The 60,948-nt window shown below is 48.2% G+C and overlaps 2 protein-coding genes and 1 long non-coding RNA gene across 9 annotated transcripts in view; 1 reads left to right on the forward strand and 2 right to left on the reverse strand.

The window, feature by feature from the left end:
* ARHGEF2 (Rho/Rac guanine nucleotide exchange factor 2) overlaps positions 1-15,439 on the reverse strand; it is a 53,449-nt gene extending 38,010 nt beyond the window's left edge. For 3 of the 4 annotated variants that reach the window (XM_031653635.1, XM_031653633.1, XM_031653634.1), the window contains exon 1: positions 840-957. In XM_031653635.1, the coding sequence (XP_031509495.1) occupies positions 840-903 (64 nt within the window). In that variant the 5' untranslated portion in view covers positions 904-957. Of the gene's footprint in view, positions 1-839; positions 958-13,248; positions 13,367-15,166 lie in introns of those variants that run through there. The other variant, XM_021924708.2, reaches the window with a different exon arrangement.
* Positions 15,440-36,078: 20,639 nt separating this feature from the next.
* SSR2 (signal sequence receptor subunit 2) lies at positions 36,079-49,194 on the reverse strand. 4 transcript variants are annotated; one of them, XM_031653661.1, is made up of 6 exons: positions 49,086-49,194; positions 48,213-48,367; positions 46,485-46,583; positions 42,545-42,653; positions 39,147-39,224; positions 36,079-36,680 (listed from the first exon to the last, which is right to left on the reverse strand). In XM_031653661.1, exons 2-6 carry the CDS (start codon positions 48,365-48,367, stop codon positions 36,570-36,572), a joined length of 552 nt encoding a protein of 183 aa, XP_031509521.1. In that variant the 5' UTR covers positions 49,086-49,194; the 3' UTR covers positions 36,079-36,569. The 4 variants fall into 4 exon arrangements, with proteins under 4 accessions (XP_031509521.1, XP_031509525.1, XP_031509529.1 ...); XM_031653665.1 differs by having other exon boundaries at positions 49,050-49,170; XM_031653669.1 differs by having other exon boundaries at positions 49,011-49,118.
* A 6,495-nt stretch (positions 49,195-55,689) lies between these two features.
* On the forward strand, positions 55,690-60,643 carry LOC103876577. The gene is made up of 2 exons (XR_635870.2): positions 55,690-55,817; positions 60,286-60,643. It is a non-coding gene; the product is annotated as an uncharacterized LOC103876577 (long non-coding RNA).
* Positions 60,644-60,948: the final 305 nt, after the last annotated feature.

The raw sequence follows: 60,948 nt of genomic DNA on the forward strand, positions 1-60,948 counted from the left end.
ACCCGCTTCACCTGGATCAGGTTCCCAAGCTGCAGGTGCATGTGACGCCATTCCTGAGGGCGGGTAGTGGGCAGCAGGGAGAGGGGGCGGGGTCTAAGCAGGGCAGAGCTGAAGAATTTAGGAGCCATGGGAACACAGCACCAGGGTTATCCAGGGGAACAGAGCACCAGGGTCATGTGGAGACGGTGGCTGGGAGACTGATGTATCAGAGGTTTCACCCAGAGCTCCCAATACTCCATCTGAGGACAAGGTACATTGCAGGTAACTGTCCTCCATCTCTGGTAACAGGGAAGGCTGGAGAACCTCACTATGTCCTATGTCCACTTTCACTGGTAGGAGTTTCAGAATGCCAAAATCCAGAATTCAGATTGCTCATTTGAATAAAGCCATTCTGAGGTCAGGCATGGTGGCTCACGCCTGTAATCCCGGCACTTTGGGAGGCCAAGGCAGGTGAATCACTTGAGCTCAGGAGTTTCAGACCAGCCTGGCCAACATGGTGAAACCCTTTCTCTACTAAAATACAAAAATTAGCCGGGTGTGATGGTGCGCTTCTATAGTCCCAGCTACTCAGGAGGCTGAGGTACTAGAATCACTTGAACCCAGGAGGCAGAGGTTGCAGTGAGGTAACATTGCACCACTGCACTCCAGCCTGGGCGACACAGTGAGACTCGATCTCAAAAAAAAAAAAAAAAAGATAAAAAAGCCATTCTAGGGATTCCAAGGGTATGTGGCTAAACATAATCCAGGACATCTGAACCCTAAACAGCTAGCTATGAGGAGTGGCAACGAGATGTATAGGGGAAGGGGCCACCCCTGCTTTGCTCCCTACTTTTGCTCACCATCTGGATCCGACCAGTCCAAGAGACAGTTGATGCCACTCATGGATACAGACTTGGAAAGCATGCCAGTGGCCGAGTGGTCCAAAGGGCCAGCAGATGGATGACAGGAATCCTGACCCTGGAATCACGTCAAGAGTCCTCACACCAACGGCAGGCTTCGTCTGTCCTCCCTTCATGCTCTTTACTTCCCCCCAGCTTGGCCCCTCTTCAAATCCAGGCCTCCCACCCCTTTCCAAAACCCATATTGGGATATTGCACTTTAAATAGTTGGGAAGTTACTCCTGTTTAGCAGTCATTATTCTGTTGCAGTTCAAGCCCAGGCTTTCTTAGTATATAGAAGTATCTAAGAAGAGAGATTTACCCTGAATGGTTTCCAGAGATGTCAAACTCAACCCATAGAGGCCAGCCAGGTAATGAAAAAAACAGGCAGGCCTGGTGCGGTGGCTCACACCTGTAATGCCAGCCCTTTGGGAGGCTGAGGCAGATGGATCACTTTAGGTCAGCCTGGCCAAAATGGTGAAACCCCATCTCTACTAAAAAAATACAAAAATTAGCCAAGCATGGTGTTGTGCGCCTGTAATCCCAGCTACTCAGGAAGTTGAGGCAGAAGAATCACTGAACCTGGGCTGTGGGGGTTGCAGTGAGCTGAGATCATGCCACTGCACTGGTGCAACAGAGCAACTCAAAAAAAAAAGGCCAGGCACGGTGGTTTATGCCTGTATTCCCAGCACTTTGGGAGGCTGAGGTGGGTGGATCATTTCAGGTCAGGAGTTTGAGACCAGCCTGGCCAACATGGTGAGACCCCGCCTCTACTGAAAAAACAAAAATTAGCCAGCCGTGGTGGCGGGCGCCTGTAGTCCCAGTTGCTCGAGAGCTGAGGCAAGAGAATCACTTGAATCCGGGAGGCAGAGGTTGCAGTAAGCCAAGATTGTGCCACTGCACTCCAGCCTGGGTGACAAAGCAATACTCCATCTCGGAAACAAACAAAAACAGCAAATAAGCCAGAAGTCCCTCCTCAGTGGACCAAAGAATCAGTAGTATACTTACGCATTGAAATACTATTCAACAATAAAAATGAGCAAATCACAGCTCACATAACAATAAGGATGAATCCCACAGACATGTTGAATGAAAGAACCAAGACACAAAGATGTATATACTGGTATGATTATATGCATATGAAGTTTAACACAGGTAAAACTAATTGACATTGTTTAGCGATGCCTACATAGATGGTAAGCCTATAAAGAAAATAGAGCTGGGAGCTGTGGTTTATGCCTGTAACCCCAGCACTTTGGGAGGCCATGGCGGGTGCATCACTTAAGCTCAGGAGTTCCAGACCAGCCTGAGCAACATGGTGAAACTCTGTCTCTACCAAAAATACAAAACTTAGCCAGGCGTGTTGCCTTGCGCCTGTAATCCCAGCTACTCAGGAGGCTGAGGCAGGTGGATCGCTTGAATCCGGAAGGGGGCGGTTGCAGAGATCGTGCCACTGGACTCCAGCCTGGGTGACAGAGTGACACCATCATGTCACCTGGGTCTCAGGAAAAAAAGGCCGGGTGTGGTGGCTCACACCTGGAATCCCAACGCTTTAGGAGGCTGAGGCGGGCGGATCACAAAGTCAGGAGATTGAGACCATCCCGGCTAACACGGTGAAACCCCGTCTCTACTAAAAATACAAAAAAATTAGCCGGGCATGGTGGCGGGTGCATGTAGTCCCAGCTACTCGGGAGGCTGAGGCAGGAGAATGTCGTGAACCTGGGAGGCGGGAGGTTGCAGTGAGCGGGATGGCTATTCTCAGAGCCCAGCCTGGGCAGACAGAGTGAGACCTGGGCTCAAAAAAAAAAAAAAAAAAGAAAAAAGAAGATGGATCTCAAAAGTTAAGAATGCAGTCATCTCTGCCAGAGAGAGGGCTATGAGTAAGAACCTTGAGAGCTTCTCAGCTATGATAATCTCTTTTTTCTTTTTTGAGACAGAGTCCCCGCCTCTGTTGCCCAGGTTGCAGTGCAGTGGCCGATCTCAGCTCACTGCAAGCTCCTGGGCTCCCAGGTTCACACCATTCTGCCTCAGCCTCCCAAGTAGCTGGGACTACAGGCTTCACCACCACGCCCGGCTAATTTTTTGTATTTTTAGTAGAGACGCAGGTTCTCACAGTGTTAGCCAGGATAGTCTCAATCTCCTGACCTTATGCGATCCGGGCCCCATCTCTCGGGCCTCCTCCCGAAGTGCTGGATTACAGTACAGGCGTGAGCCACCGCGCCTGACTTTTTTTTTTTTTTTTTAAGGTAGAGTTTCGCTCTTGTTGCCCAAGCTGGAGTGCAATGGTGTGATGTCAGCTCACCGCAAACTCCGCCACCTGGGTTCAAGCAAGTCTCCTGCCTCAGCCTCCCAAGTAGCTGGGATTACAGGTGTCTGCCACCAAGCCTGGCTAATTTTGTATTTTAGTAGAGACAGGGTTTCTCCATGTTGGTCAGGCTGGTCTCGAACTCAGGTGATCTGTCAGCCTCAGCCTCCCAAAGTGCTGGGATTACAGGCATGAGCCACGCGCCCAGCTTATTTTATTTATTTATTTTTAAATCTGGGGTGGTTATATGGGTGTTTGCTTTCTAATTTATTACACTGTAAATATATGTTTTATGTATTTTCCTGTGTATGTGCATTTCAAAAAAAATCTTAAAGTTTAAAAAAATACAGATTTATAAATTTTAAAACACCATTCTAAATAAATGTATTGTCAAAGAAATCATAATGAAAATTTAAAGATGTTTTGTAACTGACCAATAATGAAAATACAGAACAAAACCTGTGGGAGAAGGCCAAAGTGGTATTTCAAGGGCAAGTTGTAGCCTCAGAATGCTTATATTGAAACATTTTTAATGCTGGAGGATTGAGCTATTCTAACTTAAAAAGTCAGATAAAGAACAGGACAAACTCATAGAAAACAGAGGCGAGCACGGTGGCTCTCTCCTGTAATCCCAGCACTTCGGGAGGCTAAGGTGAGCTGATCACGAGGTGAGGACATACAGACCATCATGGCTAACACAGTGAAACCCCGTCTCTCCTAAAAATACAAAAAATTAGCCAGACATGGTGGCACAAGCCTGTAGTCCCAGCTACTCTACTCGGGAGGTTGAGGCAGGAGAATTGTTTGAACCTGGGAGGCAGAGATTGCAGTGAGCCAAGTTCACACTACTGCACTCCAGAGTGGCGCAATGAACTTGGGCAACAGAGTAAGACTCCAGGTCTCAAAAAAAAGAAAAAAGAAAACAGATGGAAGTGGTCGGGCACAATGGATCACGCCTGTAATCCCAGTGCTCTGGGAAGCTGAGGCAGGTGGATCACCTGAGGTCAGGAGTTCGAGACCAGCCTGGCCAACATAATGAAACCCCATCTCTACTAAAAATACAAAAAATTAGCTGAGCGTGGTGGTGGATGCCTGTAATTCCAGCTACTCTGGAGGCTGAGGCAGGAGAATCTCTTGAACCAGGGAGGCGGAGGTTGCAACGAGCCAAGATCGCGCCATTGCACCCAGCCTGGGCAACAAGAGCAAAACCCCGTCTCAAAAAAAAAAAAAAAAAAAAAAGAAGGAGGCATATAATAAAGATAAATGCCGAAATGAAATAGTAAGGCCAGGCACAGTGGCTCACGCCTGTAATCCTAGCACTTTGGTGGATCACCTGAGGTCAGCAGTTCGAGACCAGCCTGGTCAACACGGTGAAGCCCCATCTCTACTAAAAATACAAAAATTAGCTGGGTGTGGTGGTGGGTGCCTGTAATCCCAGCTACTCAGGAGACTGAGGCAGGAGAATCACTTGAACCCAGGAGGTGGAGGTTGTAGTGAGCCGAGATTGCACCATTGCACTCCAGCTGGGCAACAAAGCAAACTTTGTCTCAAAAAATAAATAAATAAATAAATAATAAATAGTAGACAAAGATAAATTAGAGAGGATCAATAAAGCCAAAAGTTGTTTTCTAGGATCAAGCAAATGAAATAGGCAAACCTCTGATAGGAATGATAAAGAAAACAAGAGAAAGCACAAGTAAAATTAGAATGAAAAAGCAGATCTAACTATAGAAAGAGCAGTGATTGTAAAGATAAGAGAATACTACCTATGGCCAGGCACGGTGGCTCATGCCTGTAATCCCAGCACTTTGGGAGGCTGATGTGGGCGGATCTCTTGAGGTCAAGAGTTCGAGACCAGCCTGGCCAACATGGCAAACCGTCTCTACAAAAAATACAAAAATAGTTGGGCGTGGTGGCGCACACCTGTAATCTCAGCTACTCAGGAGACTGAGGTGCAAGAATCACTTGAACCTGGGAGATGGAGGTTGCAGTGAGGAGAAATCGCATGGCTGGGTATGATGGCTCATGCCTATAATCCCAGCACTTTGGGAGTCCGAGGCAGGCAGATCACCTGAGGTCAGGAGTTCGAGACCAGTCTGGCCAACATGGTGAAATCCTGTCCCTACCAAAAATACAAAAATTAGCTGGGTGTGGTGGTGTGTGCCTGTAATCCCTACTACTCAGGAGGCTGAGGCAGGAGAATCACTTGAACCTGGGGGACAGAGGTTGCAGTGAGCTGAGATCATGCCACTGCTCTCCAGCCTGGGTGACAAGAGCAAAACTCCATCTCAAAAAAAAAAAGAAAAGATATCACACCACTGCACTCCAGCCTGGGTGACAGAGCAAGACTCCATCTCAGAAAAAAAAAAAAAAGTACTCTGCAACTTCATGCCAAAATGCAAATGAAGTAGACAAATTTCTACTCCCCAAAATAAAACTTACCAAAACTGAATCAAGAAGAAATAGAAACTCTGAATGGTCCTATTAAAGAAATGAAATCAGTAGTTAATCTTCCTAAAAAGAAAACAAAAACACCAGGTCAAAACAGTTTTAGAGACAAGGGACAGATCTTGCACGGAACAGATCACTGAAATCTTACATAAACTCTTCAAAGAATAGACAACTGAAATAAAACTCTAGCGGGCGGTGGCTCCGCAGCTTATAATCCCAGCACCCTTTTGGGAGGCGAGGCAGGTGGATCACTGGGAGTCAGGGAGTTGAGACCCACAGCCTCAACATGGTGAAACCCATCTCTACTAAAAATACAAAATTAGCCAGGCGTGGTGCTGCATGCCTGTAATTCCAACTACTCAGGAGGCTGAGGCAGGAGAATTGCCTTGAACCTGGGAGGCGGAGGTTGCAGTGTGAGGCTGAGGTCAGCATGTGTGCACTCTAGCCTGGGCAACAAGAGTGAAACTCGATCTCAGAAAAAAAAAAAACAACTCTTGCTCTTTTTCTTTTTTTTTTTTTTTTTTGAGGCGGGAGTCTGCGCTCTGTCGCCCAGAGCTGGAGATACAGTGGCAATCTCAGCTTCCTGCTCCACCTCCTGGAGTTCCCCTTCGTCTCCATACTCAACTCAATAACTAAGGACGGTGCCGCCACCTCGCCCGGCTAATTTTTTGTATTTTTGGTAGAGCAGGAGTTTCACCGTGTTAACTTCAGCATGGTCTCGTCTCTGACCTGTTGATCAGCCCATCTCGGCCTCCCAAAGTGCTAAAATTACGAGCGAGCCACGGCATCCCGGCCAACTCTATAGTGAAATACAACCTTGATTCCCAAGAGCTACCACACAGACGGTATGACAAAGAAGATGAAATTATAGGCTGATCTCTCTTATGCATATAAATTGCAAAAATCTGACCTGTGAAATATTAGGAAAGTATGGCCTTTGATTTTTATTTATTATTATTACTTTTTTTTTGAGACAGGTCTTCTCTGCTGCCCGAACGGGCCAGTGGCATGATCTCTGCTCACTGCAGCTCTGCCTCCTGGGTTGAGAGCGATTCTCTCTGCTTCCAGCCCTTCGAGTAGCTGGGATTGCAGGAGTGAGCCACCGCACCTGGCCATTTTAAGTAATACAAATTGGCTTGCAGTTCCTCTCCATTAGAGCCTGTCTCTTCACTCTGAATCTAAAGGCTGGCCTGTGACTTACTAGGATTGACTAGAGTGTCATGGGAATTCTGCCATCCTTGTGATTTTTGAGCCTAAGCTTCAAAAAGAAACGCCAAAAGCATCACTCCTCGCCCGCTTTGGGAATGCTGGCACTGAACTAAGCCTAAGATGGCATTCTGGAGAGGCGTGTGTGGATGAGAAGCAAGTACTGCAACTGGTAGGCTGCCAGCTGAAATGGTAAGGAAGGCAGTCCTCGATCATCAGCTCTATTGAGGTCACCAGACAATGGCAGCCACCTAAATGAGTCAAATTGAGACCAGCCAGTACCCACCGAAAAACTGTGAATTTAAAAAAAAAAAAAAAAATGTCATTTTAAGCTGCTAAGTTTAGGGTTGGTTTGTTGCACAGCAATAAACAATTGATACAAATAAAATCAAGTATGTAAAAACATAAAATGTGTCATGACAAAGTTGGATTTATCCTAACAATACAAAGGTGGTTTAATGTGAGATAAATCCTTACATGTAATTTACCTCAATAATATATTAAATGAGAAGGGGCGTGGTGGCTCATGTCTGTAATTGCAGCACTTTGGGAGGCTGAGGTGAGGCTGAGGTGGGGGATCACTTGAGCTCAGGAGTTTGAGACCATCCTAGGCAACATGGTGAAACCCTGTCTCTATGAAAAATACAAAGTGGCACATGCCTGTGGTCCCAGTTACTCAGGAGGCTGAGGTGGGAGGACAGTTTGAACCCAGGTGGCAGAGGTCGCAGTGAGCCAAGATTGCACCACTGCACTCTAGCCTGGGTGACAGTGAGACCCCCATCTCAAAATAATTAATAATAATATTAATATATTTAAAGAGAAAAAATACATAATCATTTTTGTAAATGCAGAAAAGCATAGGATAAAATCCAATGCCCACTAATTCTAAAACCAAAGGCTTGGCAATTAGAAATAGAAGGAATCCTCCTTAACCTGATAAAGAATATCTTTTAAAACCTGCAACCAAAAATCAACCTCAATAGTGAAACACAAGATATACTCCCTCTAAAATCAGAAACAATACTTTTTATGGCATAGTTTTTAAGAAAAATAATAATAAAATCCAGAAATAAGACAAGGATGTCCATTATCACCATTTCTGTTCAGCACAGCACTAGAGTCCTATTTTGATGGATTAATGCTGGAAGAGAGGAGAAACACTAAATAATAAATAAATAAAGATAGAGTTCTAGTCAGCACAGGAGTACAAGAAAAAGCAACGAAAGGAGTGGATATTGGAAAAGAAAAAAACAAAGCTCATTTAAAGGTGATATAGGCTGGGTGAGGTGGTTCACACTTGTAATCCCAGCACTTTAGGAGGTTAAGGTGGGAGGATCACTTGAGCACAGGAATTTGAGATCAGCCTGAGTAACATAGTGAGACCCCCGTCTCTACAAAAAAACAAAATAATTAGCTGGGTGTGGTGGTACACACCTGTAGTCTCAGCTGCTGGGGTGGCTGAGGAGGATCACTTGAGCCTGGGAGGTGTAGGTTGCAGTGAGCCACGATCATACCACTGCACTCCAGCCTGGGTGACAGAGCAAGACTGTCTCAAAAAAAAAAAAAAAAAAATAAAAAAAACTCAAAACTTAAAAAAGCCAAAAGAAAAAAAAACCACACACACAGATAAATGGTTTTAATTTAAAACAAGAGTTTAGCAAGATAAATGACTATAAGATTATTGTATAAGGAATAATTTTTTTTTCCTTTTGAGACAGAGTCTCACTCTGTTGCCCAGGCTGGAGTGCAGTGGCTCAGTCTTGGCTCACTGCAACCTCTACTTCCTGGGTTCAAGAGATTCTCTGCCTCAGCCTCCTAAGCACCTGGGATTACAGGCGCACACCATCACATCTGGCTAATTATGTATTTTTGTAGAGACAGGGTTTCACATTGTTGACCAGACTGGTCTCGAACTCCTGACCTCAGGTGATCCTCCTGCCTCGGCCTCCCAAAGAGCTGGGATTATAGGCATGAGCCACTGCACTTGGCCATGTATGAGGAATAATTTAATTCCATTTCTATAAACCAAAAATAATTATAAAATGTCATTTAAAAATAATGTATTGGCTGGGCGCGGTGGCTCACACCTCTAATCCCAGCACTTTGGGAGGTGGAGGTGGGTGGATCACAAGGTCAGGAGATCAAGACCATCCTGACTAACACGGTGAAACCCCGTCTCTACAAAAAATACAAAAAATTAGCCAGGCGTGGTGGTGAGCACCTGTAGTACCAGCTACTCAGGAGGCTGAGGCAGGAGAATGGCGGGAACCCGGGAGGCGGAGTGAGCCTAGATTGTGCCACTGCACTCCAGATTGGGTGACAGAGCAAGAGTCCATCTCAAACAAAAAAAAAAGAAAAAATAGAAAGTATTTTTAATAGTAACAAAAACTACAAGTTACCTAGAAATAAATCTAATAAAGATTGACAAGGCCTGTGTGAAGCAAAAAAACATTTTTTTGAGACGGAGTTTTGTTCTTGTCTAGGCTGGAGTACAATGGCGTGATTTTGGCTCACAGCAACCTTCGCCTCCTGGGTTCAAGCAATTCTCCTGCCTCAGCCTCTCGAGTAGCTGGGATTACAGGCGCCCACCACCACACCTGGCTAATTTTGTGTTTTTTTTAGTAGAGACAGGGTTTCTCCATGTTGGTTAGGCTAGTCTAGAACTCCTGACCTCAGGTGATCCACCCACCTTGGCCTCCCAAAATGCTGAGATTACAGGCATGAGCCACTGCGCCCAGCCCATGAAGAAAACACTTTATTAAAAAACATTTTTGGCTGGGTGAAGTGGCTCACGCCTGTAATCCCAGCACTTTGGGAGGCTGAGGCAGGTGGATCACAAGGTCAGGAGATGGAGACCATCCTGGCTAACACGGTGAAACCCCATCTCTACTGAAAACACAAAAAATTAGCTGGGCATGGTGGCACACGCCTGTAGTCCCAGCTACTCAGGAGGCTGAGGCAGGAGAATCGCTTGAACCTGGGAGGCGGAGGTTGCAGTGAGTCAAGAAAACACCACTGCACTCCAGCCTGGGCGACAGAGCGAGACTCCGTCTCAAAAAAAAAAAAATTTTTTTTTCCACTAGGTAAGGGTAGAGAAATATTTTTTTAAAGACATTTTTTATAGAAAGCCTAGGTAAATAAATAGCTATATTATTTTTCATGGATAAACTCAATATTGGAAATAGGTCAATTCATCCTACATTAAATTTTGTTTTGTTTTTGTTTTGTTTTGTTTTGAGATGGAGTCTTGTTCTTGTTGCCCAGGCTGGAGTGCAATGGCGCAATCTTGGTTCACTGCAACCTCTGCCTCCTGGGTTCAAACTATTCTGCTTCAGCTCCCAAGTAGCTGGGACTGCAGGTGCCCACTACCATGCCTGGTTAATTTTGTATTTTTAGTAGAGATGGGGTTTCACTATGTTGTTCAGGCTGGTCTCAAATTCCTGACCTCTGGTGATCCACCCACCTCGGCCTCCCAAAGTGCTGGGATTACAGGCGTGAGCCACCGCACCCGGCCCATCCTACATTAATCTTTGAATTCAGTACAATCTCAATCAAAATCCAGCAGGAATTTTTGTTTTTTAGAAATTGATAAGGTGATTCTAAATGTCACACAGAAATGCAAAGGACCTAGAATCGCCTGCCACTGCACTCCAGCCTAGGCAACAGAGCAAACTCTATCTCTAAAACATAAATAAAAAATAAAATTAAAATATTCCTAAAGAGAATAATAACATTAGAAGACTTATACCACTAGATTAAAGACTTACAGGCCGGGCATGGTGGCTCACGCCTGTACTCCTAGCACTTTGGGAGGCCGAGGCAGGTGGATCACCTGAGGCCAGGAGTTCAAGACCAGCCTGGGCCACGTGGTGAAACCCTGTCACTACAAAAATACAAAAAAAATGAGCCAGACCCAGTGGCACGTGCCTATAATCCCAGCTACTTGGGAAGCTGAGGCATGAGAATCACTTGAACCCAGAAGCTGCAGTGAGCCGAGATTGTCCACTGCACTCCAGCCTGGGCAAGAGTGAGACTCTATCTCAAAATAAATAAATAAATAAATAAGTGATACTGGAGCAACTTGATATTCATATGGGGGAAAGAAAAAAAAATCTTGGCTGGGCACAGTGGCTGACACCTGTAATCCCAGCACTTTGGGAGGCCAAGGTGGGCAGATTACTTGATGCCAGGAGTTCGAGACCAGCCTGGGCAACATAGGGAAACCCTATCTCTACAAAAATACAAAAATTTGGCCAGGCGTAGTGGTGTGTGTCTGTAGTCCCAGCTACTCAGTTGGCTGAGGAGTGAGGATTACTTGAGCCTGAGAAGTGGAGGTTGCAGTGAGCCATGATTGCTCTACTGCACTCCAGCCTGGGTGACAAGACTCTGAAAGAAAAATGAAAGGAACATCTAAAGTTTTAAAAGTGTAAGCACGCTACTGGCCAAACAAAATGAATATTGGAGCTAGACTTGGTTCATGGACTGTCAGTCTGTAACCCCTTGTTTAGCTTAATAAGTCTCAAGCTTCTGGTTTGTGGACATTAGTGTAGTACTTATTCACACTGGCTACTGCAGGAAGAAAGTAAAACAAAACCCCCAAACATATAGACAAAGAGAATATTAAGGAGAACGTGTAAGGATTAGGTGAAGAGTGCTGAGGCAGTAGAGAAGGAAGGCATAAGAAGGAAGAAAACACTAGGGAAAAGGGGGAAGGAAGAAAACATAATACCAAGAAGTGGGGAAGAGAAGAGAAAGGTGGAAGAGAGGGAAAGTTACAAAGGAATAAAGGGGAGAAAAGGAAAAAACATTTATTGAGCTCATCTTATGTGCCAGCCTCTGTGCTGAGTACTTTAACACCTTTTGTTCATTTAATAATCACACCTTTAAAAGATAATTATTATTCTGATTTTCAGAAAAATGAAATAAATTGCTCAGTGGGTAAATAAATGAAGGATCTAGCAGTCAGTTCAACTCCAAAATCCTGTCCTTTCTACTATAGCACATTGAAATGGGGCTCAGGGTAGACATGCAAAGATGCTGATAGAGAAAAGCGGTTGATGGGATCACTTGAGGTCAGGAGTTTGAGACCAGCATGGCCAACACGGTGAAACTCTGTGTCTACTAAAAATAGAAAAATTAACCAGGCGTGGTGGCAGGCACCTGTAATGCCAGCTACTCAGGAAGCTAAGGCAGGAGAATTGTTTGTACCTGGGAGGCAGAGGTTGCAGTGAGCCGAGATCGTGCACTGCACTCCAGCCTCGGCAACAAACCAAGACTCCATCTCAAAAAAAAAAAAGCGGGTGATTTTTGCTGCTTCCCTGACAGGCTATATATAGCTCCCTTCAGCCTCTCCCCCAAACCATAGGTGCCCAAACAATGAGGCCAGTGTTGGAACCCCTGGCCAGTTAGACGATGAGCTGGAGGGGAGGCAACATTTAGCCAGCAGGCTTGAGACAATCGGTGTACTTAGGGTCTCCTGGCTAGCAGGCCCAGTGGGGTCTCCAAAGCCCTTCTGTATCCTCAGTGGTCCTTAAACTCTGAAGATCCCCCCAGTTGTGTTTACTTAAGCCAGAAGGCTGAGCAATCTCTATATCCTTTCTCCATCGATCATTCTATGATTATTTTGTTAGAGAATTATCATTGTTCAGAGTACCAGATCTTAGTTGCATTCCACAGATAATAAGTTCGGCTCCAGGCTGGGCATGGTGGCTCACACCTGTAATCCCAGCACTTTGAGAGACCAAGGCGGGTGGATCACTTGAGGCCAGGGGTTTGAGACCAGCCTGGCCAACATGGTGAAAGCCCATCTTTACTAAAAATACAAAAATTAGCAGGGTGTGGTGGCGGGCACCTGTAATCCAAGCTGCTTGGCAGGCTGAGGCAGGAAAATCACTTGATCCCGGGAGGCAGAGGTGCAGTGAGCCAAGATTGTGCCACTGCACTCCAGCCTGGGCAACAGAGTGAGACCCTGTCTCAAAATAAATAAGTAAATAAATAAGTAAATAAATAAATAAGTTCAGCTCCAAATTGGGGAAATGTGGGGTCCAGAGAAAGAAGTGGTTATCATTACTAGGGGAATAGGGCCCTTTTACTGAGAAAGGAACAGATACACCCTCATCAGCACAGAGGCACCAACACAGAAAGGAAAAAACAGAGAGTCTTAGAGAAAGAGACAGAGGCAGGGTACCCAGAGTCAGGGACAGAGCACACAGACCCAGGGAAGCAGACAGAGGCACATAGAGGATAGATTCTGATTCGGTCAGATGGAGTCAGAGCAATGCCTGGACACAGAGAGACCCAGCAGCTGGCAGAACAGAGGAGACATGGAATAGAACGGTGGCTAGACAGGCGAGGGGCAGGAGAGGAGGAGCAAGGCAGGGCCCTTCATGGGGATCTGTCTGTCCATACCAGCCGCGAAGGGTAGCCACCCTGGTGCTGCAGTCCCAGAAAGGTGTCCAGTTCTTCTTGGTTCTGCAAGTAGGGGGCCTCCTCGGGGCCTGGGCATCCCGATGCTCCCAGTCTCCTCCTGAAACACACATTGCCACCACTACTGTCTGTATCCAGTGGCCAGTGACGGGCACCAGGGAGGAACACCGCCTTGCCTCAGCCCAGCCCTATTGCTTGCCCCCAGCCCAGCCCTTCCTGTTGGCATAGGCACAACATAGACCCAAACTGGTCCCACTTTGGGGCTCTGCTTTGCCAGGGCTGCAGAGTTGGCTGTGAGCAAGAGTGGCCCCTGCTGGTCAAAGGGCAGTACTGCCTCCAGAAGAAAGCCAGGGTTCAGGGGAAGGCGAACAACAAGAGCAAGCTGAATTCTCCCTCCTTGCCTGGTTGCTGATGCCAACCTTTGCCCCTGCTCAGCCAAATAGTGCACTCAGGACTCCCTTCCCTCTCTAACCAAGGGGCAGAATTAATACCTGACTATGAAAGGTGGGTGACACTTGAAAGACCCTGAGATACAGTTGGTGCCACATAGGGGGGCCCAGGCATTTGGGCATCTCTCTTCCAGCCAGCTACCCTTAGGAAGGTGCCATGAGCCCTGCAGGCATTGCTTCTCATCTGAGTTCCCACCCAAGCCAGTTCAGGGACAAGGCCCAGGGTCCTCTCCCCTCACTCAAACCAGCCAGCCCTGCCCAGGAGCTAGGGAAGGTTGGTCCACTCACCAGAGCTAAAAGAACTTGTTCAAGGGGACCATTTTCAAAGCAGAAAGACAGTGCCCTTCCATGGCCAGCAGCCCCTACAATGTTCACTCACACTGAACTCTTCATGCTGACCCCCGGACCTTCTCTTTCTGACTTCCTCTGACTTTGGGGAAGTGGTCAGGGGTTTTCCACGGGAGGGGGAAGAGATGATTTTTCTGCTCCAGTCCACCAAGTATATGCAGAAGTCTGAGCAAGAACAACTGATCTCACGTGGCAATGCGGGACCATGAGTTAATCTAAGACATCCTGGGTTGTCCTCAGCCTGCAACCAAAAGCCCGGCAAGGACCTGGCAATGGGGCAGGCCCAATGTCCCACCCTGTGACCACCTCTCTCAAGAAATCTCTGAAAGTTCACGGCTAGGCGTGTGGCTCACCCCTGTAATCACACCACTTTGGGAGGCCACCACTTCGTGGGCGGATCACAAGGTCAAGTGATTGAGACCATCCTGGCCAACATGGTGAAACTCCGTCTCTAATAAAAATACAAAAATTAGCTGGGCATGGTGGCACGCACCTTTAGCCCCAGCTACTCAGGAGGCTGAGGCAGGAAAACTGCTTGAATCCGGGAGGCGGAGGTTGCAGTGAGCCGAGATCGCGCCACTGCACTCCAGCCTGCCAACAGAGCCAGACTCCGTCTCAAAAAAAAAAAAAAAATCTCTGAAAGTTCTTTGGGCCTCAGTTTCCTTATCTGTAAAATGAGGAGATCGGGCCATATGCTCTCTGAGTTCCTTATGTGGTTCTATGACACCATTATGTGGTTCTATGAAACCCACCGTAGGAGGCGGAAGCAAGAAGATCCAGTGTCCTGATACTCACCCTGACTCCACACCTCCCACCCACGACTACCCTCAGTCTGCCCTGAGAGAAGGAGATAAGAGCCACTGGGGAGAGGCATATTTTGGAAGGCAGCATCCATCCTCCCCAAAGGCCCACCAGTGGGATTGAGCTCCGGTTCTCCAGGGAAAGGACTGGGGGCCCAGGTCTCCTCAACTCCTGTCGTTCTTCGGATGGTTGTCTCTTGAGGGAGATAACTAGAGAGTTACCTAGTTCTTTCTCACTTTTCCATTTTCTCCAAGGTCTAGGCCTGGAGGGAAGGAGGTACAGGAGGTTCCCTGGGGGCTTACCTAGTCAGTGGGTCCTCGAGCTCCCTGCCAGGCCCCCAACTATGTCTTTTGAAGACGTCATAGTTGCGGCCATGGGCCCGGAAAGCCCCCGACCTTCGGAGGGGTACAGCATGCGAGCCATTCCCCTCCTTTATTTCCCCCGCCTCTTCTTCCTCCAGTTGTTCTCTGGATTCAACTGCAGAAAGACAGCGGCGAGTGTGGCCTCGGGGCACCTGGTCTCCACCTGCGAGGAACACATCTGGGACGGCTCTGTTCATGGGAGACACACGCAGACCAGTCTGCATCAGCAAGAAAGAAAAGGGTGAGCAGGGTTCTAGAACTCTGGAACCTTGGAAATGGAAGTGTGTCACAGTCAGCTGGGCTTCGGAGTGCCTAGCCACCCCTCACTTTACTAAGACACAGAACTGGAGAATGTGTGGCTCAGGGTCACATTGTGAATTAGCTGCAGAGTCAAGGCTAGAACTTAGGTTTTCTGGATCCCAGTTCAGTGTCCTTTCTAGCACATAAAGAGAACCTCATTGTCTCATTCTTATTCCATTCACTGAGGATTTATATAGCAGAAAACCAAGCAAAGAGAAATAGATATTGTTCCTGTCCTCAAGGAATCAGAGTCTAGTGAGTGGGTGAGTGTGCACGTGTGTGCACAAGCAAAAGCACAAATCACAGATGACTCCATAACTGGCTCACATATGCCAAATGCCACAAGAGAAGTTTCAACAAAAGGCTTTGGGCTGTTAAACGAGTGAGGGCACATGACCAGGTGGGAGACTCAAAAAAGGCCAGGTGAGGTGGCTCACCCAGCACTTTGGGAGTCTGCGGCGGGTGGATCACTTGAGCCCAGCTGTTCTAGACCAGCCCGGGCAACATAACGAGACCCTATCTCCACAAGAAAACAAAATGCTAGCTGGGCATGGTGGCATGTGCTTATAGTTCTAGGTACTTGGGAGGCTGAGGTGGGAGGATCACTTGAGCCCAGGAGTTCAAGGCTGCAGTGAGCTATGATCACGCCACTGCACTCCAGCCTGGGTGACACAATAAGACCTTGCTTGCTTTTGTTTTGTGTTGTTTTTTGAGACAGAGTTTCGCTCTTGTTGCCCAAGCTGGAGTACAATGGTGCGATCTCGGCTCACTGCAACCTCTGCCTCCTGGGTTCGAGCGATTCTATTGCCTCAGCCTCCTGAGTAGCTGGTATTACAGGCACGCCCCACCATGCCTGGATAATTTGTATTTTTAGTAGAAACAGGGTTTCACCATGTTAGCCGGGCTGATCTTGAACTCCCAGCCTCAGGTGATCCGTCCACCTCAGCCTCCCAAAGTGCTGGGATTACAGGCATGAGCTACTGTGCCAGGCCTTTTTTTTTTTTTTTTTTTTTTTTTGAGACAGAGTGTTGCTCTGTCGCCCAGGCTGTAGTGCAGTGGCGCGATCTCGGCTCACTGCAAGCTCCGCCTCCTGGGTTCACGCCATTCTCCTGCCTCAGCCTCCGGAGTAGCTAGGACTACAGGCGCCCGCCACCATGCCCGGCTAATTTTTTGTATTTTTAGTAGAAAGGGGGTTTCACCATGTTAGCCAGGATGGTCTCAATCTCCTGACCTCGTGATCCGCCCGCCTTGGCCTCCCAAAGTGCTGGGATTACAGGCGTGAGCCACTGCGCCCGGCCTGTTTTTGTTTTTAAAGGGGAGGAGGAAACAGAAGGAAGTAGATGGTCTTTGAGATGTGCCTGGAAGGGTAAAGTGGTTAGGATTTGGCCAGGGTAGAGGGAGAGGATTCTAGGCAGGTAAAGTAGCAGGGGGAGGCCGGGTGCGGTGGTTCACTCCTGTAATCCCAACACTTTGGGAGGCTGAGGTGGGTGGATCACGAGGTCAGGAGTTCGAGACCAGCCTGGCCAACATGGCGAAATCCCGTCTCTACTAAAAATACAAAAATTAGCTGGGCATGGTAGCCAGCACCTATAATCCCAACTACTTGGGAGGCTGAGGCAGGAGAATCACTTGAACCTGGGAGGCGGAGGTTGCAGTGAGCCAAGATCATGCCATTGCACTCCAGCCTGCATGACAACAGCAAGACTCCATCTCAAAAAAAAAACCAAACAAACAAAAAAAAAACAAAGTAGAAAAAAGTAGCAGGGGGAAAAGGTTCATGAGTGATAAAGTTTTGTGATTTCTCCTCCTCCCCCTCCTCCCCCTCCTCCTCCTCCTCCTCCTGATGGAGTTTCACTCTTGTTGCCCAGGACAGAGTGCAATGGGGTAATCTTGGCTCCCTGCAACCTCTGCCTCCCGGGTTCAAGCGATTCTCCTGCCTTAGCCTCCCGAGTAGCTGGGATTACAGGCATGCACCACCAGGCCTGGCTAATTTTGTATGTTTTTAAGTAGAGATGGGGTTTCTCCATGTTGATCAGGCTGGTATCAAGCTTCCGACCTCAGGTGATCCGCCCGCCTCTGCCTCCCAAAGTGCTGGGATTATAGGTGTGAGCCACCACACCCGGCATGATTCCTTCTTCTAAGAGTCTGGTCATATGGAGAGTGAAAGCCAGTCTGACCTCTCCCCATGGTGCAGAGAGAAGGGCTCCAAGCATCAGTCACAGAGCACATATTTCCTCTACTCTATCCCAAAGGGCATTGTTCTCACTGCCCAACACTCCTGGTTGGCATCAGGGCTTGCCACAGTGTGTCTCAGACTTAAGAACCCTCAGGTGCTCTTAAAGTTGAAAATGATAAGCCCCACTCCAGAAAGAAGTGCCAAGTCCCGGCCGGGCGCGGTGGCTCAAGCCTGTAATCCCAGCACTTTGGGAGGCCGAGACGGGTGGATCACGAGGTCAGGAGATCGAGACCATCCTGGCTAACACGGTGAAACCCTGTCTCTACTAAAAAATACAAAAAACTAGCCGGGCGAGGTGGCGGACGCCTGTAGTCCCAGCTACTCGGGAGGCTGAGGCAGGAGAATGGCATGAACCCGGGAGGCGGAGCTTGCAGTGAACTGAGATCCGGCCACTGCACTCCAGCCTGGGCGACAGAGCGAGACTCCGTCTCAAAAAAAAAAAAAAAAAAAAAGTGCCAAGTCCCAGAGTACCAGGGGCAGGAAGGGCAGGAAGGGAAACAGCATTTACCACATACCTCTGTACACTTCACTCCTAGGCCATGTCTCTCTAGACCTTCTGCTCTAATGAGTCTCCCAGGCTCCCTTTCTCCTGGCACCACTTCCAGCTACTAAGATGTCAGGAGTGCCCAGAAGGATCAGGAAGCCGGGACCCAGAACCTTCCCTCTTTCAAGGCTTTCTGTGGAGCTGTCAGACCTTCTCCAGGTTGTCTTAACCACTCCAAGGAAGTCCAGGTTATCAGTTACTGTACCTTCAATCTACTTTCCTCCCTCACTGTAATCTGTCCACTCTGCCCTCACCCCACCCAGAGCTGCTGAGAAGAAAGTGCTGTGCCACAGGCTGGGCGTGGTGGCTCACGCCTGTAATCCCAGCACTTTGGGAGGCCAAGGCAGGCAGATCATGAGGTCAGGAGTTCGAGACCAGCCTGACCAATATGGTGAAACCCTGTCTCTACTAAAGCCAAAAATTAGCCGAAGTGGAAGTGTCACATGCCTGTAGTCCCAGCTACTTGGGAGGCTGAGGCAGAAGAATCGCTTGAACTCAGGAGGCAGAGGTTGCAGTGAGCTGAGATCACGCCATTGCACTCCAGCCTGGGCAACAGAGCAAGACTCCATCTCAAAAAAAAAAAAAACAACGAAAAAAAGAAAGTGCTGGTTGGGCACAGTGGCTCACGCCTGTAATCCCAGCACTTTGGCAGGCTCCCGAGGCAAAGTGGATCCCACAAGGTCAGGAGGTCAGAGACCATCCCTGGCTGGCATGGGTGAAACCTGTCTCTACTAAAATAAAAACAAAAAATTAGCTGGAGATGGCAGAACACCTGTGGTTGGCTTTCGGAAGAGCTGAGGCAAGGAGGAATGGCATGGGCCTGGGAGTGAGGAGGAGCTTACAGTGAGCCGAGATGCTCCCTGCACTCCAGCCTGGGCCGACAGAGTGAGACTCTATCTCAGAAAAAAAAAAAAGAAAAAAGTGCTGTGCCTGGGGTGGCTGTGTGCCTGCTCACCACAGGAAAGGGAGGGAGGCAGGTGCTCAGGCCTCTGCAGACGACAATGCTGTTCCCCCATTGGGTAGGTGTCTAAGGAGAGAAAAGGAGAAGCCTAGGAGAGTGGCCATGGCCCTGTGCCCATCTGTGCTCATTGTGTCTGGGAGCAATGGACAGGGAACCCATTAGCCAGCCACCAGGAGAGATCCTCTCCCTCCTTGCCTACAGAGGGGCCCTGTGCCATCAGGTATGTTGGGTGCAAACAGGATGAGCAGATCTATAGGAAGCAGGTCAGAGGCTGAGGGCCATGGCAGGGTCCCTCCCAACCAGTGGCCTCCAAAGCTGAGATGTGGAGGCAGAGGGAGGTTGACAAAAATATTGTGAAAAGCTGGGTGGAGAGAAGAGTAGGATCTGGAGACATACTAGGAAAAGGGGAACAGGGGCTGGAAATAGGACAGAAACTGAGAGGCAGTGAGGGGGAGGCAGGGACACTGGGTGGATATTGTGAGCTCTGGAATTCAGGGACCTCCCAGAAGCAAAAAGTTGGTTTGAACTATACCCCCTGTACTCAACGTCTACCTGCTAGCCTTGTCTCAGTTATGCCCACAGGATTGAATTCTTTTTTTTTTTTTTTTCGGAGAGAGGATCTCTCTCCCTCTGTCACCCTCAAGCCTCACTGCAGCCTCCACCTCCCAGGCTCAAGCAGTCCTCCCACATTAGCCTCCTGAGTAGCCAGGCCTACAGGTGCATGCCACCACATCCAACTAATTTTTAAAGTTTTGTTTTGCTTTGTTTTAGATGGAGTTTCACTTTTGTTGCCAGGCTGGAGTACAATGGCGCCATCTCAGCTCACTGCAACCTCCGCCTCCTGGGTTCAAGAGATTCTCCTGCCTCAGCCTCCAAAGTAGCTGGGACTACAGGCATGCACCACCACACCCAGCTAATTTTTGTATTTTTAGTAGAGACAGGGTTTCACCATGTTGGCTAGGCTGGTCTTGAACTCCTGACTTCAGGTGATGCACCTGCCTCGGCCTCCCAAAGTGCTGGGATTGCAAGTGTGAGCCACTACACCCGGTCTTAAAATTTTTATAGAGATGGGGGTCTCACTAAGTTGCCCAGGATGGTCTCAAACTCCTGGGCCCAGGCGATCCTCCTGCCTCGGCCTCCCAAAGTGCTGGAATTACAGGTGTGAGCCACTGCGCCCAGCCTGCGTGGTTGAATTTGGCAAGATGAAGGAAGTACAGTGAAGGAAGTGCAGTGAACCGGAGACCTTTGCTTTTCTTCAGTCCCTGTGGATGTTCCTGCTGGAGATGGTGTCCTGTCACCCTAGCCCCATTGACAGGTACCTCAGATCTCAAGATCTTTGTGAAACTTACCCTGGCCCCATTGACAGGTACCTCAGATCTTAAGATCTTTTTGTAACTCACCCTTCTTCCTCCAGCTCAGACCAAACCTCTTCTCAAAGATCTACCCTTTTTCCAGCATCTCTGTCATTTCATTCACAGTCTCTGCCCTCTGTGAAAATGGAATCTGTCTGGCAGTTTCTCCCTCACATCCTCATCCCCACTAACCCTGCCTATGCTATGATGCCAATACTTTTTATTCTGTCCCTCAAAGAGATGAGGTTTAGCAAGGCTTCCTCAACTTCCTCCTAGCAATATTCCCTCCTCCACTGTCTGAAATTCAAACTGGGGCTCCCATCATCGTGTTGCTTCTCTTTCCATTAGATTAACTCTCCTAGCCCCCCTCCCATTTTCCCTTAGCCTCTTGAGCTCAGGAAATGGTGCATGGGAGAGGCCAGGGCTGGGTCTCACACAATGGCTTTATTTAGCTCTCAAATGAGATCACATCATGTCATATCACTGCTTCCGCTGAGCAGAGAGGAGATTCTGAAATAGGTCTGGGATCAGATGCTTGAGATGGGGGAGGGGAGCTGGGAAAGCAGGAAGGGGCTCTAAGAAGTCATTTTACTTGTCTTCCTGCCTCTGGATCAAATGGTCTTCCCACTACTGCAAACCATCAGCGTGTGCTGTCCCTTCCTCCAGGTGTAAAACCTCCACAGATTGCACTGGTCATCAAAGATTTCTTAGACATTCTACTGGGAGCTGGAATGGGAATATATAATATTTTAATAGAGAGACATCTGTTATTCAAAACTCTGAGACCATAATTTCTTTAGGATGTTACAGCTTTGAAGTCTGTCAAATTTGCTAGCTCTGCCACTTTCTTTTTTTCTTTTTCTTTCTTTTCTGTTTTTTCTGAGATGGAGTCTTGCTCTGTTGCCCAGGCTGGAATGCAGTGGCACCATCCTGGCTCACTGTAATGTCCACTTCCTGGGTTCAAGCAATTCTTCTGCCTCAGCCTCCTGAATAGCTGGGATTACAAGTGCCTGCTACCATGCCCAGCTAATTTTTGTATTTTTACTAGAGATAGGGTTTTGCCATGTTGGCAGGGCTAGTCTCGAACTCCTGAACTCAGGTGATCCGCTCGCCTCAGCCTCCCAAAGTGCTGGGATTACAGGCATGAGCCAATGCACCTAGCCTAGCTATGCCACTTTCATAAGCCACATAACCTTGGGAACTTAACTTTTTTTTTTGGGGGACACAGGGTCTGGCTCTGTTGCCAAGGCTGGAGTGCAGCTGTGATCAGAGCTCACTGCAGCCTCAAACTCCTGGGTCAGGCGATCCTCCTGCTTTAGCATCCAGTAGCTGGACTACAGGTATGCACTACCATGCTCTAAGTTAAAAAAAAAAAATTTGGGCCCAGTGTGGTGGCTCACGCCTGTAATCCCAACACTTTGGGAGGCTGAGGGGGGCAAATCATGAGGTCAGGAGTTTGAGACCAGCCTGGCCAATATGGTGGAACCCCATCTCTACTAAAAATACAAAAATTAGCCAGGCGTGGTGGCACACACCTGTAATCTCAGCTACTAGGGAGGCTGAGGCAGGAGAATCGCTTGAACCTGGGAGGTGGAGGTTGCAGTGAGCTGAGATCACGCCATTGCACTCCAGCCTGGGCAACTCTGTCTCAAAGAAAGAACAAAATAGGCCAGGTGCGGTGGCTCACACCTGTAATCCCAACAAATGGGAGCCCTAGGCAGGTGGATCATGAGGTCAGGAGTTCAAGACCAGCTTGGCCAACATGGTGAAACCCTGTCTCTACTAAAAATACAAAAATTAGCTGCGCATGGTGGTACGCATCTGTAATCCCAGCTACTCAGGAGGCTGAGGCAAGAGAATAGCTTGAACCCGGGAGGTGGAGGTTGCAGTGAGCCGAGATCGCACCATTGCACTCCAGCCTGGGCAATAGAGTGAGACTTTGTCTCAAAAAAAAAAAAAAAAAAAAAAAGAATGACACTCTGTCTCAAAAAAAAAAATTTTTTTTTAGAGATGGAGTCTCACTGTGTTGCCCACGCTGGTCTTGAACTCCTGGCCTCAAGTGATGCTCCTGCTTTAGTTTCCCTAAGTGTTGGGATTACAGATATGAGCTCCTGAGCCCAGCCCAGCTAGCTTTTTTTTTTTTTTTTTTTTTGAGACAGAGTCTCCCTCTTGTTGCCCAGGCTGGAGTACAGTGGCGCGATCTCGGCTCACCGCAACCTCTGCCTCCCAGGTTCAAGCGATTCTCCTGCCTCAGCCTCCCGAGTAGCTGGGACTACAGGTGCACGCCACAATGTCCAGCTAATTTTTTGTATTTTAGTAGAGACAGGGTTTCACCATGTTGCCCAGGCTGGTCTCAAACTCCTGAACTCAGGCAATCCGCTTGCCTTGGCCTCCCAAACTGCTAGGATTACAGGCATGAGCCACCACACCCGGCCTGCCCAGCCAGCTTTTTTGAGCCTCAGACTCATGTATAAAATGGGAATGAGAAGCTGGGTGAGGTGGCTCACACCTATAATCCCAGCTCTTTGAGAGGCCAAGACGGGCAGATCACCTGAGGTCGGAAGTTCGAGACCAGCCTGACCAACATGGTGAAACCCTTTCTCTACTAAAAATACAAAATTAGCTGGGTGTGGTGGCACATGCCTGTAATCCCAACTACTCGGGAGGCTGAGGCAGGAGCATTGCTTGAACCTAGGAGGTGGAGGTTGTGGTGAGCCGAGATTGTGCTGTTGCATTCCAGCCTCAGCAATAAGAGCAAAAATCTGTCTCAAAAAAAAAAAAAGGAATGATAAGACCTACTTTGTTTTGGGTGTTTTGTTTGTTTGTCTGTTTGTTTTGAGACAGAGTCTCGCTCTGTCACCCAGGCTGGAGTGCAGTGGTGCGATCTTGGCTTACTGTAACTTCCGCCTCCCGAGTTCAAGCAATTCTCCTGCCTCAGCCTCCTGAGTAGCTAGGACTACAGGCGCCCACCACCACACCAGGCTAATTTTTGTATTTTCAGTAGAGACAGGGTTTCTCTATGTTGGTCAGGCTGGTCTCGAACTCCTGACCTCAGGTGATCCACCTGCCTCGGCCTCCCAAAGTGCTGGGATTATAGGCATGAGCCACGGTGCCTGGCCTGTTTTGTTTTTGGGATAGGATTGTTACTCTGTCACCCAGGCTGAGTGCAGTGGCACAATGATGGCTCACTGCAGCCTTGATTTCTGTCTCAGGTGACCCTTCCACCTCAGCCTCCCAAGTAGCTGGGACTGTAAGTGCGCACCACCATGTCTGGCTGATTTTTTTTGGTACTTTTTAGTAGAGACAGGGTTTCACCATGCTGGCCAGGCTGGTCTCAAACTCCCGGGCTCAACTGATTTGCCTGCCTCAGCCTCCCAAAGTGCTAGGATTACAGGCATAAGCCGCTGGGCCTGTACTTACTTTGTAAGGATGTTGAGAGACTTGATGATAATGTATGCAATGCACCTAGTCCCCATTCCATCTGTTTTTGGTACATATTAGGTGCTCAATAAATACTATTATTATTGTTGTTATTATTACTTAGAGACATAGAGACGGCAGGGTATATTGAAACAGAGAGCTAGAAAGAAGAATGCTTGGCCTGGTGTGGTGGCTCACGCCTGTAATCCCAGCATTCTGGGAGGCCAAGGCGGGAAGATCACAAGGTCAAGAGATCGAGACCATCCTGGCCAATATGGTGAAACCATGTCTGTACTAAAAATACAAAAATTGGCCTGGCATGGTGACTCACACCTGTAATCCCAGCACTTTGGGAGGCCAAGGTGGGCGGACAACCTGAGGTCAGGAGTTCGAGACCAGCCTGACCAACATGGAGAAACCCTGTCTCTACTGAAAATACAAAAAAAATTAGCCAGGCGTGGTGGCACATGCCTATAATCCCAGCTACTCAGGAGGCTAAGGCAGGAGAATCGCTTGAACCTGGGAGGCAGAGGTTGCAGTGAGCCGAGGTCACGCCACTGCACTCCAGCCTGGGCAACAGAGCGAGACTCTGTGGCAAAAAACAAGCAAAAAAAATTAGCTGGGCGTGGTGGCGCATGCCTGTAGTCCCAGCTGCTTAGGAGGCTGAGGTGGACAATCACTTGAACCGAGGAGGTGGAGGTTGCAGTGAGCCGAGAGCATACCACTGCACTCCAGCCTGGCGACAGAACGAGACTCTGTAAAGAAAGAAGGAGAGAAGGCGAGAAGGGGAGAGAGAGAGAGAGAGAGAGAGAGAATGATGGTGACCTACTGTTTTCTCTTAGAGAGAGAGAATAAATAACTCATGGGCTGACACTAACATAACTATGATGGGAACAGTTACACACAACTTCTGATGGAAAAGTGTGTATGCAATCAGAGCAAGAAGAGCAAGAAGAAATGAGTGCTTTTCTGTCCTTTGAGACCCTGATGAGCCCTGATAAAGTTCTCCTCTTCAAGGAGAAGAAAGGGATAGAATGGCCTCTGGAAATTTAAAGCAAGGGTTAGCAAACTATAGCCTCTGGGACAAATTTGTCCTGCTATCTTTTTTTAATAGTTGAAAAAAAAAATAAAAGAATACTTTGAGACGCAAAATTATATGAAATTCAAATTTCAGTGCTTATAAATAAAGTATTTTTGGAATGCAGCCATGCTCGGTCATTTACATATTGTCTATGGCTGTTTTTGCATTATGACAGCAAAGTTGGTAGTTGCAACAGAGAGCCCACAAAGCCTGATGTATAGATATATCCTGAGTCTGGGATCCTAATATGTGTGTGTGTGTGTGTGTGTGTGTGTGTATTTTTTTTTTTTTTTGAGATGGAATTTTGCTCTTGTCGCCCAGGCTGGAGTACAATGGTGTAATCTTGGCTCACTGCAACCTCCACCTCCCAGGTTCAAGCGATTCTCCTGCCTCAGCCTCCCAAGTAGCTGGGATTGCAGGCACCTGCCATCACTTCTGGCTAATTTTTGTATTTTTTAGTAGAGATGGGGTTTCACCATGTTGGCCAGGCTGGTCTTAAACTCCTGGCCTCAGGTGATCCACCTGCCTCGGCCTCCCAAAGTGCTGGGATTACAGGTGTGAGCCACTGCGCCCGGCTATATATATATGTGTGTGTGTGTGTGTGTGTGTGTGTGTATACACAGATATATACATATAAAATATATATATATGTGTGTGTGTATATATATATTAGACAGGGTCTCACTTGGTTGCCCAGGCTAGAGTACAGTAGCATGACCTCTGCTCACTGCAGCCTTGACCTCCCAAGTTCAAGCAATCCTCCCACCTCAGACTCCCAAGTAGCGAGGACTACAGGCACACCACACCACACCGGGATGATATTTGTAACTTTTGTAGAAACAATGTCTCGCTATGTTGCCCAGGCTGGTCTTGAACTCCTGAGCTCAAGCGATATGCCCACCTTGGCCTCCCAAAGTGCTGGGATTACAGTCATGTGCTACCACGCCTGGCCTAAAATATTTGTTAACTGGATCTTTACAGAAAAACTTTGCCAACTCCTAATCTAGAGCAACCGGGTCTCAAAATCTCAGGAAGGAGGAGAAAGGAGAAAAGAGATAAAAGAGGGACATGAAAGGATCACTGCACACCAGGCATTCGGCTACAAGCTTTGGGGAAGAAGGGACATTGAGACATTGAGACCTCAATATAACTACTTCCTTTTTTTTTTTGAGACGGAGTCTTGCTCTGTCTCCCAGGCTGGAGTGCAATGGTGCGATCTCGGCTCACTGCAACCTCCGCCTCCTGGGTTCAAGCGATTCTCCTGCCTCAGCCTCCCAAGTAGCTGGGATTACAGGCACCCACCACCACACCCAGCTAAGTTTTGCATTTTTAGTAGAGAGGGAGTTTCACTGTGTTGGTCAGGCTGGTCTCAAACTCCTGACTTCAGGTGACCCTCCCACCTTGGCCTCCCAAAGTGCTGGGATTACAGGTGTGAGCCACTGCACCCAGCCAACATACCTACTTCCTAAATGTCATCTGAGGCCTATAGAGAGAGAGATAATGAGTGCCAACATCCATTTTGTGCCATCCTCACAAATATTTCTTGAAACAGACATTATTATCCCTATTTTACATATGAAGAAACAGGCTGCATAGAGAGCTTAAGTAACTGGCTGGGGGTCACAGAGCTGATAGGAGGCGGAGATGAGTTTTCAAAGCTGATCCATCACATTATGGAGCCTGAATTCTTTTCTGAAACCAGAAAACAAGCTCTCAAAGAAAGCAAGTGGCTAGCTTTTTTTTTTTTTCCTGAGACACGGCCTCGCTCTATTGCCCAGGCTAGAGTGTAGTGGCACGATCTGGGCTCACTGCAACCTTTGCCTCCCAGGTTCAAGTGATTCTCCTGCCTCAGCCTCCTGAGTAGCTGGGATTACAGGCGTGCACCACCACGCCCGGCTAATTTTTGTAATTTTAGTAGAGACAGTGTTTCACCATGTTGACCAGGGTGGTCTTGAACTCCTGACCTCAAGTGATCCACCCATCTTGGCCTCCCAAAGTGCTGAGATGAAATTACAGACCTGAGCCACTGTGCCCAGCCTATCAAGTGGCTAGCTTTTTTTTTCCTTTTTCTTTTGAGATAGTCTTGCTCTGTCACCAGGCAGGCTGGAGTGCAATGGCATGATCTCGGCTCACTGCAACCTCTGCCTCCTAGGTTCAAGCAATTCTCCCACCTCAGCTTCCCAAGTAGCTGACATTACAGGCACCCGCCATTGTGCCTGGCTAATTTTTGTATTTTTGTAGAGATGGGGGTTTCACAATATTGCCCAGGCTGGTCTTGAACTCCTTACTTCAGGTGATCTACCCACTTCAGCCTCCCAAAGTGCTGGGATTACAGGCATGAGTCACCACACCAGGCCAAGTGGCTAGCTTTGAAAGAAATCTGGCAACATTATTTTTACCCACCTCATTCCTACCTCCCTGACCCTAGCCAAAGAAACGAAGCAGCTTCCAAAAGAAATGAGATAGGGGTCCCAAAGAAGTTCAGTGTATCCTTTCTTCTCCCTGTGTTAGCTTAGACCCCTGAATGAGGTGATGGGGCACAGGCAGGTCTCTGGTTATGTTTGCTGCCAGCGAACACTGAACATGGGGGAGGAACTGCTGACAGCAACCAAACAGCCAGGTGCTGTTGCTTGGAGGCAATGCTGGCTGGCCCTTTCGCAGCCTGAGAAGCTTTGAGTCTGGCTCTGGGATCCTAAATCTAGCGAGGTGGCCAATATTGGAGAAGACCCAGGAGAATCGGATAATAAAGGCTGAGGAGGAAAGGAGAGGCCAAATGACATGTTGTACTGGCTCTCCTCCAAATCTCCTGGCCCTGGGGGTGGGACATAGGGTCACAAAAACTCTTTGATGGTTCAAAATTTAACCTAACATTTCTTCTCCTGTAGAAAGTAAACCATTAATCCAACAGTGCCCTGCAAAGAAGGCTAAAGCAGAGCTTCTCTTCGCCTCAGATAAAGAAGGCTCCAGGAGCTACAATTCCTTCCCATGTGCTCCCTAGATACCCCATTCCAAGACAGGAGCACCCAAGTCTCTGATACCTTCCTGCTTCACCCATCTGCCTGACTTGGCTGAACGCTGGTGTCCTGGAACTCATTCTCCTTCTCTGACTTTCCTGTCCACTGTCAGAGAGTAGTGCCACAATTCCAAAAATGAAAGCAAAGTAAAAGATATAGAGGATCCATTCATTCAGCAAAGATTATTTTAGCACCTTTTAAGTGCCAGGCACAGAGAAGAGGACCCAGAAGAGTCTATGCACAAATACAATGGTGGGCCCTGGCTACCATCCCTTAGTGGGGCAGAGGCCAGTATGGGCAAAAGCCATCTGTCGTATCAGCTTCCGGGTTGTCTCCTGAGAGGCATTATCATCTGTACTTAGTTCTGGAATTTCAAGGCGTCCCCAGCCCCCTAATCTAACCACACACCCCTCTACTAACTCAGCCACAGGCATCTCAGACACTCTCCCTAAATCATCCCCATGTCCTTGATGTACTAGGTTCATAAGTCAGTCAGGAATTTTGCTGCTCTGGGCTTCCAAGTGTGACCACCTTTTTTTTTTTTTTAATTGGTTAGTAAACTGAACTTAGGGACCCTGCCCTCTTCCGTTCTGCTGGACCTGTAGCTGTATGCTTATTCTACCAGGGGCTTGGGACCCAGACTAACCCTTTATTTGTGGGGGATAGAGAAGAAAAGGGTCAAGACCAACCAGTCCTCTTCTACCTCCTGCCAGTTTCCTGGCATGTGTTCTGGGTGCCATGCCAGACAGGTGGGGCAAGAGAGGGTCTGAGGGCAAGGACCCAGGAAAGGGAAGAGGGAAACTCACCAGACCTGGGAGATATCCCAAAGATGGGAGACCTGTTTCTGCCCTCAGTTGGTGACTTCAGTGTGGGAAAAAGTCCTGCTTCAGGTGGCCCCTTTAAGAACCAGTCCAGCACCTTGGTGGGGGTCCCCTCTCTCTTGGTCCTTTTAAGGGAGCTGCTCATGGTCCAGAAGTTTGCATAAGGGGGAACTCATTCCAGTCCAGACCAGCTGCCTCTTCATCCACTGCAGCCCTTCCCTTCCCCGCCCTACTTCAAACACCCTAAACAGTGCTGTGCCCAGGCCCTTAACTCTTTCAATGCCATTACTGATCCCAGGGACTCCTGGGTCCCTCTGTTTTCAGCATTCCCTGAACACAGGGCGGCTACAGAATTCAGACTTGTGTGGAAACAGGTACAAGAAGCCATGCTGGGGTCACCCTGAGGAGAGAGTATATGGGAACCTGACACTCCAGGGAAGGTTCATTCCCAGCAGGGTCAGGGAGAAACTGGGGAGGGGAGAAAGCAGACATCTCCAGGAAAGAAACAGCTGCAGCTGGAAACCCACTTCACAGCAGGGTCCTCAGCAGGGTCAGTGGCGTCCTTTGCCCTCTCAAATTAGGCTTCACAACTGATTGTCGGCTGGGCATGGTGGCTCATGCCTATAATCCCAGCACTTTGGGAGGCCGAGGCGGGCTGATCACTTGAGGTCGGGAGTTAGAGACCAGCTTGGCCAACATGGAGAAACCCCGTTTCTACTAAAAATATAAAAATTAGCCGGGGGTGGTGGTGTGCACCTGTAATCCTAGCTACTGGGGAGGCTGAGGCAGGAAAATCGCTTGAACCCGGGATGCAGAGGTTACAGCCAGCCGAAATCACGCCACTGTAATCCAGCCTGGGCAACAGAGCAAGATTCCATCTCAAAACAAACAAACAAACAACAATAAAAAAAACCTGATTGTTTGTCCCTTTAAGAGGCAGGTTACAGCAATGGAGGAGGAAAGATTGTATTTTTTTGTGATGAAAGTACAGGGTGGAGCGGTTACAAGGGCAGCTGCACTGAGAAGGGCCCTAGTGTCAGCACCAGGAACAAGGGTGACCAAGGAACTCAGCATATCCGGGGCTCATGGCTTGTTGTGGATACCAGGCGGCAGTATATTTGACCAGCTCCCCCACTCTCTTCCCAGATAACAGTTTCTGGGGCGGGGCAGTGGCTGACTCACCTTCACTGCTTTCCCTGGGGCAGAGGACAGCTGGGGCTGACGTCGGACTTCCTGAGGTAACGGAGAGCCCTCTTTGCCTCCTGTGGGCTAGTAGAAAGGGCATGTTAGAGCTGGAAAATCTTGGCTGCCTCTGCCAAGTCACTAGTTACAGGACCTTGTGTCACCTATTTAGCCTCATCCCCTTATCTGTAGAATGCAGATGTTAAATGAGACATGTGAGAACAGTGGAACATACATGCTGGGTCCGTAATAAATAAATATGCTAGCTGCCACTGGTGGGCAACCTTGGACAAGCCGCTTCACCCTGTGTCTTTCCTGATCTATTAAATGAGAGCATCAAATTAGGTAATCTATGGTTTATCCTTACTCAAAAATTCTCTCTGTCGGTGAGTGGAAGAGAGCAGCTGCTGCCGGATGTAGAACTGTGTGTACCCTTCCCCACCTGGCTGGATCTCACCCACACGATGAGAAAGTGACAGTGGTTGTTCCTCATGTTCCTCACTGCATAAGAGCAAAGGGGTAATACCTGCCCTATCATACCAGTGAGGGGTCCTCAAAAATCCTCTAAACAATTTCATGATTGTGCAGATGAGGAAACAGGCTCCAAGAGGCAGAGTTATTTTATATATACTTTATATATATATATTAATTTTTATTTTCCATTGAGATAGGGTCTCACTCTGTCACCCAGGCTGGAGTGCTGTGGCATGATCATGGCTCACTGAAGCCTTGAACTCCCAGGCTCAAGCAGTCCTCTTGCCTCAGCCTCCTGAGTAGAAGGGGGCATGATTTACCCAAGGTCATACAGCCAGTGAGTGGTGGAGTTGGGGCTGGGACCCAGTACTCCTGCCTCTGGCATACGCTGCTTCTCCTACTCTTAGCTGCTCTCTCAAGGGACTAAGCCTTGGTAACCGCTCATCCTTTCACTGAATCGCTCCATTACTTCCAGTTTTCCAGAAATTATTATTATTTTTTGAGATGGAGTTTCGCTTTTTTGTCCAGGCTGGAGTGCAATGGCACAATCTCGGCTCACTGCAACCTCTGCCCACCCGGTTCAAGTGATTCTCCTGCCTCAGCCTCCTGAGTAGCTGAGATTATAGGTGTCCGCCACGACACCCGGCTACTTTTTGTACTTTTAGTAGAGACAGGGTTTTGCCATTTTGACCAGGCTGGTGTTGAACCCCTGACCTCAAGTGATCCACCCACCTCGGCCTCCCAAAGTGCTGAGATTACAGGCGTGTGTCACTGCGCCCGGCCTGTAGAAATTCTTATACCTGTTTCCCACTTACTTTCTTCGAGTGCCAAAGTCGAGTACAGGAAGGGGGCGGAAATCAAGGCACCTGGCTCCTCCTGGTACCAGGGTGGGGTGTGTGGGTGAGCTGATGCCAGCTGAAAGTCTGCACAATGAGGGAGGGCTGGAGGGCTGGTCTCCAGGGGTGGGGGCACCTGGAACACGCTGGTGGCTGACCTACTGTCTGTATTGCCTTTTAGGGAGGAGCTTCAGTTTGGGTACCCAGCCTCCAGGAAGGATGTGGGATCAGTGCTTACTTTCCTCTCCGCTCACAGATCTGCACACAATCCTGAGATCAAGGTTCATACCTCCCTAGGGTGGTTTTCAGTTAGAGCGGAGGAGTGTTGTCTGCCACTCCTCCTCCTATTAAATTACCTCAAGAAGTTAAGAGGGCTCAATCCTAAAGCCAACTATTCCAGCTAAGACTTTCTGTCTATAGATTTTAGAGGCTCTTATATTCTCCAACACCACTACTTAAGGGAGGTTCACATTCCATCCTGACTCCAAGAAAGTTGATCTCTTAGATGAGGTATCTAGCTGTGGCCTTTTTTCAAGGTGCCTGTGACACCAACTGTCTTCACAATGCTTCTCTTGTCATCTGTGTCAGGCCTGGGTTTCCCTCCTAGTTGCCTTCTCCATGACAAGGGCCAGGACACAAAGTGCTGAGTTTTGTAAGGAAAAGGTACAATAGGCCGGGCGCGGTGGCTCAAGCCTGTAATCCCAGCACTTTGGGAGGCCGAGACGGGCGGATCACGAGGTCAGGAGATCGAGACCATCCTGGCTAACACGGTGAAACCCCGTCTCTACTAAAAAGTACAAAAAACTAGCCGGGCGAGGTGGCGAGCGCCTGTAGTCCCAGCTACTCGGGAGGCTGAGCCAGGAGAATGGCGTAAACCCGGGAGCGGAGCTTGCAGTGAGCAGAGATCCGGCCACCGCACTCTAGCCTGGGTGACAGAGCGAGACTCCGTCTCAAAAAAAAAAAAAAAAAAAAGGAAACGGTACAATAAAGATGCCCCCAGCTTTTGGGAAAGGAGCACCTCTCAGAGTTCAGATTAAGGAAGGAATCTTATACAGACAGTCCCCGACCTAAGATTTGACTAAGATTTTAGACTTCACAAGAGTGTGAGAGCCATACACGTTCAGTAGAAACCCTTTTCCAAGTACCATAAAACCATTCTGTTTTTCACTTTCAGTAGTCAATAAATTACACGAGATATTCAACACTTTATTATAAAATAGGCTTTGTGGGCCAGGCACAGTGGCTCACGCCTGTAATCCCAGCACTTTGGGAGGCTGAGGTGGGTGGATCATTTGAGCTCAGGAGTTCAAGATCAGCCTGGCCAACATGGTGAACCCCAATCTCTACTAAAAAATACAAAAATTAGCCGGGCGTGGTGGTGCGTGCCTGTAGTCCCAGCTACTCAGGAGGCTGAGGCAGAATTGCTTGAACCTGGGAAGTGGAGGTTGCAGTGACCTGAGATTGGGCCACTGCACTCCAGCCTGGGCAAGAGTGAGATTCTGTCTCGGAAAAAAAAAAAAAAAAAAAGTACAAAAAATAGCTGGACATGTGGCGGGCACCTGTAATCCCAGCTACTAGGGAGGCTGAGGCATGAGAATCACTTGAACCCGGGGGGTGAAGGTTGCAGTGAGCTCTGGCAGGGAAGAGGTGCCTGGATCCCTTGAGTTGGGCTCTAAGCATGACCTATAGAAAGGCAGTGACTTTTGCTGCTGCAGCAGTGGGGAGAAGCCACTCTGAGCTGACTCTGTCCAACCCAGGAATGCTGATTCCTTCCTTAATCTGAACTCTGAGAGGTGCTCCTTTCCCAAAAGCTAGGGGCGTCTTTATTGTACCTTTTCCTTACAAAACTCAGCACTTTGTGTCCTGGCCCGTGTCATGGAGAAGGCGACTAGGAGGGAAACCCAGGCCTGACACAGATGACAAGAGAAGCATTGCACCACTGCACTCCAGCCTGGGTGACAGAGTGAGACTCCGCCTCAAAAAATAAATAAAAATAATAAAATAGGCTTTGTGTTAGATGATTTTGCCCAACTGTAGGCTAATGTAAGCGTTCTGAGCATGTTTAAGGTAGGCTGGGCAAAGTTATGATGTTTGGTATGTTAAGTGTATTAAACGCATTTTCTTTTTTTTTTTTTTTTTGAGACGGAGTCTCGCTCTGTCGCCCAGGCTGGAGTGCAGTGGCCGGATCTCAGCTCACTGCAAGCTCCGCCTCCCGGGTTCCCGCCATTCTCCTGCCTCAGCCTCCCGAGTAGCTGGGACTACAGGCGCCCACAACCGCGCCCGGCTAATTTTTTGTATTTTTAGTAGAGACGAGGTTTCACCGTGGTCTCGATCTCCTGACCTTGTGATCCGCCCGCCTCGGCCTCCCAAAGTGCTGGGATTACAGGCGTGAGCCACCGCGCCCGGCCTATTAAACGCATTTTCAACTTAAAGCATTTTCCATTTACACCAGGGTTATCTCCTGATATGCATATCATATAAACCTATCAGACATAACCCTACTGGAAGTCAAGGAGCACCTGTATTACCTTCCAGAGTTATGAAGTTTACCCTATTCTCTAAGCCAGAATCCCCCCCGCCCATAGGTTAACTCATTATATTTTCCATGGAGACTACACAGATGGAAAATCTCCTTCAGAGGATAACACTCCATAGTCCTAGAGTGCAAGATGATGTGTATCAGACTAGCTCCCTTTCCCTTCCCCACACCTGTTCTCAACCCCAAGCCTCTGACTCATTGGCCTTTCCTCCCCATTCTCCTGAGCAAGTCCCAGGTTTCCACCAGGAACACAGTGAACAAAAGCAAATATATCCTCCTTGCCTCTAACCTGGCCAGTCCTGGGATGTCCAAGCTGCAGCCCCTGAAAGAGGGATGTGAGCTGGCAGAGGGCTACTCCATTTGGAGCCTCCCGTTGTCTCCATGTTCTTTTCATCCTCCTGGGCCTGGAGGCTCTGATTGCTGGGCTAAGGAAAGGTTAAACCAGTTGGGCAGTGGAGTCGGGGGAGCAGAATCTAAACTGGGAAACTCGGTAGCAGAAACAAAGCCGGCGTTTGTTGGGCTTCCCTCCTGCCTGGGAGGCTGTTCTCAGACCACGGCATTCCTGGGTTGGACAGAGTCAGCTCAGAGTGGCTTCTCTCCACTGCTGCAGCAGCAAAAGTCACTGCCTTTCCATAGGTCATGCTTAGAGCCCACCTCAAGGGATCCAGGCACTTCTTCCCTGCCAGAGCTCAAAGAACAGAGGCATTACAAGTAAATTCAGGCCAGGCTTGGTGGCTCACGCCTGTAATCCCAGCACTTTGGGAGGCTGAGGCAGACAGATCACTTGAGGTCAGGAGTTCGAGACCAGCCTGACCAACATGGTGAAACCTTGTCTCTACTAAAAACACAAAAATTAGCCAGGTGTGGTGGTGTGCACCTCTAATCCCAGCTACTTGAGAAGCTGAGGCAGAAGAAATGCTTGAACTCGGGAGGCGGAGGTTGCAGTGAGCTGGTCTGTACTTCATCCTGGGCAACAGAGCAAGACTCCATCTCAAAAAATTTAAAAAAAAAAAAAAAAAAATGCACCAGGCCCAGTGGCTCATGCCTGTAATCCTAGCACTTTGGGAGGCTGAGATGGGCAGATCATTTGACGTCAGGAGTTCGAGACCAGCTTGACCTACATAGTGAAATCCCATCTCTACTAAAATATAAACATTAGCCAGGCGTGGTGGCAGATGCCTGTAATCCCAGCTACTCGGGAGGCCGAGGCAGGAGAATCACTTGAACCCAGGAGGTGGAGGTTGCAGTGAGCCAAGATCACAACACTGCATTGTAGCCTGGGCAACAGAGTGAGACTCCATCTCAAAAACAAGAAAGTAAAATTAAAGCTCAATAAAAGCTAGTTCTTTTTTTCTTTTTGAGACAGAGTCTTGCTCTGTCACCAGGCTGGAGTGCAGTGGCACGATCTCGGCTTACTGCAACCTCTGCCTCCTGGGTTCAAGCGATTCTCCTGCCTCAACCTCCTGAGTAGCTGGGACTACAGGCCCGTACCACTGTGCCCAGCTAATTTTTTGTATTTTTAGTAAAGACGGGGTTTCACCGTGTTGGCCAGGATTGTCTCGATCTCCTGACCTTGTGATCCGCCCACCTCGGCCTCCCAGAGTGCTGGGATCATAGGCATGAGCCACCGCGCCTGGTCGAAAGGCTAGTTCTTAACGAGAAAGGGCTAGAGTCAGGCACGAGAGATAGCTTTTCAAGAACACTCAGTGGCCAGGCACCACCACTGGGTGACAGAGCGAGATTCCATCTCAAAAACAAACATTGAGTCAATAAATCAGATAAGATCTAAGGGGGTGAGAATAGCTGTTCCTCTGCAGACCATCTTTCCCCATCCTACATTCTCCAGCTGTGAAGAGGAGCTGCCTGGCAAGGAAGGTGTACGGCAATAGGTGGTGACTGATGAGAATAATCAGAGGAAAATAAGGAATGGAAGTAAAGATTCAAAACGGCAGATATCTCCACAGGAACAGGACCCACCCACAACCTGTACAGCAAGGCCAGAACTCAGCTCACTTGCCCAGGGGTCTGGGCATTCAAGGACTGAGTTCCAATAATCACCTGTGCTCACCCGGGGGCTAAGAAAACAGACAAGTCAATGTGGCATTTGTTTTTATTAGAAAACCCCTTAGTAAGCACTTCTCTAACCCAGAATAGACACTGGGTATCCTCCAAGAGTCCCATAGCTTTCATTTCATCTTCTACCCTTTTCTGAGAGCGGGGGGCAGGGGATGGGGGTGGTGTCAGGCAGTCTCAGAAATGCCCCTCCTAGACCCCTGAGAGAATTCACATTGCCAGCAATAAACCAACAGCACCTCAGTGGGGCATCAGAGGGCCCTCTAGGCTCAAGGCTATTGCCAAAGGCATTCCCGTTTATGGCTTCACATGGAACCAAGGAGGCTCTCACAGACTCCTAGGCCTGGTCCTTCACTATGGCTGAGAGCAGGGCAGGATCCAGGAGAAAGTGGCCAAGGGCTAAGAGAGAAGAGATTGCATTTAAGATACCCTCTGGAGTCTGGAAAGCACCTGGATTTCTTGGGAGAGGAGCCTGGATTTCTTGGGAGAGGAGGGCTGTGGAAGCCCCACTCAGTTCTTCTTCGTTTTGGGAGTGTCATATTTCCTCTTGCTGGAGTACCACAATAGCAGGGGGATGCCGATGGAGGGAAGGGTCATGACCCCAAAGGCTGCCCAGTCCAGCTGTGAAGGAAAACAAAGACCTTGCTTAGAAGTCTGGATTAGGGCACAGGAGAAGCCAGGGAAAATATGAGTCCAATGAGAAAGGAAGCAGTCTAGTCCACGTTTATTTATTTTTGATACAAGGTCTTGCTCTGTTGCCCAGGCTGGAGTGGAGCGGCACGATCACGGCTCACTACAGCCTCGACCTCCTGGGCTCAGGTGATCCTCCCACTTCAGCCTCCTGAGTAGCTAGGATCACAGGGGCGTACCACCACACCTGGCTAATTTTTTTTTTTATTTTTTGTAGAGGCAAAATATCACTATGTTGCTCAAGTTGGTCTTGAATTCCTGGGCTCAAGTGATCCTCCTGCCTTGACCTCCCAAAGTGCTGGAATTACAGGTATGAGCCACAACACCCAGCCTAAATTTTCTTAGTTTTTAATTTTAATTTTTTTTTTTAGAGATAGGGTCTCACTCTGTTGCTCAGATTAGAAACTAGTGGCGCAATCACAGCTCACTGCAGCCTCAAACTCCTGGGCTCAAGCGATCCTCCAGCCACCCAAGAAGCAGATTACAGGTGCACACCACCAGGCCTAACTCAGCACAAATTTTAAGCAGAACTTTGGCCAGGAAGGTTCCTCTCTGACCAATCCTGATATAGAATGGCTCTCTAAAGACCAATCTTTCAAGCTGTGAAACCAAAGGACTCACCTGACCCAATCCAGACTGGAAGAGAAGCTTCTGTTCCAGACAATCTTTGAGAATGGAGATACCCTGGTCTTGCCCCTGACAGTCAAGCCTCCTATGATCTAACCCTTGTTTACACTTCAGGCCCCCTCTTTTCCATTCCTCCACCTCATATTCTGCCCGTCAGCCTTGATAAACTACTTGCCATTCCTGAATCACACCACACTTTTCTCAATCTCAGCTGGTCTCTCTCCTCAAGTGCCTGCCCTTCCTTACCTCCTCCAGAAAGTCCCCTCTCGTTAGATGTTCCTGCTGCATGCTCCTCTAGCACCTGGCATATAACCTCTATCATAGCATTTTCCCCATTTACTTTTACTTTTACTTTTTTTTTTTTTTAAGACAGTGTTTTGCTCTTGTCATCCAGGCTGGAGTGCAGTGGCTCGATCTTGGCTCACTGCAACCTCCGCTTCCCAGGCTCAAGCAATTCCCCTGCCTCAGGCTCCCTATTTCGAGCCCTCTGTGAGCCCGTAAGATCTTGTTATTTTTAGAGACAGGGTTTTGCTCTGTCACCCAGGCTAGAGTGCAGTGGTGTGATCACAGCTCACCGCAGCCTCAAACTCTTGGCCTCAAGTGGTCCTCTCGCCTCTGCCTCCCAAAGCACTGGGATTACAGGCATGAGCCATGGTGCCTAGCCAGCCTGTAAGATTTTTAATGGAAGGAACTGTGTTTTATTCATCATTGTTTCCCCAAAGCAGAGAACAGAATGAGCACATAATTTGGAACATCATACTTATTCACTGAATGAATTCCATCATTCAGTACTTCCAGGTATCTTCAAAAGTGCTACCGTAAGGCGAGGCCTTGGTGGCTCCAAGCTTGTAATCCAGCACTTTGGGAGGCGGGGCAGGCCGAGATCCACAGAGGTCAGGAGATGAGACCATCCTGGCTAACACGGTGAAACCCCGTCTCTACTAAAAGAAATACAAAAACTAATAGCCAGGCCCGGGTGTGAGGCCTGTAGTCCCAGCTACTCAGACTGGGGCAGGAGAATGGTGAACCCGGGGAGGAGCTTGCAGTGAGCTGAAGGATCCGGCTAACACTCCAGCCTGGGTGACAGGCCAGACTCGTCTCAAAAAAAAAAAAAAAAAAGGCCAGAAGTAGCGGTGGCTCAAGCCTGTAATCCCAGCTTGCCCCAGGAGGCAGAGGCGAGGCAGTCCTGGAATCAGGAGATGAGAGACCATCACAGCTAACAGGTGAAACCCGTCTCACTAAAAAATACAAAAACTAGCATGATGGGGCGGCGCCTGTAGTCTAGCTACTAGGGAGGCTGAGGCAGGAGAATGGCGTGAACCGGGCCGGGCTTGCAGTGAGCTGAGATCCGGCCACTGCACTCCAGCCCTGAAGCGGCAAGCGAGACTCCGTCTCAAAAAAAAAAAAAATTCTTTCGTAGACTAGACCACAATAAAGTTCCCACTTAACCTACCCAATGATCTATGACCCTCTGAATCTAACCAGATTTTTTTTTAAACTACAAAATAGACCCAGAGTCTAAGATGGGTGTCTACTTAAAGATAGGACTCTACTCAAGTCAGTTTTATGGTTTTGGCAATTGTGATCTCATTGCCAAAAATCTCTGGACATGGCTAAAAATCTATTTGGTAAGTATCCATATCAGACACTACAAAACAGACAGGGCAAGAACCAACCAACAAAACAAATCTATGGAAGCCAAGAGGGTCCAGAACCAAAAGGGGATTCTCATACCAAGGGACTGATGAGAGAGAACACTAGAAAGCTTACAAAATGAGGGGAGAATCGCCTGTCAAACTCCCGCTGAGCCAGGATTCCTCCCTGTCCAGGTGCACTGGTAGAGCCAATCTGAAAAGAAGAAAAGAACGATATTAATGCAAGTCTCCACCTCATCTAATCTGAGAAAGGGCAGTCCCAACCAACGCAACTCTGTGCATTAGAGTCTTAGTTCCCAAAGGCTCAGGAGCACTTCAAGAAGATGAGGGAAAGCTTTTGGCTAGACAAGAGTTGGATGATTCTCTTTTAGTGTGTTGTAAAGAGGAGTACCTAGGAGCCAGAAGACCTGAGAAATATCCCATGATGAACGTACATTAAACAGGGTAGGCCATGCATGCAACTGAAATTAAAGCCAAATTCTTCTGTCTGAACCTCAGACTCTGGAAAGAGTGAAGTTGCTCACCACTACTGGCCCCTCTACAGTGCAGGGTGTGCAATGGAATGACTTACCCTTGGTAATCATTTACTTATTCCTCCAGCAAAATCACTTGGCAACTTCCACAGGGTGTCATGAGGCTCTCAAATGGGAAATAGCAAAAGTATATAATGAAGTATAAAGCCCTACGCAAATGTACATTATAGAGGAGGGGTTGAGTCTGGCCCATATTCCTTTGTCTTGGAGAGGAGGCCAAGAGTTTGGAGCATACTTTTATTCCAAAGTGGCAGCTGAGCCTCTGATTTTATGTCTATTAACCCATCAACTACTAGGTAGAACCAAAGAGTCCTGAAGTTGGTTCTGAAAGCAGAAATGATAGCGGATGTGAAAACACAGCTGGGTTTAGAAGAATATGGTTCCATGTAGTTTATGAAAAACGAAAATGCAGAAGGTGCACTGAGTGTTAGTTCTTTTCATTCCATGGTTGACCGTGTTAAGTCCCTTCCCTACTGTGTACTAATTAGCCTACAGCCCTACTTGTATGGAGGATCATACATTTTAGCTTCATAAATTTATGCATTTATTTGGCTTTATACATTTATTACTTAAGCTTTTTGAGGACTTGGACAGTATCTTAATCCTCTACGTATTCCCAGAGTCTGGCACATTTCAGGAACTTCATAAATGTCTGTTGACCTTTACATCAATCAAAAGATTGTTTACTACTGAGTTTATATTGTATATGGGAAACAGAGAAATCTAAGACGGTCACTGGCCTCAGGGAGTTTATAATTAAATTGGGAGGTGGGGGTGGGAGAGGGAGCATCTATAAATAAGAAACTACTGAAGACAGTGATTAAATGTTCACGTGGCATAGACTATAAGTGCTACAGAAGTTTAGATGCAGTCAACATGTTTATGAAAGAATGAATAGTGGCCGGGCGCTGTGGCTCACGCCTGTAATTCCAGTACTCTGGGAGGCCAAGGCGGGCGATCACAGGTCAGGAGTTTGAGACCAGCCTGGCAAATATGGTGAAACTCCGTTTCTACTAAAAATATAAAAAAGCAGCTGGTGGCCGGTAGCGGTGGCTCAAGCCTGTAATCCCAGCACTTTGGGAGGCCAAAGGCCGGGTGGATCACCAGGTCAGGAGATCGGGGAACTATCCTGGCTAACATGGTGAAACCCGTCTCTACTAAAATATAAAAACTAGCAGGCGTGGTGGTGAGGCAGCCTGTAGTCTCAGCTACTTGGGAGGCTGAGGCCGGAGAATAAGCGTGAACCGGGGCTGAGGAGCTTGCAGTGAGCGAGATCCGCCACTGCACTCAGCCTGGGCTTACAGCTGAGACTCCGTCTCAAAAAAAAAAAAAAAGCAGCTGGTGTGGGCGCTACCTGTTGTCCCAGTTACTTTCGGGAGGCTGAAGGGCAGAGAATGCAGCTTGAACCCAGAGGCGGAGGTTGCAGTGAGCCAAGATTACACTATTGCACTCCAGCCTGGGTGACAGAGTGAGGCTCTGTCTCAAAAAAAAAGAAAAAGAATGAATAACAAAACAATATGGAACAGGGACAAAAGCAAGGGAACCGTAACTCAAAGCTGGGTCTTAGAAAGCAGATCCGTGGGTGGGAGAAGGATAAACAGAACAAAGGCACAGAGGAAAGAATAAGGACTGAGTTGGGGGAGAAGGTGTGGGAAGTAGCGTGGCCTAATAAGGATGTAGGGTCTGTATGGGCAGACTGGGAGAGAAGGCTGGAGGCAGAAAAGAGCTAGACTATTGGAGGGGGTGCAGTGAGAGGCAGAAAAGCTCAGCCCTGATGCCGCAAGCAGGAGCAATCTAAGCAAGGGAAGGAGAGAGTAACAGTGGAGCCTGGGAAGAATCTGACAGTGGCAGAGAAGACAGATCAGAAAGGCAAGGACATCAGTAGGCAGCAAATGACACACTCCAGATGAAAAGGAAGGCAGAAGGAATGAAAAGGAGGGGAAGGCCATGGTACACCTCTTCCATCCATTTCAATCACTCTTGTCCAGAACTTTAATTTGAAACATACTTCCTTAGGACAATACCAAGTGTCTGGTTAATGTTATCTCCCTCAGAATTTAGTAGCTACTGTAGAAATTTTCTGTAAGAGGTTTTTGTTTTTATAATCTATACTTTTTAGATGGATATCCATCACCTTAAACATTTATCTTTTTTTTTTTTCCTCTGAGACAGGGTCTCACTGTGTCAACCAGGCTGGAATGCAGTGGCAATAAAATGGCTCACTGCAGCATCAACCTCCCGGGCTCAAGCAATCCTCCCACCTCAGCCTCCTGAGTACCTGGGATCACAGGGGCGTGCACCATGCCTGGCTAATTATTTGAAATGGGGGTCTTACCATGCTGCCCAGGCTGGTCTCCAACTCCTGGACTCAAACAATCCACCCACCTCAGCCTCCCAAAGTACTGGGATTACAGGCATTAGCCACTATGTCTGGCCCTATTTATCTTTTCTTTATGATGGAAATGTTCAAATGCTTCTCATCTGGCTATTTTGAAATATACATTAGATTACTGTTAACTATAGTCACCCTACTGCACTATCGAACACTAGGTCTTATTCCTTCTATTTTTTTTTTTTTTGAAATGGAGTCTCATTCTGTCGCCCAGGTTGAAGTGCAGTGGTGTGATCTCAGCTCACAGCAACCTCTGCCTCCCGGGTTCAAGTGACTCTCTTGCCCCAGCCTCCCAAGTAGCTGGGATTACAGGAGCCTGCCACCACGCCCAGCTAATTTTTGTATTTGTAGTAGAGATGGGGTTTTTCCATGTTGGCCAGGCTGGTCTCGAACTCCTAACCTTAGGTGATCTGCCCACCTCGGCCTCCAAAAATGCTAGATTACAGGCGTGAGCCACTGCGCCCAGCCCCAACTGTATTTTGCTACCTATTAATTGACCTCTCTTCATCTCCCTCTCACCCCCCCCACAAGAGATTTTAAGGGAAGGCAGATCCAAACTCCATCCAGCTAAGGGTTTGGGCAACTCACCACAACGGGCCCATCCTCCTGGGCCAGGTAAGTAATTGTCGCCGAGGTGAAGTTGAAATAACCAGCCTTGAGAGGGCGCAGGACCACAGTGTGGGAGACATTGCTAGCACTGGCTCAAGAGTTAAGGAAGGGAAAGAGATGAAGCTAAGGTTGTAGCAGCCTTTCGGCCTGTGGACCTGTGGACTACATGCAACATTTACAAAACAGTTGCCAATACGTGCTGATCTCATACAGGCAATACTCTGTAGGAATGAAAAAACATATGCTTCTTTTTAAAATTTATTTTTTTTAAGGCCGGGCGCGGTGGCTCAAGCCTGTAATCCCCAGCACTTTTGGGAGGCCGGTGAGGTGGATCACTTGAGATCCCAGGAGATGGAGACCATCCTGGCTAACACTGTGAAACCCGTCTCTACTAAAAATACAAAAATAGCCAGTGAGGTGGTGAGCCTGTAGTCCCAGCTACTGGAGGCTGAGGCGGGGAGAATGGCGTGAACCCAGGAGGCCGAGGCTTGCAGTGAAGGCAGGTCGCCACTGCACTCCAGCCTGGGTGACTAGCCGAGACTCCGTCTCAAAAAAAATTATTTTTTAATTTATCATACTTTAAGTTCTAGAGATTACATGTACATAGCGTGCAGGTTTGTTACAAATGTATGCTTGTGCCATGTTGGTGTGTGCTGCACCCATCAGCTTCGTCATTTACATCAGGTACATGGCATACAGTAATCCCTCCCCCTCCCCCAATTTACTTATTTTTCTTTAAATATTAAAAAAAGAGAGAGATGGGGTCTCACTTTGTTGCCCACGGTGGTCTCAAACTTTTGGGCTCAAGTGATCCTCCCACCTTGGTCTCCCGAAGTCCTGGGATTACAGGCATGAGCCACCACACGGGACCTAGGCTTCTTTTTCAAATCTAAAGTGTATGAGGTATTACAGGTTGTTTTTCCAGCTAAATTTTAAGGGGCCTATGTTATACTCAGTGCACTGGTTTTTGAAGTAAACTTCGAAACCAATATATATCATGGATAAAAAACTATAGTCATTTGGCCAGGCATGGTGGCTCACACCTATAATCCCAGCACAGTGGGAGGCCAAGGTGGGTGGATCACCCACGGGGTCAGAATTTGAAGACCAGTTGTAACATGCTGAAGCGAAACCCGTCCTACTAAAAATACAAAAAATGGCTGGGCGTGGTGGCAGTGCCTGTAATCTCAGCTACTGGTGAGGCTAGAGATAAGCTTGAACCAGGAGCCAGAGAGGTTGCGACGAGCAAGATGTGCCACTACATTCTAAGCCTAGGTGATAAGGCTTTGAAATTCCCATCTCAAAAAAAAAAAAAAAAAAAAAAAAGTACACTAATTTGATCCAGGTGTATGGATGGTTAAAAAGAAATTATAGCCGCTAGCTCATGAAAGATCTTTTTTTTTTGAGACAGAGTCTTGCTCTGTCACCAGGCTGGAGTACAGTGGCACAGTCTCCCAGCTCGAGCAGCTCTGCCTCACGGGTTTACACCATTCTCCTGCCGCGCCAGCCTCCTGAGTAGCTGGGATGTCAGGCACCTGCTCCTGTCCTGTGGGCCACTATGTTTTGCAGAGAGCCAGGGGTTTCATTGTGTGTCCAGTCAGGATGGTCTCAGATCTCCTGACCTCATGATCCACCACGCTCAGCCTCCCAAAGGTAACAGGATTACGGGTGTGAGGCCGCACTTTAGCCAAGCTCATAGAAAATCTTTTTTGTTGCAGCCTGTAATCCCAGCACTTTGGGAGGCCGGCGGAATCCAGATCAGGAGATGGCGAAATTCTCCTAGCTAGCTATCAGTGAAAACTCCAGTCTCTACCAAAACACAAAAAAAAAAACTGGCCGGTGGTGGTGGGCGCCTGTAGTCTCAAAGCTACTTGGGAGGCTGAGGCGAGGAGAATGGCGTGAACCGGGGAGGCCAGGAGCTTACAGTGAGCGAGATCACCACTGCACTCCAGCCTGGGGAGACACAGGAATCCGTCTCAAAAAAAAGAAAAAAAAAAAAAAAGAAATCTTTTGTTAACTATAGTGAAGGAAATTCTTGAAAATACAAAAAACCCTGGCTTACAGAAACAAATACAAAGACCACATTTACCCTCACCAAGAAACCTAAATGTATATATATTTATTATTGATATGATATAGATCTGTGTCCCCTGCAACTCTCATGTAGGGTGTGTCTAAATGTGGGAGGAGGGGCCTGGTGGGAGGTGATTGGATGGTGATTGGATCATAGGACAGATTTCTCCCACTTGCCATTCTCACATTCTTGAGTTCTCACAAGATCTGGTTATTTAAAAGTGTGTAGCACCTCCCCACTTACTCTCTTCCTCCTGCTCCAGACACATAGGTGCCTGTTTCCCCTTTGCCTTCTATCCTTGAAAGTTTCCTGAGGCCTCCCCAGCCATGCTTGCTGGCCCCAGCCACTGCAGAACCGTGACCAATTAAACCTCTTTTCTTTACAGAATTACCCCAGTCTCAACCCACAGTGGCACCACAGCAGCCCTGGAGGGAACAGACTAATAAAGAATACAATTATTATTTGTTTAAGAGACCAGACCAGCTTTGTCCTGGGCTGGGAATTACAGCAGCACTATCAGGCTCAAGCAGGCAGAATATGATATAAGGCATGCTGGGACCATAGGCATGTGCCACCACCACCACAAGCCAAATATACTTTAATTCACAAGAAGTACCCCATCTAATTCAATACTCAAAGAGATAATTGGGTAGATTAGAATAAAGAGACTCATTGAATAAGAGACTTTAAAGATCCACCCAGGTCTTCATGCTAGCATCCCAGTAGATTTCTTTTTTTTTTTTTTAATTTTTTGAGACAGAGTCTTGCTGTTTGCTTTGAGGCTGGGGAGTGCAGTGAGCAATCTCAGCTCTACCTTCCACTTCCCAGGTTCAGGCTGATTCTCCTACCTCCTTTCCCGGTAGCTGGGATTACGGGTGCCACCGCCACTGTACCCGGCTAATTTTGTATTTTAGGCAGGGCAGGTTTCACCATTTTGGCCAGGCAGTCTCGAACTCCTGACCTGGTAGTCCACCCACCTCTGACCTTCCAGGGTGCTGGGATTACAGGATGAGCCACCATGCCTGGCCTGTTCTCTTAAAAGCTTTGTAAATATCCTTGTCCAGCCACAAACATCTTTATTAAATTGCCTATATCCTTCCAATTATAGTATGTTTCAAGGGGGGTTTTTGTTTTTTTTTGGGCTTGGGAGTCTCACTCTGTCACCAGGCTAGAGTGCGGTGGCACGGGATCTGCGGCTCACTGCAACCTCAAACCTCAGGTTCAAGCAATTCCTCACTGCCTCATCTCCCAAGTAGTAGACTACAGGTGTATACCACACACAGCTAATTTTGTATTTTAGAAGAGACAGGGTTTCACCATGTTGGCCAGGCTGGTCTCAATCTCTCTTTTTTTTTTGAGGCAGTCTTGCTCTGTCGCCCAGGCTGGAGTGCAGTGGGCGTGATCTCGGCTCCTGCAGCTCCACCTCCTGTGCCATTCTCCTGCCTCAGCCTCCCGAGTAGCTGGGACTGGCCCTGCCACCTGCCTGGCTAATTTTTTGTGACTTTTTAGTAGAGGCCGGGATTTCCCTTTTAGCCAGGATTGTCTTGACCTCCCCAGCCTGCGTGATCCGCCTGCCTCCAGCACCTCCCAAAGTGCTGGGATTACAGGCGTGAGCCACCATACCCTGCTTGTTTCAGGGTCTTATAATCGGAACTTCAGGATGCTGTAACTGTATATACAAATCATGCTTACACAATTTACACCAACCTCTCTTGCTCCATCTTATCCAGAGAGATGACAGGAGGACAGCCACACATATCCAGCCTATTTGAAGTACCCCCACTGCTTTGCAGGCAAGGCTATCCCTGCCCCCCGACCCTTCATCACCAAGTAGCAAGAGGATACGGCGCAATCCGGTCCCATTTGACATTGAGCATTCCAGACACAATGCCAAAGTCTTCTGGAGGGAAGGAATCATCAGATAGTTCCACGTCTAATGCAGCACTGGAAAATGGACGAAACAAAAAGGGTTAGTAAGTAATGGATATAAAATTAAAGCAGGCTGGGTGTGGTGGCTCACGCCTGTAATCCCAACACTTTTGGGAGGCCGAGGCGGGCGGATCACCTGAGGTCAGGAATTCGAGACCAGCCTGGCCAACATGGTGAAACCCTGTGTCTACTAAAAATACAAAAAGTAGCCGGGCGTGGTGGTGTGTGCCTGTAATCCCAGGTACTTGAGAGGCTGAGGCAGGAGAACTGCTTGAACGCTAGGAGGCGGAGGTTGTAGGGAGCTGAGATTGTGCCACTGTACTCCAGCTTGGGACAGAGTGAGACTCCATCTCAAACAACAAAAAAAATCAAAGCAATAGTCCAGGCGCAGTGGTTCACGCGTATAATCCTAGCACTTTGGGAGGTCAAGGCTGGCTGATCTCTTGAGGTTAGGAGTTTAAGACCAGCCTGGCCAACATGGTGAAACCCCGTCTCTATTAAAAATACAAAAATTAACCAGGCGTGGTGGTATGCGCCTGTAATCCCAGCTACTCGGGAGGCTGAGGCAGGAGAATCGCTTGAAGTTGGGAAGCAGAGGCTGCAGTGAGCCAAGACTACACCACTGCATTCCCGCTTGGGTGACAGAGTGAGATTCCATCTAAATAAATAATAATAATAAAATTAAATTAAATTAAAGCAATAAATAATCAAACCTGCCTGTTTCTCCAAAAAAATGAGAATTGCAAAAGAGAGATATGAGTAATATAGTAACTTGGTTCTGTTGCATTGAAGAATCCAGGTCAAAGACTGGATACTATTGCTCACAAGCACCAAAATAATCAAGTATCCAGGAGGCAATAGGTCCAAGTTCATCCTTGCCTCAATTTTTCTTCATGTACATGCCTATGTCTGTGGAGGGAGGGAGAAGAGGAACACAGTGAATACAGAGGAGAAAGTTAAAGGGAATAAAATGAAAGAAAGGCAACAAAAATGCTAGGCTAATGAAAGAAGGAAAATGACACTTTTTATTTTTTTTGAGATGGAGTCTCTGTCTTGTGGCCCAAGCTGGAGTGCAGTGGCGTGATCTCAGCTCACTGCAACCTCCGCCTCCTGGGTTCAAGCGATTCTTTTGCCTCAGCCTCCCGAGTAGCTGGGACTACAGGTGCCTGCCACCACACTCGGCTAATTTTTGCATTTTTAGTAGTGACAGGGTTCTGCCATGTTGGCCAGGCTGGTCTCAAACTCCTGACCTCCGGTGATCCGCCTGCCTCAGCCTCCCAAAGTGCTGAGATTACACGTGTGAGCTACCATGTCCGGCTGGAAAATGACACTTTAAACCCCTGAGGTAACAAGGGATTGTGTATTTTTTGTGTCTTAATGTTCCCTCCTTGTTTTTCCACAATTCTTGCCACTTCCCTACTGTAAAATTCTTCCAACCCAAAATGTGAAAGATGGTTTCTTGTAGCTTAGGTAAGAATGTCCTCCTTTCCAAAAGTAGGTCCCAAAGTATATTCATTCACTCAATATATCCGATGCTGGAAGTGTCCCAAAGAGAAACCACTACCCACCAATATGCTCCCTACTCCCATCTGAAAACTAAGAATCCAGAAATAGGCTTAATCTGTAACTCCAGGGCCTCCTTACCTTGAGCCGACATTGTAGATATTGTACTGCAAGGTCAGGTCTCGTCCCTCCACGGCATATCTGTTCAGCAGTGATTTGGAAGCCAAAAGCCTGGCTCCTTCCTCTGCTTGACTGACAGCAAATAGAGCCAACACCACAAACGCCAGCAGCCTCATCTTTAGAGAAAAAAGCAAAGTGAGTTATCAAACCAAGTATGTTAAATTCACCAAAATCCTCTTGACAGGGCTCCCGTAGAAAGCTCCTTCGATGCTACCCAAGCAGCAGCCCTTTCCACAGAGTAGTCCATAAGCCACCAGCGCAGACCCGTTCTCCAGACTCTCCTACCATCTTCACCCTGCAGCCCTCGAAAAACTGGTACAAGTACCAGTATATCTACTGCCCTCTTCCTGTCAGAAGCCCCGGGATGCTCACCGGCCGGTGGTGTCTTCTGAAGGGACACCATGTGGCCAGAGCAGGGCTTTCTTTGGGGTGCCTGATTTCGGCCGATCTTGGACCTGCAGGAGCCTCACACAGGAGTGCCCACAGCTGCAGCCTTCCCGCGGCTCCTCTCCTCCTTGGCCACAGCTCCACTGGGATCTCACCGCGGACTCTTGGGGTCCTCCTCACATCCCTGTACCCCACTCTCCAGTCCAGCCCCTGAGATCCCATTCGTCCTCGCCTGTCACAACACCTTTTGGGTCCTTCGGGCAGGGAACGGGGGTCAGTCACCTCTGCCCACCCCCGCCCCCCGCCTCTTGTCAAGGTTACACGTCCTCCAGCCAGCGCGTCCTCTGCCCTTCCCGCCTTCCCCGAGCTAACCTCCAGCCACGGGGTGATGAGCGGACACGAGGCTCTCACCTGTCCCGCTCGGACGCCCTAAGTCTCCAGACTCACCGTGGGCGTCCCAAATGCCTTTCCGGAGCCGCAAAGACAGGAAGAGAGCGTCAGCGTCGGAAAGACCGGAAATAAGCACTGGCCGGAAACCGTGGTGTTCCGCCCAATGCCTTGTGGGAGTTGTAGTTCTTGGAGAAGCCCCACCTTTCTCTTTGTAGTGCCCGCCTGCCTGAGAACCTGTGAGCGCTCCTGAGAGGTTTGTGCGCTCTCCACGCTTCTTATTCTGCCCTCTTTGGGGGGCTTTTCAGGTTGATTTTTCACTACTGTATGTGACCCGCACCTGATTGGGTGCTTTGGGAAACTAGCAAACCTAGAAATTTGGATCATCTATCTAAAATGTCAACTAATACTGTTGAACAGAGAATTAGAGAAAAGCTATTCCAATCAGTATTTTTTCTATTCTCAGTCAAGACACGTAGACATTCCCTACATCCAGCAGGTCACCGAGCCCTGAGCTTTATTTAGAAGCCCTTTGAAGTGCCAAAAAGGTAGATCTTTTCTTCTCCATTCCTACTATAACTGCTTTAGTTCTTGCTGGGTAGTCGATGTGGGTTTTACTCTAGTAGTCTTTCTATCTTAGGTCTTTCCCTGCACTTTTTATTTTTATTTATTTTATTTTATTTTTGAGACAGGGTCTTCCTCTGTACCCCAGGCTGGAATGCAGTGGCTCGATCTCAGCTCACTGCAACCTCCGCCTCCCGGGTTCAAGCGATTCTCCTGCCTCAGCCTCCCCAGTAGCTGGGATTACAGAAGCATGCCCGGCTAATTTTTTGTACTTTTAGTAGAGATGGTGTTTCACCATGTTGGCCAGACTGGTCTCAAACTCCTGGCCTCAAGTGATCTGCCCGCGTCGGCCTCCCAGAGTACTGGGATTACAGACTTGAGCCACCACGCCTGGCCTCCCTGCACTTATTAATCAGCTGCCGAACTTCCCAAAACAGCATTTTGAACAGTAGATCTTAGGTTCAGAGGATGAACTGTGAAGTTAGGCAGTCATGAATTCAATCCCAGTTCTGTCACTTAGTGGTTAGGTAACCTTGAACAAGCATTACTTATATAACACCTTGGTTCCCACATCTGTAAAACAAGATAATTATAGCACTCACAAAAGGTTAGAGTATCAAATAAGATGATGTATGTAAAACTCTCAGTACAGTACCTGGCACATGTATGTGCTCAGTAAATGGTAATTATCAGTATTGCTGTTCTTGTAGAATAATACACATCGCCTGTATCTGCCTTAGTATCTGTCCCTCCATTCTCCACCTCCAAGATTGCAGTTTCTTGAGAAAAGGTTGTCCATTTCCCGTTGCTTAGTGTCCTGCCTGAGCACGCAGGAAGTAGTCCAGGAATTAATAATGACTTCTCTACATACAACCTCCAGTCTGCTTCAACTTCAGGCCTTGGTGTGTGACTTCCTTGAAATGTCCTCCTGCCCCTCTTCCTATCCAAATCCAGCCAGTCCTTCAGGACCCTGTTCTGGTCTCGTCCTCTCTGGGAAGCCCTCCTTGGCTTTGAGTGTTCTTTTACAGCACAACAATTTATTTGTTTTCCTCTAATTGTTTCTGGCTTGAAAAATATACCTTAGGCCGGGCACAGTGGCTCATGCCTGTAATCCCAGCACTTTGGGAGGCCGAGGCAGGTGGATCACGAGGTCAGGAGATCGAGACCATCCTGGCCAACATGGTAAAACCCCGTCTCTATTAAAAATGCAAAAATTAGCTGGGTGTGGTGGCGCATGCCTGTAATCCCAGATACTCGGGAGGCTGAGGCTGGAGAACAGCTTGAACCCAGGAGGCGGGGGTTGCGGTGAGCTGAGATCACGCCACTGCACTCCAGTCTGATGCCAAAGCAAGACTCTGTCTCAAAAAAAAAAAAAAAAGAAAAAAGAAAAGAAAACTACCTTAATGATTAGGTCCTATTTCTGTAGTGTACACTTTTTCAAGGGCAAAGAAAGTGCTCAAGAAACATCTGCTGATTGGATCATTTTTTTTTTTTTTTGAGACAGAGTCTCGCTGTGTCGCCCAGGCTGGAGTTCTGTGGCGCTATCTCAGCTCACTGCAACCTCCACCTCCCAGGTTCAAGCAATTCTCCTGCCTCAGCCTCCCAAGTAGCTGGGACTACAGGCATGTGCCACCACGTCCAGATAATTTGTATTTTCTTTTTTTTTTTTTTTTGAGACGGAGTCTCGCTCTGTCACCAGGCTGGAATGCAGTGGTGCAATCCCGACTCACTGCAAGCTCTACCTCCCGGTTCAAGCAATTCTCCTGCCTCAGCCTCCCGAGTAGCTGAGATTACATGCATGTGCCACCATGTCCGGATAATTTTTATATTTTTAGTAGAGGTGGGGTTTCACTGTGTTGGCCAGGATGGTCTCAATCTCTTGATCTTGTGATCCGCCCGCCTCGGCCTCCCAAAGTGCTGGGATTACAGGCATGAGTCACCACGCCTGGCCAATTTATTTGTATTTTCAGTAGAGACAGGGTTTCGCCGTGTTGGCAGGATGCTCTTGATCTCCTGACCCCGTGATCCCTCTGCCTCGGCCTCCCAAAGTGCTGGGGTTACAGGTGTGAGCCACCATGCCCAGCCAATTGGAGAAATTTTTACTCCTTCCTCCTTCCTTTTTCTTTCTTTTTTTTTTTTTTTTTTTTCTTTTTAGACAGAGTCTCACCCTTTGCCCAGGCTGAGTGCAGTGGCACAAACATGGCTCACTGCATGCAGCCTTAACCTCCTGGGCCAGCTGATCCTCTCACTTCAGCCTCCCAAGTAGCTGGGACCACAAGTGTGCCCTACCATGCCTGGGTAATTTTTTATTTTTTTATTTTACTTTAGGGATGGAGTTTTGCCATGTTGCCCAGGCTGGTCTCTAACTCCTGGGCTTAAGTGATCCACCTGTCTCTGCCTCTGAAAGTGTTGGGATTACAGGCATGGGCCACCTTTTTTGCTCAAATATTACTTTCTATAGCCATTTCTCCAGGACCGGAAAGATGGAAAGTGTAGGTGTTCTTGTTTCTCAGACTCTGCTGCACCCAAAAGGAATATATCTTTAGCACACACTGTCCAAATGCCTTACTATGGAGCCACTTCTGAGTCCAGAAGAGAAATGTCTTCATCCTTGGGTTGCCCACTTATACACTGACCCTTTTCCTGCCTCTATCCCATCCCAGTCACTTGTTCTTTCTTTTTTTTTTTTTTTTTTTTTTTTGAGACGGAGTCTTGCTCTGCCGCCCAGGCTGGAGTGCAGTGGCCGGATCTCAGCTCACTGCAAGCTCCGCCTCCCGGGTTCACGCCATTCTCCTGCCTCAGCCTCCCGAGTAGTTGGGACTACAGGCGCCCGCCACCGCGCCCGGCTAGTTTTTTGTATTTTTTAGTAGAGACAGGGTTTCACCGTATTCGCCAGGATGGTCTCGATCTTCTGACCTCATGATCCGCCCGTCTCGGCCTCCCAAAGTGCTGGGATTACAGGCTTGAGCCACCGCGCCCGGCCTACTTGTTCTTTCATTAGTACATTTAGCATTCATTTTTTGAGCACCTATTATGTGTCAAGCACTGTGATAGTCACTATAAGAGATACAAAATAGGGCCAGGCACAGTGGCTCACTACCTGTAATCCCAGCACTTTGGAAGGCCGAGGTGGGCAGATCACGAGGTCAGGAGTTCAAGACCAGTCTGACCAACATGGTGAAACCCTGTCTCTACTGAAAATACAAAAATTAGCCGGGCATGGTGGGATACCCTTGTAATCCCAGCTACTTGGGAGGCTGAGGCAGGAGAATCGCTTGAACCCGGGAGGTGGAGGTTGCAGTGAGCCGAGATCGTGGCACTTGACTCCAGCCTGGGTGACAGAGCGAGACTCCATCTCAATAAAAAGAGAGATACAAAATAGGATATGGAGCCTGCCTTCAAGAAGGATGACCTATAGTCCTAACCATAACGAAAAGACAAATGAGGTTCAAGCACTCCTCAAGAAAAAACAAACAAACAAAAAAAAACAGGCAAGGTGGTTCACACCTGCAATCCCAGCACCTTGGAAGGAAGGATTGCTTAAAGCCAGGAGTTCGAGACCAACCTTGGCAACAAAGTGACACCTGTCTCTACAAAAAAAAATTTTTTAAGTAGCCAGGTATGGTGCCATGTGCCTGTAACCCCAGCTTACTCAGGAGGCTGAGGTGAAAGACTTGCTTGAGCCCAGGAGTTCGAGGCTGCAGGGAGCTATGATTGCACCACTACTCTCCAGCCTGGTGACAGAGCAACAACCTGTCTCAAAACAAAACACATGGGCCGGTGGCTCATGCCTGTAATCCCAGCACTTTGGGAGGCCGAGGCGGGCGGATCACCTGAGGTCAGGAGTTCAAGACCAGCCTGACCAACGTGGAGAAACCCTGTCTCTACTAAAAATACAAAATTAGTTGGGTGGGGTGGTACATCCCCGATATAGTCAATGGGAAACATCCGCCAAAGTGACTTATGTCAAAGTAAGTCTGTCAAGAAAATCTCGGATTTAGTATAGATTGATTTTTTTCCTTTTTTTCTCTAGAACTAGAGAGAACCTGGGAAAATGCTGTGATAACAGATCATTTCACCCCTGGAACTCTCACATATCTCACTGTGGATCAGAAAGTCTCAGACAAGGGATGGGCTGATGAGGACACATCATCTCTATTCAGTCTCCCTACTGGAATTCATTCTGACTAGAGTAGAGAGATTTTGAGTCAATTGCTAAAGGAAGCGTTTCTATTGAAAGAGCTCCAAAAGAATACAAATGCTTCCTGCCATCCTCAAGGGGACTCCAAACCAAGAGACTGAGTAGGACTTCGTTAGATGAGCAGGAATTGTGTGTCAGGATTGGAGGTGTACAGAGCCAGTGTGAGGCCACCTATGGTGTCAGTTGTGCCCCTAGGATGGTATAACAGGTTTCAAGCCTTGTTTCTTTTCTTTCTCTCTTTTTTTTTTTTTTTTTTTAAAGACAGGATCTCCCTGTGTCACCCAGGCCGGAGTGCAGTGACTCAATCAGCCTCAACATCCTGGGCTCAAGCAATCCTGTCTCCCTAGTAACTGGGAGTAAAGGCATGCCCCATCATGCCTAATTTTTTTGTTTTTTATAGAGATGGTGTCTTGTTATGTTGGCCAGGCTGGTCTTGAACTCCTGGACTCAAGCAATACTCCCTCCTTGGCCTCCCAAAGTGCTGGGATTACAGGTGTGAGCCACCGCGCCCGGCCTACATTGTTTTTTTATTGTGTTTTATTTTTTGTTTTGTTTTTGTTTTTTGTTTTGTTTTGTTTTGTTTTTAAGATAAGGTCTCCCTCTGTGGCCAAGGCTGGAAAGCAGTGGCATGATCACAGCTCACTCCAGCCCCGAACTCCTAGGCTAAAGCTACCCTCCTGTTCCAGCCTCCTGAGTAGCTGGGACCACAGGCACTCGCCACCACGCCCAACTAATTTTTAAATTGCTTGTAGAGACGAGATCTCGTCTGTTGCCCAGACTGATCTTGAACTCCTGGGCTCAAGCAGTCCTCCTGCCTCGGCCTCCCAAAGTGCTGGGATTACAGGCATGAACCACTGTGCCTGGCCAGTATTTTTTTTTTTTTTTTTTTTCTTGAGACTGAGTCTCATTCAAGCTGGAGTGCAATGCGCGATCTCCGCTCACTGCAAACTTTCCCTCCTGGGTTCAAGAGATTCTCCTGCCTCAGCCTCCCCAGTAGCTGGGATCACAGGCAACAGGCACATGCCACCATGCCTGGCTAATTTTTGTATTTTTGATAGAGATGGGATTTCACCATGTTGGCCAGGCTGGTCTCTAACTCCTGACCACAAGTGATCCACCTGCCTCGGCCTCCCAAAGTGCTAGAATTACAAGCGTGAGCCACTGTGCCCGGCCCTGGCCAATTTCTTATTGTGATTAAATATACATAACACAGGGCCGGGCGCGGTGGCTCAAGCCTGTAATCCCAGCACTTTGGGAGGCCGAGACGGGCAGATCATGAGGTCAGGAGATTGAGACCATCCTGGCTAACATGGTGAAACCTCATCTCCACTAAAAAATACAAAAAACTGCCGGGCGCGGTGGCTCAAGCCTGTAATCCCAGCACTTTGGGAGGCCGAGACCGGTGGATCACGAGGTCAGGAGATCGAGACCATCCTGGCTAACACGGTGAAACCCCGTCTCTACTAAAAATACAAAAGACTAGCCGGGTGAGGTGGCGGGCGCCTGTAGTCCCAGCTACTCAGGAGGCTGAGGCAGGAGAATGGCATGAACCCGGGAGGCGGAGCTTGCAGTGAACTGGGATCTGGCCACTGCACTCCAGCCCGGGCGACAGAGCAAGACTCCGTCTCAAAAAAAAAAAAAAAAAATACAAAAAACTAGCCGGGCGAGGTGGCGGGCGCCTGTAGTCCCAGCTACTCGGGAGGCTGAGGCAGGAGAATGGCGTAAACTCGGGAGGCGGAGCTTGCAGTGAGCTGAGATCCAGCCACTACACTCCAGCCTGGGCGACAGAGCGCGACTCCGTCTCAAAAAGAAAAAAGAAAAAGAAAAAAAAAATATATATATATATATGCATAACACAAAATTGACCATTTTAACCTTTTTTGTTTAGACAGATTCTCACTCTGTCACCCAGGCTGGAGTGCAGCAGCATAATCATGGCTCACTGCAGTCTTGACCTCCTAGGCTTGATCTTCCTGCCTCACCAATTTGGACAAACTGTATCCATCTGAGATCAGTTGGTTAAAGAGGTAGGTGTGATGGAAAACTGGCTCTAACTTCTCTAATATTAATTCAACACAGATTTGCTGATTACCCTCCTACGTGGTAAACACTGTTCTAGGCCCTAGGGCAATAGCAGTGGACAAAACAGATAAATCTCCTTACCTTTCTCTCAAAACAGAAAATATCCCTTTCTAATGCAGCACTGTCCAGTAGAACTTTCAGTGGTAATGAAAATATTCTATAATATCTCCACTGTTGAACATGGTAGCCACCAACTACATGTGGCTATTGAGCACTTGAAATGTGACTGGGCAGACTGAGGAACTGAATTTTAAATTTTATTTCATTTTAACTCATTTCTTTTTTTTTTTGGTTTGTTTTGTTTTTATTGATTTTTAATTGTTTTGAGACAGAGTCTCACTCTGTCACACAGGCCAGAGTGCAGTGGTGCGATCTCGGCTCACTGCAACCTCCGCCTCCCGGGTTCAAGTGATTCTCCTGCCTCAGCCTCCCGAGTAGCTGGGACTACAGACGGTGCCACCATGGCTGGCTAATTTTTGCATTTTTGGTGGATACAGCGTTTGGCCATGTTGACCAGACTGGTCTCCAACTCCTGACCTCAAGCGATCCACCTACCTTGGCCTCCCAAAGTGCTGAGATTACAGGCGTGAGCCACTGTGCCCAGCCTCGTTTTTTTAACTCATTTCAATTTAAGTTTGAATAGCTAAATGCGGCTAGTATATTGAACATTACAGCTCTAGTGTACTCTGACACATGTCTGGACTTTGGCTTGAAATGCAAAAGCCCAGCATTTTGCTACTGAGAAAGCATTTTCTCTGCTTTTTCTCTGAAACAGTTCTTCCTCCATCATTGGGTAAGCTCGCGTCTGAGGTACGGGATGTGGGACAGCTCCCAGTGAGTCCCCCCAAAACCTCCAAATCTTGACTGACCCCATTGAATGTCTGAACCCAGACACCTTCCTGAGGTAGGTGCTTCTAGGTGTACAAAGCACAGGGTGTCCCCCTTCCCCCTACACACATGAAGGATGTCTGTGTCCTCTCAGCCCTTTCACCCTCTTGTTCCCCCCCAGACTCGCAGCCAGTAATGAGGAGCCATTTTAGCATAAGGGCACATCATCCTGAGAGGCAGTCTCTCAGGATGAGAGCGAGAGCATGACATGTTGGTTTGGTTGTAGATGTCACACTCTGAAGATGGAATGGCGACGTCAGTGAGGAGGCCAGAAACAGGGGTCTCCTTGATCTCACCCAAGAGGCAGCAGCCAAAAGAAGTAGGGCCCCAACTAAAAGTGGGAAAATAGCCGGGCACAGTGACTCACACCTGTAATCCCAGCACATTGAGAGGTCAAGGTGGGCCTGAGGTCAGGAGACCGAGACCAGCCTGGCTAACATAGTGAAACCCTGTCTCTACTGAAAATACAAAAATTAGCTGGGCGTGGTGGCGGGTGACTGTAATCCCAGTTACTTGGGAGGCTGAGGCAGGAGAATCGCTTGAACCCAGGAGGCGGAGGTTGCAGTGAATCGAGATGGCACCACTGCACTCCAGCCTGGGCGACATAGGGAGACTCTTGTCTCAAACAAAACAAAACAAAAAACAAAGTGGGAAAGTAGATAAGGACAAGGCAAGGGTCCTTTGTGAAAAGGGACTTCCGGGTATCTGCTCCAGGCTGACTCTGGAAGACAACTTTGGGAGAAAGGGCATGCATACACATCCTATCTCCCAGGCTAGGGGTCTATGTGTGTTACCAACCAGCTACCAAGGGGTGTCTTTTCTTTTCCACAATGAACTGTGTGCACTCAGTCTCCTGCCAGACACTAGGAGACGCTGGCAGTGTCGGCGAGTCCCTGCGCTGGGCTCTTGCTCTGCCACTGCATCCACCACACTGTAATCAGATGACTTGTCCTAGCTCTTTCCCCTCCCTGGACTGTGAGTACCTAGAGGGCAGGGACACACCTCGTGTTTGTGGAATGGCTTCCCCATAAGTAGTCACTGAGCATAACTGAGCTATGCGGGGAGAAGACAATCACTGTTGCTGACCCTGCAATGGTCAGGCTTAGCTGGAAAAGGACACCAGATTCCAGAGCCAAGAACAGTGCCCCATGCACAATTATTTATTTTGAAACAGTTCAAACCTATAGAGACTTGAAAGCTGGTTGAATTAACACCTGTATGCCTTTCATCTAGATTTATCAGTCACTAACATTTTGCCCATTTGCTCTCACTCTATATGTAAATTAATATATGTATACACTGTCTTGTGCCACATAATGATGTTTTGGTCAACAATGGATTGTATGTACAATGGTGGTCACATAGATTATGATAATGTATTTTCACTGGACCTTTTCTATGTTTAGATACACAAATATCATATGTTACAATTGCCTACAGTATTCAGTACAGTAATGTGCTATATAGGTTTGTGCCCTAGGAGCAATAGGCTGTACCAGACTGCCCAGGTGTATAATAGGCCACGCCATCTAGGTTTGTAAGTCCACTGTGTGATGTTCACACAACGACATCACCTAACACCATATTTCTCAGAATGTGTCCCGTGGTTAAGTGATGCATCACTGTATATGTACAGTCGTCCCTTGGCAACCTTAGGGGATTAGTTGCAAGACCCTTGCAAATACCAAAATCTGTAGATGCTCATTATCTTTATATAAAATGACAGAATATTTGCATATAGCCTATGCATATCCTCCCATATACTTTAATCTTTTTGTTAATTTTTTTTTAAGTAAAATAGAGCAGCCAGGCATGGTGGCTCATGCCTGTAATCCCAGCACTTTGGGAGGCTGAGGCGGACGGATCACCTGAGGTTGGGAGTTTGAGACCAGCCTGACAAATATGGAGAATCCCTATCCCTACTAAAAATATGAAATTAGCTGGGCATGCCTGTATTCCCAGCTACTGGGATACAGTAGCTCGGATTACAGTTACTTGAGCCTGAGGCAGGAGAATCGCTTCAACCCAGGAGGCGGAGGTTGCAATGAGCCAAGATCACATCATTGTACTCCAGCCTCCACAACAAAAGTAAAACTCTGTCTCAAAAATAAATAAATAGGCCGGGCACGGTGGCTCACGCCTGTAATCCCAGCACTTTGGGCGGCCGAGGCAGGTGGATCACAATGTCAAGAGATCGAGACCATCCTGGCTAACATGGTGAAACCCTGTCTCTACTAAAAATACAAAAAATTAGCCGGGCGTGGTGGCGGGTGCCTGTAGTCCCAGCTACTCCGGAGGCTGAGACAGGAGAATGGTATGAACCCAGGAGGTGGAGCTTGCATGAGCTGAGATCGCCCCACTGCACTCCAGCCTGGGCGACAGAGCGAGACTCTGTCTCAAAAATAAATAAATAAATAAATAAATAAAATAAATAAAGTAGAGCAGAATCTCACTATGTTGCCCCAGGTCAGTCTCAAACTCTTCAAGTGATTCTCTTGCCTTGGCCTTCCAGAGTGCTGGGATTACAGGCATGAAGCACTGCACCTGGCCCCTACCATTTATTATTTATTTATATATTTTATATATATAAATATATATTTTTAAAAAAGCCCAGATATGGGCTGCTTCTTTTTTTTTTTTTTTTGAGACAGAGTCTCATGCTGTCGCCCAGGCTGGAGTGCAATAGCTATGGGCTGTTCCACTCTTTGTTTTTTTTTTTTTTTTTTGAGACGGAGTCTCGCTCTGTCGCCCAGGCTGGAGTGCAGTGGCCGGATCTCAGCTCACTGCAAGCTCCGCCTCCCGGGTCTACGCCATTCTCCTGCCTCAGCCTCCCGAGTAGTTGGGACTACAGGCGCCCGCCACCTCGCCCGGCTAGTTTTTTGTATTTTTTAGTAGAGACGGGGTTTCACCGTGTTAGCCAGGCTGGTCTCGATCTCCTGACCTTGTGATCCGCCCGTCTCGGCCTCCCAAAGTGCTGGGATTACAGGCTTGAGCCACCGCGCCCGGCCGGCTGTTCCACTCTTAATTGGACTCTCCATGAAGCCCCGTCTCTACTAAATATAGAAAAATTACCCAGCTGTGGTGGCACATGCCTGTAATTCCAGCTACTCGGGAGGGCGAGGCAGGAGAATCACTTGAACCTGGGAGGTGGAGGTTGCAGTGAGCAGAGATCACACCACTGCACTCCAGCCTGGGCAACAAGAGTGAAACTCCGTCTCAAAAAGAAAAAAAAAAAGAGCATTTAATGCATTCAGGATATGTCTGTGTGTCCTTTGCAGATACTGCTTTGTAGCTTGTCTTTAGTATTTTAAGTGAACATGTCTTCTGGGCCAGGACAGTGTTTTTTAACCTCTGCTGTCTACTCAGTTCTCACAGACAGATGGGCGCTGGGTTTAGGTTTGCTCTCTGATCTCCACGCTTCTCTGCGGCACTTCGCCTCCCCCAATGACAGATGCAAAGTCCCATATGTAACAGGATGGGCTGGTGGAGAGCATGCTTCATTCCTTGCTCTTGAATTCCCCCAAGGAAGAAGATCCCAGCCTTGTTCAGACAAAGAGGCGGAAGCAGAACAAAGTTTGCATTCTCCAGCTGAGGAAAAATGAGGTGAAAGAGGAAGACAAGGAGAACAAGGAGGACAAGGAGGATGAGGAAGAGGAGGAGGACCAAGCAGAGGGGCCCCCTTCCTCTTTGCAATCACCTAGGACAGGACGGAGGCAATGCCCGTACTCAAGAATCTGCCAAGTGAGACACAAGGAGCACCTGAGCACTTGGAAAGTAGCTTGAGCTTATCCACCGATGAAACCAAGTTGTCTGGCTGGAGTCTGTCCATGTTTTGCCAATACTTATGTAGCTGCTGCCACAGGAAGCAGAAGTCAGTGGAGGAGGCCGGGCGCGGTGGCTCAACCCTGTAATCCCAGCACTTTGGGAGGCCGAGGCGGGTGGATCACGAGGTCAGGAGATCGAGACCATCCTGGCTAACATGGTGAAACCCCGTCTCTACTAAAAATACAAAAAACTAGCCGGGCGTGGTGGCGGGCGCCTGTAGTCCCAGCTACTCGGAGGCTGAGGCAGGAGAATGGCGTAAACCCGGGAGGTGGAGCTTGCAGTGAGCCGAGATCGTGCCACTGCGGTCCAGCCGGGGTGACGCAGCGAGAAAACTCCTTATAGGTTTTACAAAAAAAAAAAGAA

This window comes from Papio anubis, chromosome 1 (genome assembly GCF_008728515.1).
Source record: "Papio anubis isolate 15944 chromosome 1, Panubis1.0, whole genome shotgun sequence".
NCBI classification, from domain to species: domain Eukaryota; kingdom Metazoa; phylum Chordata; class Mammalia; order Primates; family Cercopithecidae; genus Papio; species Papio anubis.

Coding starts and splice junctions, on each gene's coding strand:
- SSR2 (XM_031653662.1), bottom strand. CDS start 48,860: ATGGGATCTCAGGGGCTGGACTGGAGAGTGGGGTACAGGGATGTGAGG. Junction 48,368..48,623: donor TCAGAAGACACCACCGGCCG/GTGAGCATCCCG, acceptor TTTTCTCTAAAG/ATGAGGCTGCTGGCGTTTGT. Junction 46,584..48,212: donor ATCTACAATGTCGGCTCAAG/GTAAGGAGGCCC, acceptor TCCATTTTCCAG/TGCTGCATTAGACGTGGAAC.